This window comes from Medicago sativa, chromosome 1 (assembly GCF_051527215.1).
Source record: "Medicago sativa cultivar Bolivia chromosome 1, Bolivia_mono, whole genome shotgun sequence".
Lineage (NCBI taxonomy): Eukaryota > Viridiplantae > Streptophyta > Magnoliopsida > Fabales > Fabaceae > Medicago > Medicago sativa.
This window is the reverse complement of record NC_140749.1, coordinates 57,592,131-57,657,044: the sequence shown is the minus strand read 5'-3', so window position 1 is coordinate 57,657,044 and position 64,914 is coordinate 57,592,131. Positions and strand designations below refer to the sequence as shown.

The window sequence follows — 64,914 nt, the reverse complement described above, 5'->3', positions numbered from 1 at the left end:
TCGAAGAGTTGCATGTATAAACAAAAAGCTCCGAAAAGTTGTTCAAAAGTAACTCTACACCTTAATTAGAAGCTAAACCCTAAACATGGGGTTTTTCTCTTCTGGTTAGAGCTTTTCATAGTTATTTTTGGCCTACCTTCTTTAAGGAGAAGTTGAGCAAAGAAACCAAACAAGCTCTAAATATAAGCACCACTTTCAACCATGGTTGGAACCTTAGTTCAAGACGTTGTGAGACTAACCAATTCAAGACCCATCCCCTTTCGTAGTGAGTGTCATTATTCACTGGCTCTTGACCATAAGGTTGCATTTTGGTGTCTTGCAACTATACCTAAACATGACATTATAAATGTGAATAAAGATTTAGAAAGTAAGGGCGTGTTTGACCCTACTTTTTTGAGGTCTAAAAGTTACTTTGATAATAAAGGTGAACAAGTGGTATCCTCAGATGTTGGCTAAGAAGAGGAGAGTTTGGGTGCAACTAAGGGGTGTCCCTCTTCATGTGTGGGAAGAGGATTTCTTCAAAACCTTTGCTTCTAGGTTTGGAGATTTCCTTGATTTTGATGAAGACACTGTGGGTAGAAAGAATTTTGAGGTGGCAAGGATCTTAATCTCAACTCCTAGGTTGGAGTTAATCAATGAATGTGTTAATGTGAAGGTGATGGGGGCATTGTTCAAGGTCACAGTGGTGGAAGATCCTTTTGTTGGTAACAGAGGGGAGTTAGAAGAAGTGGAGGAGTGTAGTGTGGGGGAATCACAGGCGTGTTCTGGTGATTGTGGTGGAGGAGGCCGGAGCTCGGAAATTTTTCCGGTGGCCATGGTGTTTTCGGTGACTGTGACTTGTCTGGGGAAGAAGACGAGTCCGTACTAGGTGTGGAGGGTAGGTGTCAGGATGTGGGTATGCATGAGTTTGACTTGGGAGACAATAAGGAGGCTGATGGGAAAGATTTGGAGGTGGGTCAGACTCTGAATGAGAAGGAAAAGGAAATTGTGGTTCAGTCTCCAGTAGCTGGGAGACAGGTGGCGGATTTGGATACTGATGCTGGCAGTCAGCAGAGAGCGGTTGACGAGGTGGGAAGTGAGGCGCGCGCGTGTTTGGAGGCTGGGCAACAACACGCAGTGGTTGTGGGTGTTGAAGGAGAACACGCGCGTGAGGTTGGTCAGGTGGGGACCGCTGCAGATTCCTCTCCCAATTTGCTGGGGTCCGCTGGGTTGGGGGGGACTGATGTGGGTTCTGGGCCGGTTCAGCTTTTGGGCCCAAACCTGGTGGAGGCTATTCCTTTTTCTGCTGCTGTTTTATGTGGGCAGGTGGGTGGTATTAGTAGTGAAGTGGGTGCTGGTGTTTTTTCGGAGCCTGTTTTAAGTGAGCCTTGTGTCTCAACCAAAGGGAATAAAAAGAACAAGACGAAGAAAGGTAGGAATAGGGAGTCTGCTTTAGGGGCTCCTAAATGTATACAATTTCTTGAAAAAACCATTGAAGGGAAATTGGGAAGGAAGGGTAAGGAAGTGGAGAAGGAGAAAGTTGGTGTTGGAGGTTCTTTAGAGGTTGCGGTACCGACCTGCCCTTTGTCTCGCTCTTCCGGGGTGCGTGTTCTAACAAATGATTTGGATACGGTAGTCCCGGAAACGCAAGATTTGGATGATGGGGAGAGGATGAAGGTGTTGGATGTGACCCGGATTCTTAATGTAGAGAAGCATGCCGGAGTAACGTTTACAATGCCGGATGGTGAGGTAATTAAGAAACTTGTGGTGTTAGAAGACATTGATGTGGAAAAGAAAGAAGCTAGGGAAAGAGTTATGGGTGATCAATGATAGTTCTCTCCTTCAATGTTAGAGGCTTGAGAGGTAGTCTAAAGCGGAAGAAAATTAAGGAGTTGGTTCGGAGTCAAAGAGTTTGTGTTTCAATTTATGGGGAGACCATGATTGTGATTGGGTATACTTACCTTCGGAGGGTAGTAGTGGTGGGATTCTCTCCATGTGGAAAAAGTCCGATGCTAAATTCATCTTTTCCTTTATGGGGGAAGGATTTGTGGGAGTTTGTTCAGATTGGGGAGTGTGTGCGAAGAGGTGTTTTGTGCTTAATATTTATTCCAAATGTGATTTGGAGGCGAAAAAAAGGTTGTGGAGTACTTTGGTGCATTTGAAGAACTCTTTGGGTATGGGTGGTTGGTGCTTTGTGGGGGATTTCAATGCGGTAAGGGAGCGGGATGAGAGGAGAGGAGTGAATGTAGAGCCAAATCGGGAAATGTTGATGGAAATAAATCTTTTTGGTGATTTTCATCAAGATTTAGAGATGTTGGTTATCTCTCTCATGGGGAGACGGTTTACGTGGTATCATCCGAATGGGCGTACTATGAGTCGTATTGATAGGGCGCTCGTTTCCGAGGAGTGGGAAGATTATTGGGGTAGTGTGACTTTATGGGCTCTCCCTAGAGATGTGTCCGACCATTGTCCTATTGTGTTAAAACCAGAGTCTTGGGTTTGGGGTCCTAAACCTTTCCGTTTTAATAATTTTTGGCTCCAAAATAGGAGTCTCAAGAGGGTGGTTGAGGAGGCTTGGGAGGAGGGGTCGGTGGGAGGGTGGATGGCCTTTGTGTTGAGCACTAAATTGAAAGGGGTGAAGGAGGTGCTTAAAGTGTGGAACAAAACGGAGTATGGTGAGTTTGAGAGCAAAGTGGTTATGTTGAAAGAGGAGATAGCTTCTTTAGATGATTGGAGCGAGTCTCGGGATTTGTCGTCACCAGAAGTGGAATCAAGGAAAAAGAAATTTGAAGAGCTTTGGCGGTTACTTAAAAGTAAAGAGGCGATGATGTTCCAAAGGTCTAAGTCTAAGTGGCTTAAAGAAGGCGATGCAAATTCGAAGTACTTTCATAGATGTGTGAAAGCTAGAGCCCATATTAATGGTATCAAGGCGTTAAAGGTTGGAGGTGAGTGGTTCCGCTCGCCTAGTGAGGTTAGAAGGGTGGTGGTAGATTATTTTACGGCTCACATTGCTTCCGACCATTGGGAAAGACCCAAGTTGGATGGAGTAGAGTTTAAGAAGATCACGGAAGAGGATAATAGAGGTTTGTTAGAGCCTTTTTCTTTGGAAGAAATTGAGTTGGTGTTGAAGGAGAGTGATGGAGACAAGAGCCCGGGGCCGGATGGTTTCAATTTTGCTTTCTTTAAGCAATTTTGGTACCTTGTGAAACATGACGTAAAAATTTATTTTGATCAATTCTATGGTAATGAGACCTTACCGCGGTCTCTATTATCGTACTTTGTCACCTTGATTCCGAAAGTAAACAATCCGGTGTGTTTAAAGGAGTTTAGACCGATTTCTCTATTGGGAAGTTTGTATAAGTGGATTTCGAAGGTGTTGGCTAAAAGGATGGCGAAAGTGTTAAGTCCGGTTATCTCTTTAGCTCAATCGGCCTTCCTTAAAGGTAGGAATTTGGTGGATGGGGTGGTGACTTTGAATGAGGTGGTGGATTTGGCTAAGAGGAAGAAACGGGAACTTTTAATTTTGAAGGTGGACTTTGAAAAAGCTTATGATTCGGTGGATTGGAGTTTTTTTGGAGTACATGCTAATTAGGGTGGGTTTTTGTGATAAGTGGGTGGCTTGGATGAAGGCTTGTATCTTTGGGGGTAGTATGTCAATCTTAGTAAATGGGAGCCCAACGGAGGAAATTGATATTCATCGGGGTTTAAAGCAAGGGGATCCGTTAGCCCCCTTTCTTTTTATTCTAGTGGCGGAAGGTTTTAGTGGGCTCATGCAAAATGCGGTGGATAAAGAATTGTTTAGAGGCTTCGAAGTGAAGAGGGGTGGTACGGATATCTCTCACTTACAATATGCGGATGACACTATTTGTCTTGGTGAGGCGTCGGTGAATAACCTTTGGACTTTAAAGGCACTCCTTCGGGGCTTTGAGATGGTTTCCGGGTTGAAGGTGAATTTTCATAAAAGTTGTATAATGGGTGTGAATGTGGATTTGGAGTTTGTGAACATGGCTTCCAATTTTTTGAATTGTAAAAAAGGGGAAATTCCGTTTGTTTACTTGGGTCTTCCGGTGGGTGCAAACCCGAGGAAAGTATCCACTTGGGAACCGCTCCTTTGTCAATTAAGGAAAAGGCTTTGCTCTTGGGGTAACAAATATGTGAGTCTGGGAGGGCGTATTATCCTTCTAAATTCGGTGGTGAATGCGATTCCGATTTTCTATTTGTCCTATTTGAAAATGCCGGCGAAGGTGGTGGGAAAAATTATTGGCATTCAAAGGAATTTTCTTTGGGGAGGAGCGGTGGGAGGTAGGAAGATTTGTTGGGTGAAATGGAGTAGAGTGTGTTGTCCTCGGAAAGAAGGTGGTTTAGGGGTTAGAGATATTAAGTTAGTTAACTTAAGTCTTTTAGCGAAGTGGAGATGGAGGCTCCTTGGTGTTGATGATTAAATTTGGAAAGTGGTCCTATGGGAGAAATATGGGGATTTGGTGTGTGGGGTTGTGGATGGGAATAGTGTGAATTGGCCCTCGTATGCTTCTTTGTGGTGGAAAGATTTGATGACCTTGGAGGGTTTAGGGGGTGTTAATTGGTTTAATCGGGAAGTGATTAGAAAGGTGAGGAATGGCACATCCTCGAAGTTTTGGGTGGATCCGTGGGTGGGGGGTGTCCCTCTCCGAGATGCTTTCCCACGCCTCTACTCTTTGTCTACTCAAAAAGAGGCGCTAGTTAGGGAGTTGTGGGTGTTGACGGCGGATGTGGGGGAGTGGAGGTTTTTGTGGCGGCAGGAGTTGTTTGTGTGGGAAATAGGCCTCGTGAATGATTTGATAAATACCATAGGTGTTTTGGAGGAGGTTGGGGAGTGTGATTCTTGGATATGGAAGATTGATGAGGGGGGTTGCTTTTCGGTAAAGTCGTGCTACTCTTTACTTGAAAGGTTGGGAGAGAGCGATATGATCATGGGAGAGGAAGTGAAAAGGGTGTTTAATTATATTTGGAAGAGCCCGGCTCCCTTGAAGGTTTTGGCGTTCTCTTGGACTCTCCTCCAAGGCCGTATTCCGACTCGGGTAAATCTTGCTTTGAGAAGGGTATTGCGCGAAGAGGGGGAGGCATGTCGTTGTGTCCTTTGTGGGAGGATGGACGAGTCGACAATCCATCCTTTTCTTCATTGTGAGGTTGCGGCAAGTTTGTGGACTATGGTGTTGAATTGGGTGAATTTGAACTTAATTTCTCCTCCGCTTTTGACTACTCACCTGACGAGTCGACAATCCATCCTTTTCTTCATTGTGAGGTTGCGGCAAGTTTGTGGACTATGGTGTTGAATTGGGTGAATTTGAACTTAATTTCTCCTCCGCTTTTGACTACTCACCTTGATTGTTGGTTTAATGAGGTTAGTACTAAAAAAGAGAAGAAAGGTTTGTTATTGATTTGGCATGCTACTATATGGTCTATTTGGCTTGAGAGGAATGATCGGATTTTCAATGGGGTTAACAAAGAAGTGGGGGAGCTTTTTGAGGCGGTTAAGGCGGCATTATCTTGGTGTTGGTGTCTCAATAGATTAAAAATTGGCGCTTTTTGAAGTAAAAATAGTGTTCATAACACATGCAACGGAATATAGTTTGGATCTATTTTGCGATTAAATTATAAAATTATAATTTAGATACTAAAAGTGTACCTTTGTATCAATTCTTGAAGCATGAAAAATTCTTCAATGATATGAAGACTCTACGCGTATCCACACCGAGACCAATTCTTACTCTCAACCTTTGAGTAGTGGAACAAGAAAACTAGAGCATATTTTGTTTTGTATTTTGTTGTGTTGTATGTCTTGATCAAATAACTTAAGGTCTATTTATAGGTCACACACACTACTATCAAATAGAAGGTGTTGACTCATCTTAATGACCTTTTAATTTCATATGGTCAATTCTTATAAAAACAATTAACACATGTTAATGCTAATTTATTTGAAAAACCATTTTTCTACTAAGATGACCATTGACCAATATGATTCCACATAATTATATATAATTGCACATATATAATGTTGTACGTTTTTCTTTCTTTCTAAAAGATCAATCATTGACCAATTGCCTTATTTCCATATATACATGGCCAATGCAACGTACACCAAACTTTTCTTATTTATTTACTTTTTCAATAAATAATATGCTCTTGTTCATATATATTATTTGTATTCTCTGTACTAGCAAAAAATACAATAATATTCCACTTAGAAAATTTATATTTTGATTAATTAAATTCTTCAATTTAATCATCAAATAATAAAGTAATTCTTTAGCAAGAATTAGAACACTCGTTTGTGTGTGACCCTGTAGGTTCAATACTAAACTGGTAATAGATTAATCAAATTAATATATTAATCAAGGTAGGCGTCTAGTAACACTCCTTGACGTCCAGGTAGTATGAAGTATTACTTTTCCTTCAAGAACCAATTAGAATAATATAATATTTTTCTTCCGTCGTTACAACTCTTGTTAACTCTAGAGCATGGTACAATTGTCAAACTCTAATAAGTTAACATATTTGACTTAAGAAACTCATTTCTTCTTTCATTTAATTTCCCTGGCCAGGGTTTTAATTTTATCATAGAGTTCAAACTCATTACCAAGAGTTGACGGATCCCATCTTGATTAGTCATTAATTATACAAGTATTTAATCGTATCCAATATCCTTTCAACTAGCACCCTAAGGTATTAGGTGTTCAGAATCAAAATACAATAAATAACATGTTAATTACCATGACAATCTCAGGTCAAAGAAAATCATTATATTCTTTCTTGAGAATTTTTCTATTGACATTTTAAGGTAATATCGACCATTAGAAATTCTCAGTCGAGTCAGTTCAATGATCACATCACTATATGTATCATCTATATATGTAATTTAATAAATGAGACTTATTAATCTTTATCCAATAAAGACTATCACATATATATTGATCTATCCGAATTATTGATGTCCTACTCACAATAATCATACGATCAAGAACAATTTAGATTAAAATAATAAAAGACTTGTTTCTCATTATCATAATCTCTATCATGATAACAAGTCTATAGTCTTAATCAAGGACGTTATCAAATTAACTATTTCACTAAACAGTAAACAAGATAATGAATATTTATTAAGTCTAAAATTGGTTACATAATTGATTGGATCTTGGGCATCTCCAACAATCTCCCACTTGCACTAGAGCCAATCATTCATGTATTTCAATCCTATTCCCCACTTGTGCTTGTCAAAGACATTTATGCCAAGTGCCTTGGTGAATGGATCTGCTGCATTCTCTTTTCCATCCACCTTTTCAATCTTGACGTCACCACGTTCAATAATCTCTCTGATCAAGTGATATCTTCGAAGAATGTGTTTCGATTTCTGGTGTGATCTTGGCTCCTTTGCTTGAGCAATCGCTCCATTATTGTCACACAATAATGGTACAGAATCTTTTATCGAAGGGACCACTCCAAGTTCAGATATAAACTTTTTCATCCAAACAACCTCTTTAGCAGCCTCACTTGCTGCTATATACTCGGCTTCAGTAGTCGAATCTGCTACTGTAGCTTGTTTGGAACTTTTCCAACTTACTGCACCACCATTCAAGGTGAAGACATAGCCTGAGATAGATTTACTATCATCTCTATCAGATGCAAAACTTGCATCAGTGAAACCTTTTAGTTTTAGTTCAGAATCTCCATAGATGAGGAATTGGTCTTTAGTTCTTCTTAAGTACTTAAGAATGGTCTTAACCACTTTCCAATGTTCCTCACCTGGGTTTGCTTGATATCGACTAGTTACACCAAGTGCATAAGCGACATCAGGACGTGTACAAGTCATGGTATACATGATAGCTCCCACTGCGCTAGCATATGGTACTCTACTCATGCGTTCTCTCTCTTCGGGAGTTTTCGGACAATCCTCCCTACTAAGAGTAACTCCAATTCCTACGGGTAAATACCCTCTTTTGGAATTTTCCATGTTATACCTCCTTAAGATGGTATCAATGTACATAGACTGAGAGAGTCCAAGCAACCTTTTAGATCTATCTCTATAAATCTTTATTCCTAAGATATAGGCTGCTTCCCCTAAGTCTTTCATGGAGAATTGTTCAGATAACCAAACCTTTGTACTTTGCATTGCTGGTATATCATTTCCAAAAAGTAATATGTCATCGACATATAACACTAAGAAAATGATAGTGCTCCCACTTACCTTTTTGTAAACACAAGGTTCTTCTTCGCATTTAACAAAATTGAACTTTTCAATTGTATTGTTAAAACGAATGTTCCAGCTTCTAGATGCTTGTTTCAATCCATAGATTGATCGTTGCAACTTGCATACTTTGTTATGATCAGACATGGATGTGAACCCTTCAGGTTGTGTCATATACACTTCCTCTTTTAGCTCACCATTAAGGAAAGCTGTTTTTACATCCATTTGCCATATTTCATAATCATAGTATGCTGCTATGGCGAGTAGAATACGAATCGATTTGATCATTGCCACAGGGGAAAAAGTTTCGTCATAATCTATTCCTTCCTTTTGACGATAACCTTTGGCAACAAGACGAGCTTTATAGGTTTCAACCTTTCCATCTGCTCCAATCTTTTTCTTGTAAACCCATTTACAACCAATAGATTTAATATCCTTTGAAGCCTCAACCAAAGTCCAAACTTTGTTGATCTTCATCGATTCCATTTCAGATTCCATAGCACTTTGCCATTTATCACGATCCAAGCTTTGCATAGCCTCTTTGTAGCTCTTAGGATCATCATCATTATGATAATCCTCATTCGAAGTGTCATCTTGCACCATTAAATTTAATCTATTAGGTGCACGATGTTCTCGACTAGATCTTCTAAGAGGCTCTTGCACTGGATTGATTTGTTGTTGAACATGTTCTAAGATTGGTTCATTAACCTGTTCTTGAACTGTAAGTGGTTCTTGAGCTAAAGTAGTTGAGGTTGGTATCCTTGGTGTTAATTTTAAAATATCAAAGCAAGGATGTTCAACCTCATTCATACTTTCTTGAGCATTTGGGGTTTCATCATTTTCTTGATCTTCATCAAGCTCTATTTCTTTACCATGGCTACCTTCAGCAAGAAATTCCCTTTCAAGAAAGGTTCCACCTCTAGCCACAAACACTTTATGATCAGAAGGATGGTAGAAATAATAACCCATTGTTTCTTTTGGATACCCAATGAACCTACACTTACTAGACCTCGCATTAAGTTTATCTGTTTGCAATCTCTTAACATAAGCAGGACAACCCCAAATTCTAATATGTTTTAGATTTGGTTTACGTCCTTTCCATATCTCATATGGAGTTGTAGAGACAGATTTCGAAGGCACTTTATTTAGAAGATAAGCAGCAGCTTCCAAAGCATATCCCCATAAATTTAATGGAAGATCAGTGAACCCCATCATAGATCTAACCATATCTAATAAGGTTCGATTTCTCCTTTCAGATACACCATTGTGTTGTGGTGAACCTGGAGGTGTCCACTGTGAGAGAATCCCATTCTCTTTTAGATAATCAATGAAATTATTACTAAGATATTCTCCCCCTCTATCGGATCTAAGCATTTTGATGCTTTTACCGGTTTGTTTTTCAACTTCACTGCGAAATCTTTTGAACATTTCAAATGATTCAGATTTATGTTTCATAAGATACAAAAATCCAAACCTTGACATATCATCAGTGAAAGTGATAAAATAAGAATATCCCCCTTTGGATTGAATTTTCATAGGTCCACAAACATCTGTATGTATTAGTCCTAATAATTCAGAAGCTCTCTCTCCACTTCCAATAAATGGAGATTTAGTCATTTTTCCTTTGAGACAAGATTCACAAGTTTCATATGATTCATAATCATAACTATCAAGGTAACCTTCCTTGTGTAACTTGTTAATTCTTTTCTCACTAATGTGACCGAGCCTACAATGCCAAAGGTAAGTTTTATTTAATTGATTATCTCTTTGTCTCTTGAAACCGGAAGAAACATGCAAAATAGAGTTATAATTTACATTCGGCAAGACATATATGTCCCGTTGGAGACAACCATTCGCATATAAATCATCATTATGATAAATAGAGCAAATATTATTATTAAAGGTAATACGAAAACCACGCTTGTCCAACATAGAAATTGAAATTACATTTGAAATAAATTCCGGAACGTAATAACAATTATCTAACACTAGCACTCTGCCAGTGGGCATTATTAATGAGACTGATCCTACGGCTACAGCAGCAACATTTGCTCCATTCCCAACTTGAAGGTTCACTTCACCTTTATTCAGCCTTTTGGTTATCCGCAGTCCCTGTAACGTATTACAGATGTTAAAACAACTACCAGTATCTAATACCCATATTGTAGGATCTGTAACAGTTAAAGAAATCATGAAAACATTTTTCACTAATATCTTACCTTGTTTCTTCAGAGAATCAAGATACTTCTTGCAATTTCTCTTCCAATGCCCCTTCTCTTTACAGTAGAAGCATTCAACATCAACTTGATTGACATTGACCCTTTTGTGCTTAGGTTTGGTCACACCACCAGTAGGTCCAAAAGGTTTCTTTTTTGGATTAAGCTTTCTTTTGCCCTTTTTCTTAAAGGTCTTGCCAACAACCATGACAGTTCCTTTCTTCTTTTCAGAGGTAAATTGATTCTCATAATCAATCAACAAGTTAAGCATCTCATGCAAATCAGAGTCCATCTTGTTCATATTAAAATTCACAACAAATTGTGAGAATGAATCAGGAAGTGATTGCAGAATCAAGTCTTGAGAAAGCTCTTTCCCAATATTGCACCCCAACTTCTCAAGTTGTTCGATGAGATCAATCATCTTAAGCACATGGGGTCCAACTTGATCATTTTCACTCAATGAGGACCTGAGCAAAGTTTTAGACAGCTGATATCTAGCTGTCCTACTTTGACCACCGTACATCTTCTTAGGATGTTCGATAATTTCAGATGGATTCATATCCTCATGTTGCCTCTGAAGGTTAGAACTCATGGAAGCTAGCATGATGCACTTAGTAGTGAGACATTGCTCCAAGTACTTCTCATAAGTATTGGTAGCTTCAACATTGGTTGGATCAACCGGTGCAGTCACAGCAGGCTTATCAATGATGTCGATTAGTTTTTCGTGCATGAGAACAATTCTCATGTTACGGTACCAATCATCATAATTGGGTCCAACCAATTTTCCAGATTCAAGTATTCCACGGAGCGAAAGAGAAGACATACTTTTTTATCATATAAAAATTTATGATGTGAGAACATTTTATCTTTTAAAATAAATAAAAAAAATTGGAAGATCACTTAAAAGTAATATATAAAACACTTGGTTGTCAAGTCGTTTCTCATATATAAGTTTTAAGTCATGATGTATCGTATACAAAAAAAAAATATCATACCACATAAGTTCCTGGTTGTCAGGTCATTTCTTATTATTGACAATTAATTATATATTAAAATTGTATCATATACAAAATACACGATAAAAAAAAAAATTGAACATTTTAATCAAACATGTGAAGATATATATGGATTAACAATTTAATACATATAATAATTGAACATAAATATCAATTATATCACATTCAAAATTGTTTAAGTAATTAAAATGTAAATTGCTCAAAGCATTACCGATGCATATTTATACTTATATTATTATAAATCATTTTGATATACAAATATCAACATATATATGTAAGTCTATACGAAAACATATATGTAAATATAATCAAATAAAATCGAAATGTGCAGGACACATGCAAATGGTTTTAATTCACTTTTATCATCATATATAATATAGTAAATTTACCAAATTGAATATGTACTAGCATTTTGATATTTTGATTATATCTAATAAAAGTATAAATGGTAACAAGCTAGCAATCTTCGTTACGTCACACATGTAATTTTAAAATATCAATGAACTGTCGTAACGATGATTACGTAAAGAAAAAAAAATTTCAGCTTTGTTATATTTCTGAAATTATAATTTAAACACAAAAGATCCATGCTCTGATACCAATTGAAGTAAAAATAGTGTTCATAACACATGCAACGGAATATAGTTTGGATCTATTTTGCGATTAAATTATAAAATTATAATTTAGATACTAAAAGTGTACCTTTGTATCAATTCTTGAAGCATGAAAAATTCTTCAATGATATGAAGACTCTACGCGTATCCACACCGAGACCAATTCTTACTCTCAACCTTTGAGTAGTGGAACAAGAAAACTAGAGCATATTTTGTTTTGTATTTTGTTGTGTTGTATGTCTTGATCAAATAACTTAAGGTCTATTTATAGGTCACACACACTACTATCAAATAGAAGGTGTTGACTCATCTTAATGACCTTTTAATTTCATATGGTCAATTCTTATAAAAACAATTAACACATGTTAATGCTAATTTATTTGAAAAACCATTTTTCTACTAAGATGACCATTGACCAATATGATTCCACATAATTATATATAATTGCACATATATAATGTTGTACGTTTTTCTTTCTTTCTAAAAGATCAATCATTGACCAATTGCCTTATTTCCATATATACATGGCCAATGCAACGTACACCAAACTTTTCTTATTTATTTACTTTTTCAATAAATAATATGCTCTTGTTCATATATATTATTTGTATTCTCTGTACTAGCAAAAAATACAATAATATTCCACTTAGAAAATTTATATTTTGATTAATTAAATTCTTCAATTTAATCATCAAATAATAAAGTAATTCTTTAGCAAGAATTAGAACACTCGTTTGTGTGTGACCCTGTAGGTTCAATACTAAACTGGTAATAGATTAATCAAATTAATATATTAATCAAGGTAGGCGTCTAGTAACACTCCTTGACGTCCAGGTAGTATGAAGTATTACTTTTCCTTCAAGAACCAATTAGAATAATATAATATTTTTCTTCCGTCGTTACAACTCTTGTTAACTCTAGAGCATGGTACAATTGTCAAACTCTAATAAGTTAACATATTTGACTTAAGAAACTCATTTCTTCTTTCATTTAATTTCCCTGGCCAGGGTTTTAATTTTATCATAGAGTTCAAACTCATTACCAAGAGTTGACGGATCCCATCTTGATTAGTCATTAATTATACAAGTATTTAATCGTATCCAATATCCTTTCAACTAGCACCCTAAGGTATTAGGTGTTCAGAATCAAAATACAATAAATAACATGTTAATTACCATGACAATCTCAGGTCAAAGAAAATCATTATATTCTTTCTTGAGAATTTTTCTATTGACATTTTAAGGTAATATCGACCATTAGAAATTCTCAGTCGAGTCAGTTCAATGATCACATCACTATATGTATCATCTATATATGTAATTTAATAAATGAGACTTATTAATCTTTATCCAATAAAGACTATCACATATATATTGATCTATCCGAATTATTGATGTCCTACTCACAATAATCATACGATCAAGAACAATTTAGATTAAAATAATAAAAGACTTGTTTCTCATTATCATAATCTCTATCATGATAACAAGTCTATAGTCTTAATCAAGGACGTTATCAAATTAACTATTTCACTAAACAGTAAACAAGATAATGAATATTTATTAAGTCTAAAATTGGTTACATAATTGATTGGATCTTGGGCATCTCCAACACTTTTATGTATTATGAATGGTGTTGGAATCCTAGAGATTGCTTATCTAGGTAGAGGTTGGTTTGGTGCAGCTGCCCGGTTTTGGTGTGTTGCGTACAAATAGCCCAACTGTACGACAGTTTGTTTAGCCTTCAGTTGGTTAAGTTTGTAGCATTTATTCTCTTAATTCGGTGCTGTGTGCAGCTGCTGTGTTATTTTTTCGGGTGTTGTTGCTCGGCTGTCTGTTAGTGCAGCTGTCAGGGTGTTTTTTTCTGCTTTTTGGGCTGCTGCCCTGTTGTAGTTTTGTGCTCTTTCGCCCCTTCCTCTTTTCTTATGAGGTGGGGAGCCTTAATAAATTTAGCCATTCAAAAAAAATTGATAAAGGAAAAGATATGAATTTTGCATATGTGATAAATAAAAGTTCATAAATAATTTTATTAAACACATACAAAATATTTTACAACAGTAATTATTTGAAGAGAATTCAATAATATATTATCTATAAATATAATAATACCCTGTAACATATTTAACCATTTTGATAATTAATATTTTGATAATATCTGGTCAAAAAATTAGACAGCCTAACATAACATGTATATAGTACTATAATATTTTCCTAAAAAGAAATTAGATAGTTTTTTTTTTAGTTGTATACATACGTTGCTATTGAAATTACTAGTTTAGAGGCCCGGCGTTGCCCGGGTTAGATATTAAATAAGTTTTATAAGTTTGTGTGCACGAATACACGTGTCAGTATATTAGATTGAATTTATTTAAATTTAAAATTATAATAATATCATAAAAATAAATATAAATGATGAGATGAATGTCAATGCAAGAATAAAAAGTGTAACAAAATCAATAATGAATTAGTCCAAGTGGTAAGAGTTTTGGGTCCCTTTAAACATGTGGTCATGGGTTTGTTTCGTGGTCCATGCGTATGAGAGAGAAAAATCGATTGAAAGGGAAGAAAGTGATTGAAATATATATATATATATATATGTATGAGAAATAATAAAATTGGTGTTTGGCAAACCTGAAGAAGGAAAAATGTTAGATGAAAAGAAGACTTGGGGTTTCTCCTTGTGCTCAAAATATGTAAATATGTGATTAATGAAAATTAATTTATTTATAGTTAGCATTTGCATTAGAATATGCTGCTAAAAGATAACATAATAACTAATCGAACCTTTTTTTATCAAAAAAAAAATTAATCGAACCTTTTTTTTTTTCCTCAAATATAAAAACTAATTGAATGATATAGTGCTAAAAGATTAGTAATAACTAATTGAAGCTTCTTTTCCTAAAAACAAATAAACAAATTGAAGGACTTGAAAAAAATATTATATGTGATAATAATATAGGTGATTAATAATATTAAAACGCTACTGTTGAATCGAAAAGAGAAAAAAAAATAGTATAGGTGTTAGTTTAAGGACGTGAAACAGAAACAATAGTATAGGTGTTAGTTCAAGCACCTGAAACTCGTAGGTGTTTGCAATGGATGCCAAAAACAATAGTTCAAGGACCTGAAAAAAAAAAACAATCAGTAAACTCACTCGTAGGTGCAGGGCCGGCCCATAGCCCGTCGAGGCTGGGCGACGACACCGGGCCTCCAATTTTTTGGGGCCCAAAATATTTTTTTTTATATGTAAGACACGAAAATAATGGTTATATATATATATATTAAAAGCAAATTATTTTAGTCTATACAGTTTGCTTCAGTGGCGTGGCCACTTTTTGTTGAGTGTGAGGTCATGTGTTCAAGACCCACCAAAGTGTGATTTCTAATATTTTTTTTTAAATGGCTTATTTATTTTTGTTGGGGCCTAGAATTTAATTTTTTTTGCATCCCTTATAAAATTAAAACCGGGCCTGTGAATTTGTTAAGACGGCCCTGCGTAGGTGTTAGTTCCCTTTTATATTATATATAAAAATAAAAATCTAAGCATAAGTAAAAGTAAAAGAAACAATAGTATAGGTGTTTGTCAAACCTGGAGAAAGAAAAAGCTTAGATCAAAAGAAGGTTTGAGTTTTAGTTTCTGCTCAAAATATGTGATTAGGTGATTAAAAAATTCTTCTTTATTTATAGTTAAAAAAAAAACAAACCGAAACCTTTTTTTCCTTAATGAAAAAAACTAATTGAATAATATGGTGCTAAAAGAGATAGTAAATTATTGAAACTTCTTTTCCTACAAAAAAGAAATATTTAACGGATAGTATTGAAAGTATTATATATAGTTTGTTGAGACTTTTTGGCTACATAAAATATTAGGAATTAAATAAAAATATTTCAGGTCCTGAAATATTATTATTAAAATCAAAACGATACTGATTAATAATATTAAAATGAAAAGGACCTGAAAAAATAGTATAGGTGATTAATAATATTAAAACGCTACTGTTGAAACGAAAAGGAAAAAAAATAGTATAGGTGTTAGTTCAAGGACTTGAAACAGAAACAATAGTATAAGTGTTAGTTCAAGGACCTGAAACTCGTAGGTGTTTGTAATGGATGCCAGCAACAATAGTTCAAGGACCTGAAAGAAAAAAAAAACAATCGGTAAATTCACTCGTAGGTGTTAGTTCCCTCTCATATTATATATAAAAATAAAAATCTTAGCATAAGAAAAAGAAACAATAGATAGGTGTTTGTCAAACCTGAAGAAAGAAAAAGCTTAGATCAAAAGAAGGTTTGAGTTTCAGTTTCCGCTCAAAATATGTGTTTACGTGATTAAAAAATTATCCTTTATTTATAGTTAAAAAAACAAATCGAAGCCTTTTTTTCCTCAATGAAAAAAACTAATTGAAACTTCTTTTCCTAAAAAAAAGAAAGAAAAAAATAAAGGAAGATTTAATGGATAGTATTGAATGTATTATATATAGTTTGTTGAGATATTTTGGCTACACAAAATATTAGGAATTAAATATAAAATTAAATAAAATATTTAGTGGATAAGATCAAAAGTTTGCTGAGATTTTTATGTCAAATAAGATGTCAAATAAAATATAGAAAAAATATAAAAATATTGAGAATAAACGTGAAAGTGACACGTGGCATAAAAAAACCTTACTTTATATATATACTATTGATATATATATATATATATATACACACACACACACACACACACACACACACACACACACTATATACTATTGATTGAATTGATGTGGAGTTTGTTGAGATATTTCTGCTACATAAAATATTAGAAATTCAATAAAAATTTAAAGAAAATACTGAGTGCATAAGATCAAAAGTTTGTTGAGATATTTATGTTAAATAAAATATTGGTTTTTAAAAATAGAAAAAATAATAAAAATATTGAGAATGAATGTGGAAGTGACACGTGGCATAAAAAACTTACTTTATATATATACTAGTTTAGAGACCCGGCGTTGCCCGGGTTAGATATTAAATAAGTTTTATAAGTTTGTCTGCACGAATACACGTGTCAGTATATTAGATTGAATTTATTTAAATTTACAATTATAATAATATCATAAAAATAAATATAAATATTTCAAAAAAAATTAAAAATAAATATAAATGATGAGATGAATGTCCAATGCAAGAATAAAAAGTGTAACAAAATCAATAATGAATTAGTCCAAGTGGTAATAGTTTTGGGTCCTTTAAACATGGACTATTACTTTTCCACCCTATTGCCTTCTCCCGCGCCCTGTAAAATTTCTAAAAATGCCCTTGTGCATTCCGGATTTTAAAATTCGGATTCATGTTTACTATTTTGGATTTTATAATTCGGACAATTCTTATGTATAATCAGCCATTAGACTCTCTCACATTTCAACCGTTTTGAGTTTCCTTTTAAAAACAACAAAAAAACTAAGTAAAAAATGCTAAAAACCTGTCAAATAAAATCATAAAAATATAAAAATAGTACCAAAAAAATTCTAAAAATCAAATAAAACTAATGGAAATTTTTTCGGATTTTTCTGAGAATATGAAAAATTAATAAAAATGAAAAATGGGTCTAAACGATGGAATTTTGGATTTTGAGGGGCGGAGTCCCGTAAGAAGTCCCTTCTAGGGGAGTCATGGTCCTTGAATTTTTTCTGATTTTCTGGGTATGTTTCGGAGCAATCCGATCAAGTAACCCGAAAACCCGATTTTTGTTAAATAAAATATTGGTTTTTAAAAATAGAAAAAATAATAAAAATATTGAGAATGAATGTGGAAGTGACATGTGGCATAAAAAACCTTACTTTATATATATACTATTGATATATATTATTGATTAGAAAATAAAAACGTTGGCCATTGGGTCTGGCTATTAGGGGTGGCAAAACGGGCTTGACCCGCTGGGCCGGCTCGTTTGGCTCGCTATATTTGGCGGGCTGAGTCGAAGTTTTGAACTCGCTTTTTATAGTTGACTCGGCTCGTCTCGCCTCGTTGAAAAGCGGGGCGGGCACGGGGCAGGGCGGGCCGACCCACTTAACTCGTTGGAAACAATTATGTTATGACGACAACAGGAGGAGGAGCACCATATATTCATAACTTAGATGATGATTGACTTGGAGTTGATTGACCTAGTAGAAGATGCTACGATTATTTTGAGAATTATTTTATGCTTTTGGATTTATCTTGGTTGTTTAGTTTATTTTGAGACTTATTTTATAATTTTGGATTTATTTTTGCTGTTGGATTTATTTTGGGACTTATTTTGTGCTTTTGGATTTATCTTGGTTGTTGAGTTTATTTATTTTGAGACTTATTTTATCCTTTTGGATTTTATTTGGTTGTTGGATTTATTTTATGATTTGTTTTATGTTGCGCATTTGCCTTATTTTGCTATTAATTATAATGTTGAATTCGACAATTTGTTAATTATCTTGTTTTTCTCAAATTTATTTGCTACCTATTCTTTTATATATTTTATGATAAAAGCAACATAGTTTTTTTTGGTAACAATTAAGTTGTAAAAAAATATATTTTTTTGTTTGGCGGGCCGGCCCGCCAACTCGCAAGTCCGCCACTAAACGGGGCAGGTTGAGATTTTAGACTCGGTCATTAAATTTGACTCGGCTCGTCTCGTCTCATTTTTAACGGGCTTAAACAGGGCGGGCCTAAATAGGGAGGGCCGACCCGCTTTGCCATCCCTACTGGCTATGCGATAGCATTTTTAATTAATATAAAATTAAAAAATAAATCTAAATAAAATATTTAATGCTTGGAGCTGGGTGGGAACCAGCAAGACTTGAAATGAGGTACACAATAAATAATAAAATAAAAGTAAAAATGTTCCATGTAGGTATCGAATGGTGAACTAAATATGTAAAATGTCATGTAAGTAGTTTTGAAGTTGATTTCAACATCTTATTTTCAAAGTCACTTTTATGTGGGTTTCTTCCTTACAAATAAGTTACTTCTTTTTAGAAAGAGCTTTATTGAAATTGTGTTTGACCCTACTTCTCCTTAGAAGTGGAAGATAAGTAGAAAATAAGGAGGGTCAAACATGCTCTAAGATTAGAAAATAAACTAGCAAAACAAAGGGTAATTCCGTAAAAAAGAATAAAAACAAAATTGCAGTATATAAACCCTGCAATAACCCTAAAAAGAAAAAAAGAAGGAAAGAAAAAAAAAACCGTTGAATCTTTCGCTACTCTCTCTACCATCTTTCTCTTCGTTCGGTTAGGGTTTCAGCGCAGCGTTTTCAAGGTAAACTTCTCCGATTTCGTTTCTAACTATTCTATTCTTATCATCGATATCACCGATTCGTAACAATTTTTGGCACAATTTAGTCTACGTATGCGATTTCATAGGATCATTAGATATCGTTTTGTGTCTGATTGATTGTTATTCTGAATCCAGATACAGATAGTGTGATATTCGTTTATGTTTTTGAATCGATAGTTTTTATCTGTTAGAAGGTATTTTCTTTTTTTTTTTCCAGCATCGTTTATGTTTTTTTTTTTTTTTTGTAATATTTGATGCATAATTGAAAAAGAAGAATGTTGTTGTACATGTTTGTTTTTGGATTGTAATTGTAATATAAACTCAATTTCATGCCCTTTTTATGTTTGTTGTCATTGATTGTGCATTTCTTTACTTGTCAGAATGTTGTGTTGTTGCTCCTATTTTGTTGTTGAATATTTATCTCACCCATGTCTTTGTTTTCTGTGTTGAATTGGCAGATCTTTTTATGATTTCAAGTCTAAGGAGTAATGGATAAAGAAAAAGTTCATATTAACATTGTGGTTATTGGTCATGTCAACTCTGGGAAGTCAACCACGGTTGGTCATTTGATCTACAAGCTTGGAGGCATTGCAAAGAAGGACATGGACACATTTGAGAAAGAAGCTACTGAGATCGACAAGTGTTCATTCAAGTATGCCTGGGTACTTGACAAACTCAAGGCTGAGCGTGAAAGAGGTATCACAATTGACATTTCTATGTCGAATTTTGAGACACCCAAGTACCGCTGCACTATCATTGATGCCCCTGGACACAGGGATTTCATTAAGAACATGATTACTGGGACAGCCCAAGCTGATTGCGCTCTTCTTATCGTTGATTCCACTCCTGCTGGTTTTGGAACCGGTATTTCCAAGAATGGTCAGACCCGTGAACATGCTGTCATTGCTTACGCTCTTGGTGTGAGACAAATGATCTGCTGCTGCAACAAGGTATTCATATTTTCAGCCCTTTTAAAGTTGTATTTGATTTTTTTCTTTTTATAATTCATTTATATAACTACTTATTATCTATCTTGACAGATGGATGCCTTTGGTCTCTTATCCTTCAAGCGTAGGTATGAAGAAATTGTGATTCAACTTTCATCCTTTTTGATGAAGGTTGGCTATAAACCAGGCGAACTTCAATTTGTTCCCATCTCTGGTTTTAAGGGATATAACTTGATTGAGCGCTCTACTGACTATTTTTGGTACAAAGGTCCCACCCTTTTTGAAGCTCTTGACCGAATCAACGAGCCTAAGAGGCTATCAAACAAGCCTTTACGATTACCACTTCAGGATATCTACAAGATTGGAGGAATTGGAACTGTGGCTGCAGGATGTGTTCGGACTGGTGTCTTGAAACCTGGAAAGGTGGTGACTTTTACCCCAACGTCTGTGCAGATGGACCATGCAGGTCTCACCAAGGCCCTTCCGGGTGATAATGTTGTATTTTCTGTTAAGAATGTGTCTGATGTGCATCTCAGGCGAGGCTATCTTGCCTCAAACTCCAAGCATCACCCAGCCAAGGAGGCCATTAACTTTACATCTAAAGTTATCATCACGAATCACACTGGCGAGATTAGAAATGGCTATACACCTGTTCTTAACTGCCACACCTCCCACATTGCTGTCAAGTTTGCCAAGCTTCTTGCCAAGGTAGACAGGTTTTCTGACAAGGTAATTGAGAAGGAGCCCAAATTCTTGAAGAATGGTGATGGTGGCATTATTCGGATGATACCCACCAAGCCTATGGTGGTAGAGTCTTTTTCTAAATATCCTTCACTTGGCCGTTTTATCGTCAGAGATATGCGTCAAACTGTGGCTGTTGGAGTCATCTTGGCTGTGAACAAGAAGGATCCTGGTGAAAGAGGTAAGATCACTATGTCCACAGTGAAAACGCGGACTGTTTTGCAGGATAAGTCTTATGTCTGGACCGTCAAACTTGCATGATGCTCTGATCATTAGTTATTTATAGCTAAAATTAACATTTGCTAAGTAGGAACCCCCAAATTTACAACCGTTATCTTTGCCAAATGCCAATATATTTTTTAGGCTTAAATATGTGTCCAGTCCCTGCAAATAGGCCACAGTTGAACTTTAGTCCCTGCACTTACTAGTCCTCCCAATTTGCCACTGTAAATATTAATCATTTTAAATTTGGTCCTAATTAAGATTTCTTGCCTATGTGGCATGTGATTAGAGACGTGGCACACGCTGACTGGGTTCAGACAGCAATGACTCAGCAAAAACCACTTGAAAGGACCATTTTGTCCTTTATGAAACTAGACAAGTGTGAAATGACAATTCTACCCCTTTCTTCTTCCTCCTCCCTATCCAAAACCCAGAACTCTCTTCATCACAGTCGTTTCTCCTTCTTCAAAACTCACAGATCCATAATCCTCAAAATTCACAAGAATTGAATGAGAGCGTGATTTTCGAAATGGGTTTCTTCCTCCGCTTCGTTTGCTCGTCGTCGATTCCCACCATCAACGTCTCGAAGGTGATTTGAAACAAAATTGCAGAATCTCACCATCAAATTGCAGTAAAACACTATCCGGCAGGATCTGTTCTCGAAGGTGATTTGTTCCAGAAGGGTGTGAATGCGATTCAGAGATTCAATGAGATGGGAATCGATCTGGAACCGGCAAGTCCTCCATGATTGCTCTTACTGTTTGAGAAACTCACTGCGTGGTCAAGATGGGAACGACACTAGACGCATAAATTTCATCTCTTGTTTCGTTTCCCGATTCCGGAATAAGATTGAGAACGAAGGAGACTAACTCAAGCGCTGTCATCATCTTCACCGTCGACTGCGGCTCCATCTTCATCAGCAACGCCGTCAACATCTCAATCTTAGATGACGACGATGGTTTCTCCGGCTCGAAGCTTGTGCTATGCTAACAGAAGTGCGTGATTCTAAGCAACATCAAGTGCGTGAAGCTATGCTAACGCGAGACATCACCGGCGGCAAAGCATCGCATGAAGAGTTATCACCACCATTGATTAGAAAGGAACAACAACATACTTGCTTCTGTGAAATTTGAATTCCATTGGGAATAGGGAAGACAGATTTAGGGTTCGATTGAAAAAAAAAATTGGGGAAGAAACTGGGTTCTGAAGAGAGGAGAGAGGGATGAAGGAAAGCCAGGGGTTAAAGTGTCTTCTCACGTGTTTTGATTCAATAAGGGCAAAACAGTCATTTCCTGTGATAAAATCTGAGTCAGCAAGGTTGATTCCCAGTCACTAGATGCCACATATGCGCCACGTCTCTAAACACATGCCACATAGGCAAGAAATCTTAATTAGGACCAAATTTAAAATGATTAATATTTGCAGTGGCAAATTGGGATGATTAATAAGTATAGGGACTAAAGTTCAACTGCGGCCTATTTGCAGGGACTGGACACATATTTAAGCCTATTTTTTAACTATTATTCTATTCCTACATATTAAAGGAATACATAGTTTAACAATAGTACTTTTTATTCCAATCATAGCCCTTCATGTTACTAGCCGTACTTTCATATTTCTTATCCAATTATTGGACTCCATACTTCAAATCAGTGTAAATTAATGCTAGGATATTCAAGGGATTTTCAATTTATTAAGCAATTAGCTTTGTAATTGAACACTTGATTGGTATCTTAATCCCAATGGGATTGACTGCATTACTATTGCTTCTACATGCATTGCCTCTTATACTATTAAGTGTATCAAAAAGTTATTTTTCCAAGTGACCATCTAAACATGGTAACAATTTTTTTTTATATATGTTTACTTGTATTAATTTGGGCTATAGGATGGAGTGTTGCGTAAGCTTTTGTGTTGTTTTGAGAAATACTTTTTAGGAAAATCGTATATCTTTATAGACACTTTTTATGGATTCTTGAATATCTGGCAGCGCGTTTAATCTGTAACTAATTTTTTTTTTTCATTAACTGTTTCCTTTCTTTTTGTGCTCTTGCTGTCACAGATAAGCTTCAGTTACTTTGCAGGGGGTTACAGCATCGAAATAAAGAGCTGATGGTATTCTTCTGTTACATCACTATCTCTAAAACTGATTATGTAGTATATAAGAGTTCCAAGATGTTCGATGCCTCAAAATATTTTATCTTTCTTATATGCTCTAATACACCTTGATGATGCACCTTTGTATCTAGATTCTAACGAAGGGTAAGGTAACCTATCCTGTCCATTTCTCATGTTTAGTTTATAACCAGCTCTAGTGCAAAACTAACATTCTACTCACATAGCACTTTAGCTAAAGGCCGTGCAAAAGTGAAATGCTTAAGAGCTCTCAACTGAAGGATTTGATTTTTATTTTCAGCTCCTTGTTAGCTATTTCCCATCCTTCCAAAGTACTCCCCTCCCTTCCTAGTTAATTATATCTTGATTTTCTAAAACACTCGTTGTTTTGACACAAAAACAATGTTTAAACTACCAAAGATTTGGAATGAAGGGAGTACTTCCGTCCGAAATCTTCCTGGCATCATATTTGCACACCTTTTTAGTTTCTATTTCACTTTCCTAATCACCCAAAAGTCTTGTTCTTGAGACACCTATTTGGACGCCCAATGCCCACCGGTGATTTTTTTTGACCGAATAGATGTACTTGAACATGATTAACTGACGAATTTTGGGCAATATATAGGCCTCACATTTGCATATAGGCCACTTAATTTGCTCTGGAAAATCTTTTTGGGATTCTTGCTAGTCATTTTGTGTGGTTCGTCTCTGTCCCTCCTCTTTGGGAAATTCTTGTTGATTTGTCATGAAGGTTTTGGTTCCTCGTCTCAAATTTCATGTCATTGTGTGTAGTGTATGTAATTATGTTTACATGTTAGTCTCAAATTTCATGTCATTGTGTGTAGTGTATGTAATTATGTTTACATGTTAGATAAATGCTTCCACCTTCAATAATGCCTGTCACCTAATCTCACTACTGTACCTTTTTTTTCCTGGATTTTTGATGTTCTGCTCACTATTGTTACATGGTAGTTGTTATTTAGGCTTTGTCGAGAGATTGAGCAGCCTTGTTGCATTTAAGTTTTTCATGTTCAATGTTGTATCTCCTCCTTATTATAATAAAGAGTTCCTTTTTTATCACTTGAATGTGACTTCTACCTGGTAGTGTAGTCCGCTTCTTATTCATTTTACTTTTTAAGAAACATTTTGACTTTGTTATTTGAAAGTAGTAGGATTCATGCTTCATTTATTTACAGGAAGAATGCAAAAATGTAACTACTGGGGGGCACAAGATTACGCTGAACTATTTGTTGGAGGTAAACAATTTTTTTAAATGGATTCAAATTCTTGGTCATATAATATCACTTATGTGCATATAATATCTATTAACGGTTCTTGCACTTCTGCATGTGATTTGAAACGTAGTGTGGGTTGTAAAATTGCTTTAGATTTTTATACATTACTACAATTATGTGTTTATATATGCATTGAATTTCAGCAAGCATTGACGAAGAACAGTGATGTATTTGAAACAATTAAGCTAGAGATTGAGAAGGTAAACTTATTTCTCGTAAATATTTCATTTGTTCTAATCACATTTGCTTGAATCATATTTATCGTCGACTTTGCTGGGTATAATTCTAAAGTCACCTTGCTTTTTCATTATTGCGGTTAAAATCAGATGGCAAAATCAATGAAGGAACTCAAGGAGGAGAATCAATTCTTAAAGAGAAAATTAGAGGAATCTGATACTGCGCATATGGAGTTAGTTGATGAGGTACATTGCTTGTATTTCCGGTTTTGTTCTTGATCATTTACTATTCCATAAAAATAAATAAAGGATTTAGTTCAAACACTGATTTTTGTTAAGATTCTTTACATCGTTAATCATTCACAACTGTCAAATCATTAAAAATGTTTGACTTTAAGCTTAATTACTTCTAAAGTCAAACATATGCTTTGGTTGTGATTCGCTGATAGTTTAAAACTTCTTAAACGGCGGCAACTAAAAATTAAACTCATAAATTAATGAATTAAATTGCCCATAAATCAATGTGTTGGGTACTATTTTATAGGCATTAAAAACACTTTTTCTTAAAAAAAAACGTCTTTTCATCTCAATATGCTAATTTTCGCTTTTTATCCTTAAAATAATTCCTTCTTATTATGCTCCTTTCTAAATATGGGTCAACAATGAGATTTTGTGTCTTATTGTTTGAGCAGCCTAAGAGCAAGAGACAGCGGACAGAGCAGCAGCCTGAAAGCTTGAAGATACACAGCAGACAGAATAGTTATACCGGTGACTTCTGGCAGAGGAAGCAGAGTTTGGCTGAAAACAAGAGTAATAGGAACAACTAATTTCCAATATGAAAATGTATATATCGTTACTCTTTTTCTAATACCTTGTTTGAATCAGGCATAGTGGCATGCCTTTGTTTGTTAGCGAAAATGCATGCAATTACATAGTTTTGAGATTCTTTTTGCAATATTAATGCCATTTATCTACATTGAATATTTTAAACAGACGGGGCAGTCCTTTTCCATTCCATGAACTTTATAATAGCCTAGGAGCTCCTTTCAAAAAAAAAAAAAAAATGCCTCGGAGCTTCCAATGATAGTCCAAAACATGTACTCTGATTTTGCGCATGTGTTCATGGTGTCTTGGGGGTTAAGAGGAAAATATTTTTCACAATTTATGAAGTCCAAAGTTTTTTTTTTTATTAAAATGAAGTCCAAAGTTTTTAATGTGTAATAATTTTTTTTTTGAAAACTCGGTATCCGATCCAAGATTTTAATGTGTAATAATAAATTAGCTCTGCACAAATTTCTAATGCTTTTAGAAAATATATCAGGTTTCTTTTTTCCCTTTAATCTTGTTTGAATGAACATCATTTTGCAAATTGTAAAGGCAACCCTCCCATTACTTCCATTTCAGATTGAAAATGAAGGCAGATTTTCTGCAAAACATGATAGCAACTAGCTTGTCGAGCACAAAGTGCATCTAAATATTTCTTTTTCGATTAAAATGCATCACCATATTAATGGCAAAGAAAAGCGATGGAAATTGGTAAAAATAAGAAGTGGTGATAGTGTTTAATACTATTACTATTAATGTAAACAATAGAATAAGCAAGAACAAAAAGAAATTGTTGCAGAATCGAAGAGTTGCATGTATAAACAAAAAGCTCCGAAAAGTTGTTCAAAAGTAACTCTACAGTCTACTCCCTCCGGTCTCAAATGTAAGAAACTTTTCACTTTTTAGATTCATTCAATAAATGATGTATGTGATCTTTATTATAGACCACATGCATCATTTATTGAATGAACCAAAAAAGTGAAAAGTTTCTTACATTTGAGACCGGAGGGAGTACACCTTAATTAGAAGCTAAACCCTAAACCTTAAACATGGAGTTTTTCTCTTCTGGCTAGAGCTTTTCATAGTTATTTTTGGCCTACCTTCTTTAAGGAGAAGATGAGCAAAGAAACCAAACAAGCTCTAAATATAAGCACCACTTTCAACCATGGTTGGAACCTTAGTTCAAGACGTTGTGAGACTAACCAATTCAAGACCCATCCCCTTTGGTAGTGAGTGTCATTATTCACTGGCCCTTGACCATAAGGTTGCATTTTGGTGTCTTGCAACTATACCTATACATGACATTATAAATGTAAATAAAGATTTTTTGTTAAAGAATCAAAATATGCACAAAGCACAAATTTGTGCACATGTCCATAGTTAGTTCTTCAATGCACAAGTTTTTTGTACACCATTAGATAGCTTATACTTCACTATAATGAATAATAAATGAGAATTAATAGGTGAGCACAATGAACTTGTGATTTATTTTTTATGAAGTAGGGTAGTAATCAAGTATATCCCTGAAGATATAGCTAGCAGTAGAAATTGAACAAATGAATTTCTGAAAAAGCATAATCAATAAGATATAGCTGATTAGTTAAATGTAAGAAAGTATCTTCCTACTATCTTATTCCAACTTTTAAGTTGTTTAACATGTTGTATAACCACTCAACTGAAGAAGTATTTGTTTTTCTCCTAAAAAAAGTATATATGTTTTTCTATTTTAATTCTGAAAATGCAGTTATTCATGAAACTTCCACTATACCAAATTCATTAAGTGGTCATAATAATGTTAAGACCTCCGATAAGAATGAATGATAATGTTAAAATGAATGATAAGTTCATGTCTCTCAGGTGCACAAGGCCATCAAATCCAAAGTATTGAAACGATTGAGCGGAGGAGCATTAAAGTACTGAATAAAAACTGGCATTTATTGATTAATCTAAGAGTATTTCTCTCAACCAAAGAACACATAACTGCAGAGAAGGCAACAATTAACAGTAGCACAACAGACCAACGAGAACAATCTGAAGCAAATATAACAGCAACCTTGCACAACTAAAAACGCGGAGAAACATAATCGCAGCAGTATCGGAAATTAACATAGATATTAAAAATAATATTGTGAGAGGACATACAAAATATTGATGACAGAGTTCAGTCGAATGATGCGTCTTCGGGTGAGAACGTCTTCGGGCGACGTTGCCACTCTTCTGCTTGCATTGATAATGCAAATAGTTCTAGTAGCTTGAGAAAATTGGTTCAAAATTAAGCAATCTCTTAAATTTCCACTAAACCTAATGCTTATATGATCACTAAGAGGATGGATTCCTTTTGCCACCAGTCTTATATACATTATATTAATGATAATTAATGAGTATCTTGTATTTATAGAAGCACCAATGCTCTCGGTTTATGGTAATTGGTGGTCTGATATGAACGTTGCAGCAACCACAAATGTGATGCACAATAAGCTTATCTAAATGCAACTTCGTACATTAGAGGTTCTGGGAATATATCCTCTTATAAGCTCTTCTAAATAACTTTCATCCAAACAGGATCTTGGTAACAATAATTCCTAAAATATGATATAAATCCATTAACTAATATTGGGATCAGATACTTAAGTTGTTAGGATTATTATTAGTGAAGAAGAAAAATCTTCAAGAACAACAAAAAGCACCTAAAGAAAAGACTTTCACTCGGAAGCAGAAAGCCAACTCAGATCATGCATTGCCAAATTACGTTGATCAACAAGTAAAACACTACCATGTATTAATAATTGAGTTTGAGATCAGTGGATTTTATTCAAGTTCTAACAACTCAACCATCCTCATAATAATAATTTAACATAACACAGACTAAAAAGATTTTCATGCTGCTACACTCACGAGCTGGACCTCAAATACCAAGTCAGAATTGGGCGGTACATTCCAAAGAGGACGGCCCTCAGCACCGAAAGCTAAATCAGAAGAGCACTGCAAGATTAACAAGATGAATAATAGTTGGGTTATAAAAATTGACAACTATTATATGTTTAAAATTTGTAAATTTTATCAAATTGATATACTCAATACAAATTCTCAATTGATCGGTTGAATTGATAAAATCAAGTGTCTATAACCTGAGTATGTGTATCTCCACCCTACGTGTGTGTGTGTTTTAGTTAAAACAAACAGCAAAGGAAATTCAATATAGGGTTAATAGTGTTTTTCACCCCTGTAATATAGGCCATTTCCGGTTTTCGCCCTTGTAAAATTTTCGGTTTGATTTGCACCCTCGTAAATTTTTTTTTTTCCGGAAAACACCCCTCCCCCCTCCAACTCAGCAAATTCGCTTATGTGGCGCTGAGTTGGTTTTTTTTTTTTCATTTTTATTTTTTTTAAATTGGCCACATTAGATTTTATTATTAAAATATTTGATATTTAATTTTTAAAAATAAAAAAAATCCAAAAAAAATTTAAAAATTAAAAAAAAATTGAAAATTAATTTTTGAAAATAAAAAATTGTAAAAATTAGAAAAAAATTCAGGAATTTTTTTTTTGGAAATGTTTTTTATTACCAAATTTTTTTCTTTGTATAAAAAAAACCAACTTTTTCCAATATTTTATAAAAATTATGGAATAAAATTTACGAAATTTTTTTTGAATTTATCCTAAATTTTTTCCAGAAATTTATTTTTGAAAAAAATTATAAAAAAACTATTATGATTTTTTTTCGAAATTTAAAAAATTAGAAAAAAAATCAGAAAATATAACCAGATTTTTCTAAAATTAAAAAGATTTAAAAAATTCTGGAATTTAATTTTCAAAATACAAAAAAAGTAAATTTTCAAATTAAAAAAAGTCAGATTTTTTTAAAAAAATTCTGGAAAAAAATTTAATTTTTGAGAATCTGGATCAAATTTAGAGGGTTTTACAAAAGTCGTGGAAATTCCATTTTTCCTAAAATTCAGCACTTCCTTAGAGGAGGTTGAAATCATAAATCTTATAAAAAATCTGAATTTTTTCTATATTTGTATACAGATTTTTAAAAAAATTTCAGATTTTTTTTTTCAAAAAATCTGACCTCTTTTGTAATTTTGAAAATTAAATTCCTGAATTTTATAAAATCTTTTTAATTTTAAAAAAATCTGATTATATTTTCTGATTTTTTTCTAATTTTTGAAAAAAAAATTAGATTTTTTTTTTATTTTTAAATTTTTTGGAAACAAATATGACTATTTTTCTATTTTTTTATATTTCAGAATCTGAATTTTTTAAAAATTATTTTTCGATTTTTTAAATTTTTGGAAAAAATCTGAATTTTTTTATGATTTTTTGGTTTTTTTTTATTTTTTAAAATTTATTTTCAAATATTTTAAAAATAAAAATCTGATGTGGAATTTTTTTTGACACGTGGCCATTAAAAAAAAATAAAAAATGAAAAAAAAAACCAAGCCATCGCCACGTAAGCGAATCTGCTGAGTTGGAGGGGTGTATTCCGGATTTTTTTTTTTACGAGGGTGCAAATCAAACCGAAAATTTTACAAGGGCGAAAACCGGAAATGACCTATATTACAGGGGTGAGAAACACTATTAACCCTTCAATATATTCAGACTATGTTTTGGATGAACAGCTCAATTAAGCGGTTATACCATAAACACTTATCACTAAATTGCTTATTATAAGCTATTTTTATTACAAAAGCTCGTCAAATTATTTTTATATAAACTGTTTTCATTAGCTCTCTCAGAAAACTTATACTAAGAAAAAAATAAGCTAAAAATGTGTATGGATATATCATAAGTCATTTCCATAAGCTCTCAAACAGTGTTCGCGTCGTTATCCAATTCAAACAAGCCCAAGGTGGCAAAAAGTTATTTTAAGTAAAGGACATAGAGCAGTAATAGTATATATTATACCTCAATACGAGCACGTCCCCCGACTCGCATCCCCATGACACCTTCATTCAATGCTACAGAAACACATAGTTGAAATAAATCATATACTAAATCTAAATCAACTCTAAATGTTAATTGAAAAGTACTAATATTTAGAGTGACAATAACAATAACAATAATAATAATGATAATAATCACTAAACCACAACCAATCATGTATGTGACTTTAAAAGTGATTATAATTAACTGATAATGTGAAAATTCTATACACATGTGTATATGAATTAAGTACTATTAGGTATAATACCTCTAACGACAGTTCCATCTCCAATTCTGAAACTCAAGGGTTTCGCTACATAGCTGTCGCTCACTGGAACCCAAGTGCTGTAATGTAATGTAAATGAAAAAGAAATACAATTAATATTTTAATGAACGAAAGACATTAACATAGACAAATAAAAAAATATACATAAGGTAAACTAATATAGTGATATAGTAACAAAGTAACCTCCAAAATTGTTGATTAATGTCACCGTTACGCCCTGGTTATCATCACAATCACAAGGATTAGCGAATCAATCAAATCAAATAAATCAAAATAAAAATAAAATAAATAATTTCTAAATAGCCTTCTTTGACCCTTGTTAAGATGTAACAAATTGATGCACAAAATCATAGGATTTTTGTAGAGAATGATTATGCGAATCTAATGCCACTAATTTTGTGTTTTGTCGACAATTATAGAAGGAGAAATCAAAGAAAAACTATTTCGTTTTTTAGGTTCATAGATCCGAAGATTTTTAATTTAAATCTCACGTTTTTCTGTCTGAAACTTGATAGTTTAGTGTTTAAATGATTAGAGATTATTTTCTGGTAGAAATTCACACTAAAGAACTTGAATCGGTGTTTATCTGTTGATATATAGAAATTGAAAGGGATGAGTGAGAATACTAACTGAAACCGACACAGTGAATTTCGACCGTGTGACCGAGAGCTGCTGCGAGGTTACCGTTTCCTTCTGCCAGAATTACCCTGCGAAGCGGCATCTTCGTTCTTTTTGTAAATAGAAAATTATCCAAGGAAAAATAGAAAATATCTACCCCCACTCAGATCTGGGTAAAGGTCTTCTCCATTTATAAAAATGAAAGATGCAATTTGAAGAGAGATAGAGACATAAAATAGGTGGTAGGTCCTACCATTAAATGAGTCCCACCATCATTAATTACTTTTTACTTTTTTGTGTGTCTTTATCTCTTCAAATGATAGAAATAGAGAGAATGATAAACGGAGAGGATCTTAACTCCTCAAATCTTATCCTCTCCTTCCTCACACGGTTACACCACACACACGGACATTATTATTTACTAGCGACCTGCCCGTCTTTCCATGCGTTAACATTTGAAAGTTATTAAGGATGTCTTTTTTTATGAAATTTTGATTTGGATTAAAATTAAAAATATAAATGCTTGTTGCTTTTAATTTATAACAAATCAAACTATTATCTATTTCAATGACATCAACAATATAACAAAAAAAATATAATCTAATTTTTTTTTAATGACACTAACAACGACCTTTATCTAAGAAAAAATTGTTTAAGGGTATAATTGAGATAATGAATCCGGATCATATAGTTTTAGGAGCATGCATGTATCATAAAGGTCTATTAATATTTGTATGGCTTAATTACATAAATGGTCCATTAACTAATGGGTTAATTATGTTTCTAGTCCCTGTAAAATAGCGACCTTGTAAGTTTAGTCCCTACTTAATTTTAATTGCATTTTTAGTCCCTATAAAAAAAAATTTACTTATAATTTTAGTCCCTGCTAAAACAAAGTTTGATTAATTATCCTTAAACTCTTAAATTTTTGAACGATTTTTTTGAGACAAGATTAGAACACTATGAAAGGTTCGTTTACTAAAATTTAGAATTTGCTGACATGAAATGAATTAAATATGAATTTTTTAAAACGACAAAAGTTAAAGATAAAAAGTAGGCCAAATACCTCCCTGGGTCCTTTAAGTTTTACGTTTGTAACAGATAGGTCCTTTAAGTTTCAAAGGTTACAGATAGGTCCTTTAAGTTTCTAAGGTTTCAGGTAGGTCCTTTAAGTTTCGAGTTTGTTTCAGATAGGTCCTTTCTGGATGTAGAAATCAAATTTTGCGATAATTTTTTGCAGACGAACTTTTAGTAATGTTCTAAACATGTCTGCAAAAAGTTGTTCAAAAATTTAAGAGTTTAAGCATAAATTAAACAAATTTGAATTGAGTAGGGACTAATACTCAGTGCAGAAAAACAAAATTAGGGACTAAAAATGCTATTAAAATTAAGTAGGGACTAAACTTACAAGGCCGCTATTTTATAGGGACTAGAAACATAATTAACCCTTAACTAATTATGAGATTTCATTTTGCTCCCTTTATTAATTTTTGTTCCAATATGGTTCCATAAATTTCCTCCGTCCGTCAAATAAATCCCTTATCTTAACATTTGTTCAAAACCGTTAACATTCAACTCCCTCCTTCATCAACTTCATCCTCAAACCCAGAAAATTCATCATCTTCATAACCAAACCCAGAAAAATTAATAAATTTCATCACAAAACTAAAAAAAAAAAAAAAACAAAAACTATAAAAAAAACCCAAAATATTATTTTGATGAGAGTCCTCATTACCAAACTTGCTCAAGAACATTTTCCCATAATAAGAAAATGGTACAACTAAGGCCCTTGGAATGATCCTTTTCTCCAAACCGTAACTAAAAATATTCGGATTTTTAGTTAGTGCCAAGGAATTTCAAGCCAATTGATTGACCCAAAAACTCATTAACAAATCAATCTTATCAATTGAAACCAACATTAAAAAAAGGTGATAGGAATTCTTAGAAAATACAGTCGAATGCTGAATTAAGGAAAGAATGGTATCCTTGTTGGTTTTCAGAAACCTACTTAACAATTCAAAAAGAGGGATTGTTCTTTTCGCCAAACAAATCTGCAAAATTGTAGGGTTTGCAGTTAACAATGAAACAATAATTTCATGATTCTTCAAGCTTGATTTCACGAATTTAGGGTTACCTACAACCATACGAATAATGTCAGAGGTAGAAACACCTTTGAGATTAAAAATTGAAACTTTGGGAGAATCCTTTGATGGGTATTGCAACAAAGAAGTTATGCGGTGTATGTCCGAGTCAGGGAAACCGTGATTTTTGAAGAAGTTTATAGTTTTTTTTAGTTTTGTGATTGGTTATGAAGATCATGAATTTTCTGGGTTTGAGAATGAAGTTGATGAAGGAGGAAGATGAATGTTAACGGTTTTGAACAAAAGTTAACAGAATGGATTTATTTGACTGACGGAGGAAATTTATAAGACCATATTGAAACAAAAATTAATAAGGGGACCAAAATAAAATCTCATAATTAGTTAAGGTACCATTGTATAGGAAGATTGTATCATTTTTTCTGTTCACGTGCACATGCAAAACAAAAGAAAGATAATAATAACAAAGAAAATGAAGACTAAATCGCCAATATATATATATATATATATATATATATATATATATATATATATATATATATATATATATATATATATATATATATTTTATAGGTTTTGCTAGAAGCCATCCATGAAGGTGTCTTTTACCAACCCACACTTCAAAGTGTGATTTTCACTTTTTAGTTATAACTTAGCTAAAAGACACATTCATAAAAATTAGTTGGTGTCTTTTAGGAAATACTCATAGAATAATTTGCTAAAAGACACCTTCATAAAAGGTGTCTTATAGCAAAACCTATATATATATATATATATATATATATATATATATATATATATATATATATATATATATATATATATATATAGACACACACACAATCTATTAGTCCTATTATACATTATTAAACTATTTTATTTTGAATTCTTGTTAGAAATTTTATTGTGGTTTAATTTTATATAATAATATAAAGGTCTTGCTAACAAGTGTCATAAGGACATTGTTTAAGGAAGCAAAAAAGAGAAACTTTATCTTAAAAATACAAGTCAAACACTTGTAAAAGTCATAACTGCGCAATTTCAATACAAAAATTACTATTTTTGGATGCTTAAACAATGCCCTAAGGGCACTTGTTAGCATTTCCCATAATATAATCAGTAAAAATATTCTATCCCCCTATCGATAGCTTTATGGATTTGTCTCTCCAATTTAGTACTTGGATGGAATTAGTGTCAATCTATCTATATGACAATTAAAAATGCAATCCGTAAGTATTAGCTCAATCCTAAAATACCAAAATTGTTAGATCGAATATTGGTGTTTCGGGTTAGACTTCGGATCACACTTTTGTGTGTAAGAGTTTTATGTCGTATTTGAAACTCCATCTACAAATAAGGAAATACATATGACAGGGGCGGACCTAGACTTTCGATATTGATGTGGCTAAAATATCAAAAAACTATATATATTAACCAAGCATACTAAGGGCACATTAAGTACTTCAGCAAAAATGGGTTAAGTTTCACAATTTTACCAATGTTTCATAGGTACGCTGATTACTAAAGCATTATCTACCACTAGGCGGAGTTAGAACAGATGCAAAACATACAACATATATTATATATAATGAATTACTTAAGTCTAGTATACAAAAAAAATTTAAAAAAAATTGGGATGTAATCTGGTGTGGCAACAGCCACACCATGCCTTATGATGGGTCCGACCCTGAATATGAATATTTGTTGCAAGACCTCTCAATACTCCTAAAAAAATAGTCATACGTGCAAGTTTATGACATTTTACATATCAACAATTCTCGTCTCTCGTGCTAAGACAATGTTGCAAGATTGGAAGACCATCAGATTTGTAAGAAGTTCGACATGCATCAGACAAAGGCAAGTAGGTAACAACAAGTGGTCTAAATATAATGTCGGCAGATTTAAATGTAACATTGCCACGTCCTTCTCAAAACAAACCATAAAGTTGGGATTGAAATTTGTATAGGGATGAGATGAACAATTTTGTGTTGGCTAAAACTGAATGGTTTGAACCAATTTATGAGGTACATATTGGTGAAGTTTTAGGACTTTTAACTGTTTTTCAATGGATGACCTGAGTTTATGACCTATAGACTTTGAGTGTGATGCTAAAAAGGGAGTGGATAGTTTCTCTTCCTCTAAACATGATATCACAGAGTTTATGATTTTTTTTTTTGAAGAAACTAAAATGAAATTTATTCAAAACGTAAAGAATCCCATCTAGCACAAGGAATGCTAGGCTAGGATACTTAAAAGCAACATACAAAGCAAAAGTGTGTCGTATATACATGGAACACTCAAACTAACACTCATACATCAAATGCAAATTTCTAACAACAAACCAAAAACAACCTCCACTGAGGGCCCCCAAAACCAATAAAAACTAAAACCCCAAAACCACAAGTCTAACCACCCTCGAAAATAACCATCAAACCTACCAAAAAACTGTGCAACCGCACCTTGATTCTCTTCTGCAGCTCAACGCATTTAAGCACATGTAAAATCACCACCTAGAAAACACATAGCTCAATTCTTGAAACAAGCTACGCTGGCTAACATCCATGTATTTGAGTAAGTCCATCAAAAACAAACTCATAGAAGAAAACCCACAAAAAACATAACCACCACTAGCCACCACAAGCACAACCACAAAAACCAAGATTACCATCACCAAAACTACCATTAACCACCACAGAGTTTATGATTATTATTAAAAAAAATGTAAGGCTCTTTTTACATGGTACTCCCTCCGTTTCAAAATACATGTCCAATTTTTTCAATGTGCACTATTCACCGTACTAAGACAAAATACATGGTGTCGTACATGGTGTTCAAAGTTTAGGAACCAACACTAGGAAATTCAAAATACATGGTGTCGTCAACGTTGCATATCCGAAGATATGGGTATTCCGGAGACTTGAATATAATCATAGTTGTAGGCATATATACTCTGCAGTTTTATGCTATTAACATGAATGTTGGGAGTTTGTTCGCAGATTCATCCTTTTTGTTTTTAGTTTCTTTAGTTCTAATATTTGAATGAATGCATATCTTTTATTTTGTAAAAAAACAAAAAACAAAGTAAATAGAGGAAGTACCTATGTACCATCATGGCTAAAGACGAAAATAGAAATAAGTAAGTAATTTCTTTTTTTTTTTTTTTTTTGTTGAAGGAAAGTAAGTAATTTCTAATAACTCATAATAACTTCTGGATTAAAAACGGTTCATTCATTATCTTTTTTTTTTTTTTACAAGGTTCATTCATTTTCTCTGTGTTAAACAGTTCAGTCATCCTCTTTTTGTGTTAAACAGTTCAGTCATCCTCTTATTGTGAAACTGTTCAGATTTTTGATTGTTTAAATAAGTTTTTCATGTTTTAATTTGGTTTAAATGTGTCTTTGGTCCTTGCATTTTCACCATTTTTTGGTTTCAGTCCCTACACTTTTTTTTGTTTGGTTTTAGTCCCTGCAGTTTGTAAAAAAATTGCTATTGGTCCTTCCGTTAAACTGCTGTTAAAAAACAAACGGAGCGCCACGTGGACCAGTTATTGCACGCCACGTGGCACACTAAAAGACAATTTTTCTTAAAAAAAAAATCAATTTTTAATTATTATTTTATTCATTATTTTTTTTACTTAAAAATATCTTTAGTCCCTGCACTTTCAACATTTTTTGATATTAGTCCCTGCACTTTGGTATTGGTCCCTGAACTTTTTTTTTTCTTAAAAAAACTTTCAATGAAATTATGTTTTAATTATTGTTTTGTCCATTATTTTTATTGAGAATAATCATAAAAAAAATCAAAAAAAATCTTTTTAAAAAAATTAAGCTTTAATTGTATCACATTGAAGATGAAAATTGTATCGTATTAACACCGTGACAATAGATAAAAATTAACAAATTAGATGGAAATTAAATTGCACTCTGGCAATATATGTAATTGTACTTTCAAAGTCGAGCAAAAGTTACTTGGCAACCTAGGCCTTTAATTCTCAAAATGCACCAAAAAGATAGTTATTCGGCAACATTGGCCTCTCTATCTCAAAATAAACCAAAATGCACCAAATAGATAGTAAGTTGGCAACATAAGCCTCTAATTCTCAAAATGCAAAAAAAAAAAAATTAGTGAGTTAACATAGGTCTCAAATTCACAAAATACATCAGTAGGTTCTAAAACCTCCGACAATCTTCATCTGGATTTTCATTGGGATCTCCATCTTCATCTTCAATTACCTTTGAGAGGTTTATCTCCTTCTTGCATTTTTTGAGATCACCCTTGGTGGCCCAGTATGTTTTCGCTTCTTTCCCTACACGAGTTGAAAAACTTATTGGTTTAGCATAGATTCAAGACCAAACTTTCAAATGAAAGAATAATGGTTCAACATAAGCGGCAACATACCTTTTGTGTTGCAGTGCAACTTAATGGTTTGGCAATTTGCCTTTGAATTTTCAAAGATGGTGTGGGTTGGCTTGCATGAACCATTTTAATGCCAAGTGCACGTTCTGCTTCCTCGACAGCTGCTACAATTTCATCATCATCGCCGTCATTTAAATGACTGACAATTGATGCATTAAGTTCAACAGCAACACCACTTTGATTACATTCAACAGCACGTACATTAGAATTGATATTAGAGGCAGATTTCTTTGTTTTATTGCCTTTACTCTATCAAGTTAACACAAGTGCAACAGAAGAAAAAATGGAATGCATAAGACACTTAATAAGGCAAACAAGTACAAAATAACACCAACATATGCCACATTTACCTTTTTAATAGGTGCAGTAGTAACATGTGAAACTTGGGCACTGGATGCAGTCAAAACAGGCACAGTAGTAACATGTGAAGGTTGGGCACTGGATGCAGTCACAACAGGTGCATTTGAAGCAGTAGTGACAGGTGTATTAGAAGGTGTTTCTGCATTTGAAGCAGCAGTTGCAGTTGCAGGTGCATTGGAGGTAGTCGCTGCATGAGCATTTTTTTTGGGTTTTCTCTATCAAAATAAACATGATTAGGCTTATAAAGACTTAAGTACCAAAAAAAAATTATACAAAATATTTAAGTGATTCTATACCTTTCTTTGTTGTGCAGACGGGTTTACTTCTGTGCTTTTGCAACCCCTAGCATTATGACCGGGCTGGCCACAATTTGTGCACCTATTAAGACCCCTAGTATTATGTTTTCCGGTCTTTGGGTTTTCATCAGCTTCCCTTCTCCTCAACTTTTTTGGTCTACCAGGACCTCTCTTGTATTGTGGGGGGAGCATGTCTTCAACTTCAACAGTAGGCCACATATCTTGACCATTAATAGGACTAACACTAAAACTATAACAAAGTTCATATGCTTCCCTTGAATAATAGTGATCAACAAAGTCCTCAGGATTTTGATTTCTAAAACTCATAGCTGCTACAGCATGTCTACAAGGTATGCCTACTAACTCCCAAAAGTTGCATGTGCAAGTCATTTTATCCAAGTTAACAATAAAACCACTACTATTAAGATGATGAGTAACTTGAAAAGATGTTGGTGTAGACCAGTGTGGTGACCATCCTCCACTAAGTTCAATCTCCTTATTTAATCTCTTCATAGGTGTAGGCATTATCCTACCTTCGTACCTACCTAGTTTATACCGTAAAGTTGCCATCCTATTCATCAAATAAAGCCTAATCCATTCACACATAGTTAAAATTGGCTTGGCCCTAGCACCCAAGATAGTACTATTGAATGCCTCTGAAATATTATTCATTAATACATCACACTTAGGATAAAAAGACAAAGCATGCTTACACCACAACTTTGTGGGAAAACCCATCAGCCACTCCCATGCCTTCGGGACTAATTCCTGACGTGTCTAAGTTTTGAAAATCTATTATATCCAACCTCTCTGTGTTCAAAGAAATTTCAATGACATAACCAAATTATGTTTACTGGGGACCAAAAATTAAACCAAAAAAATTGGGAGGATCACATTTTATGGACGAAAAATTTATTTAACCGTTTTTTGCTATATTATGCTATCTCTTTTTTTTTTTTTTTAAATGAGGAACTAATATGTACCTTTAAAAAATTATTTTATTCCACGTTGTCACTTAACTGACACATCATAGGTTTAATGTTAGAAGCTGATTCGGGAACCAAATTGTCGCGGTTTAATTTTGTAAATGACTATATAGGTTCTTTTTTGTCAAGGACTAATTTGGCCCCTATACATTTTGTTAGGGACCAAAATGGGTTATCATTCCAAAAACATATATAAAGCTGTGAGTAGATATGGTAATATTTTTAAGGCTCAGTTAGATAAATGGTCCATAAAAATATCCAGAATTTCGTTTTTAGTCCTAAAAAAAATCAAACTTTTTAGCCAATGTAACATTTTCATTCAACATTTTTTAAAACAAATTTGCTGGCTAAAATTTTACAAGGACTAAAAAATAATGATGAAATTTTTTATAGGGACTAAAAATGCTAACAGAAAATTTTCAGGGACTAAAAAAGTGCGATTTTTTTTAGGGGCTAAAAGCAAAACTTTGAATATATTATAGTGATCATTTACTTTTTTTAGTAGATAGACGAAATGACAAATGATCATTTAAACTCGCACACAAGTGGAATTCCCCAGACACGTCATCTGGTGTAACAATTTTGTTATTTTACCAATTGAGCTTTTGGGCCTCTGTACTAGGAACCATTTACTCAAAATTATCTCAATTTTTAAATAACTTATTTTAGGAAACTAAATAAAACGCCATAAACCCTACAAAATTAATGCGCCAGATTTCTAAAAATAAACATAATAGTGATAGTGATAGTATTGCATATACATTCTTGATAGTATTGCATATACATTCTATAAAAGCTGAAGGAATCAAACATTGGCTCTTAGATCAAAGCAATCATAATTCATAACAATGGCTTTGCAGATTTACTTCTCAATCCTTTCCATAGCTGCTTTGGCTCTATGCACTTTAGCAAATCATGGTACGATTTCATTTTGCATTTTTCATAACTTAATATGAAAAAATTAACTGAGTGCTACATTTTTCTCTTTCCTTCATTCTACAACCATTACAATTTACAAGATCACACAAAAGAGTATTATTGTTTTTCTTAATCTGTGAAGACTAAATTACATGTTATGACTGATGTTTTTTCTTTTAATGCTAGATTCGGTTAATTTTAGCTATATTGGACCAAATGGTCCTGTGAAATGGGGAACATTAAGTCAATCATTCGTAACATCCTGTGAAATGGGGATCTTGCTATCAGAGTATGCAGAGAATGAAGGAAAGAAAGCAAAGGAACAAGATAACTTGGCGCTCAAGCAACAATAGTTTCCTACTTGCTAGCTTATATTTTGTTATGATACACCTTCATGATTGTATATATAAACTCTGTAATACTACATTTACATCAATAAGAATCAATTCTATCTTTTCCTAATATGGTATCACGAGCTTTTTCTCCCTCCTTGGGAAAGTTTGTTACACTTGCGTAACCGTTTTCCGTTGCATCTTCTTCCTCTGATTTTCATCGATTTCCATGGATTCTTCGTTGTTGATCCATTTCTTGGCGTCTCTTCTTCATTGATTTGCTTGTTTTTGCTTTCAATTGTTGAAGATTTCGCATTTCTTTCTCTCTCTGTTTTCTGGTTCTATCTTCTTCTGAACTTGTTTGTTCGTTTTCACAGTTTTTCTTGTGCCTTTCTTCACTGATTCTTGATCCAATTCATCTATGGCTCGTGGTGTGAATCAACCAGATACATAATCTGAATATTTTGTTCATCCTAGTGAAGGACCGAACTCTTTAACCGTTTCTCCAAAGCTCAATGGAACGAACTACTTGGCGTGGAAACGTTCCATGCAACGTGCATTAGGAACAAAGAATAAGCTTGGCTTCATCAATGGCACTATCTCTGTTCCAGAAAGTGATGATTTACTTCGTCCTGCATGGGAGCGATGTAATCATTTGGTGCAATCCTGGCTCATAAACTCTCTCTCTGAGTCAATTGCACAAACAGTTGTTTTCTATGACTCTGCTCTGGAAATTTGGCAAGATTTACATGAACGTTTCAGCAAAGTTGATCGTATAAGAATTTCAAATCTGCGTTCAACTATTAATTCATTGAAACAAGGTGATAAATCAGTGATTGATTATTTCACTGAATTGAAGGCGCTTTGGGAAGAGTTTTCTTCACACCGTCCCATACCTCAATGTATATGCCTTCATCCTTGTCGTTGTGATGCTACCAGAGTTGCTAAAACTCATAGAAATGAGGATCAAATCATGCAATTTCTTACAGGCTTGAATGAAAACTTTTCAGTGGTGAAAACTCAAATTCTACTGCTTGATCCTCTTCCTAGTTTGAATAAGGTGTACTCACTTGTGATTCAGGAAGAGAGTAATTCAGCTTCTCTTCCTCCTGTTAGTGTTACTGAAGATACTTCTGTGTAATTGAATGCCTCTGATGCAAGAAGATTTTCACCTCGTGGTAATAGATATTGCACCTTTTGTCATCGTAATAACCACACAGTTGATTTTTGTTATGAAAAACATGGTTATCCTAATGGTAACAAGCCCCAGCCTCGTTCAAACAACATGGTGCAGGCTAAAGCTGATGACAATTCTTCTGGTGCAAGCTTGAATGCCTCCTCAAGTTCCACTACTGGTCTTTCTCAAGAACAATATGCTCAACTTGTGTCTTTGTTACAGCAATCAAACTTGGTTGCCCCTGCATCATCACCTTCTGGACCTTCATCTAACAACATCACAGTTTCTCCTCTTGTAGCTTCTAGTGTTTCTGCTAATGAAGCTACTTCTTCAGGTATATCTTCTGGTTCCCCTCCTCATACTTGGATTATTGATTCAGGAGCCAATGAGCATATTAGTTGTACCATGTCATATTTTACTGCCTTCTATAAAATTAAACCTGTCACTGTCACCTTACCAAATGGTAATTCACTCATTGTCACTTTTGCTGGCACTGTTTCATTTACCTCAGATTTTCATCTTCATCATGTTTTATACTCACCTCATTTTCATTTGAATCTCATATCTGTTGCTAAACTTTGTGATTCATTGTCATGCAAATTTCATTTTTCACTGAATCAGTGTCTCATACAGGACAACTTGTCTATGAAGATGATTGGTTTGGCTAAACAAGTGAATGGCCTCTATCATTACACTCCTCCTGCTCCTGCTTCACATTTAGTTCCTATTTTGTCTTCTAATAAAGTTTGTAATTCAATTAGCAGTTCTATTTATGATTCAAATAACATTGTGCCACCTGATGCTATGTGGCATTTCAGATTTGGTCATGTATCACATTCTAGAATGCAAACTATGTCTTCTTTGTATCCCTCTATTCATATCAATAATAAATATGTTTGTGATTTGTGTCATTTTGCCAAGCATAAACACTTACCTTTTTCTGTTAGTTCTACCAATGCTTCTACTAACTTTGAATTAATTCACTTTGATATTTGGGGACCAATTGCAACTGCCTCCATACATGGTCACATATATTTTTTGACCATTCTTGATGACCATAGCAGATTTCTTTGGGTCATCCTTCTTAAAACTAAAGCTGAAGTTTCTAATCATGTCAAAAACTTTATCACTATGATTCAAAACCATTTTCATGTCACTCCCAAATATGTCAGAACTGATAATGGGCCAGAGTTCCTCATACATGATTTTTATGCCTCTCATGGTATTGTTCACCAGAGATCTTGTATTGAAACTCCCCAACAAAATGGGAGAGTAGAGAGGAAGCATCAACATATTCTTAATGTTGGTAGAGCTTTATTGTTTCAATCTAAGTTACCACCTTCTTTTTGGTCATATGCCATTTTGCATGCTGTGTTCCTTATTAATAGAGTCCCCACTCCCTTACTTCACAATACCTCTCCTTATTTCAATCTTTATAACAAATTACCTGATCTGAATCTCTTTAAAGTGTTTGGTTGCCTTTGTTATGCTTCCACTTTGCACAGCCATAGAACCAAACTTCAGTCTAGAGCTAGAAAGACAGTTTTCTTGGGTTACAAGTCTGGTTTTAAAGGATTTGTTCTCTATGATCTCTCCTCTAGAGAAATATTCATTTCCAGACATGTTTCTTTTCATGAGTCTGTACTTCCTTACCCCAAAGATCCCTCCTCCACCGCCCATAATTGGCAATATTTCAGTCCTTCACATTCTAAAATCCATATTGCTTCTGATGCTCAATCATCACCTCCTTCTTTTCCTGTCATTGATGACATTTTCCCTTCTTGTTCTCCTTCATCTGTTCCCAATGATACATCATCTGTCCCCCATGATACTCCACCTGCATCTCCCAGAAGGTCCAATAGACTTAGAAATGCTCCTTCCCATTTACAAGACTATGTTTGTAACAGTTCATTTACTTCTACTTATCCTATATCCAATTATATTTCTTATAATAATGTGTCTTCTAATCATGCTTCTTTCGTTCTTTCCCTTCAAACTCATTCTGAGCCAACTACCTATGCTGAGGCAAGCAAGCATGATTGTTGGAACAAAGCAATGCAAGTTGAGTTATTGGCTCTTGAGAAGACTGGTACATGGGATATTGTGGATCTGCCACCCCATGTCAAACCTATTGGGTGCAGATGGATTTTTAAGGTCAAATACCATGCTGATGGAACTGTTGAAAGGTACAAAGCAAGACTGGTTGCTAAGGGATACACTCAAATTGAGGGTCTTGATTACTTTGATACCTATTCACCTGTTGCTAAGATGACTACAGTTAGACTTGTTATAGCATTGGCATCCATCAACAATTGGTTTCTACACCAACTGGATGTTAACAATGCTTTTCTGCATGGTGATTTACAAGAGGATGTATACATGATTGTTCCTCCAGACATCAAGACTGCTAAATCCAATCAGGTTTGCAAGCTTAAAAAGTCTCTCTATGGACTGAAACAAGCTAGTAGGAAGTGGTATGAGAAGTTAACATCTATTTTGCTTCAGCATCACTATGTTCAAGCATCTTCAGATCATTCTCTCTTCATTAAGAAAACTGACCAGTCTTTCACTGTGCTTCTGGTGTATGTTGATGATATCATCCTTGCTGGTGATTCTATTTCTGAATTTAATCACATCAAACATGTTTTAGATGATATGTTTAAGATCAAGGATCTTGGTCAACTCAAATACTTTCTTGGTATTGAAGTTGCCCATTCCAAAGCAGGCATTTCCCTTTGTCAGAGAAAATATTGCCTTGATTTGATCTCTGACTCAGGATTCATTGGATCTAAGCCAGTTTCCACACCTTCAGATCCTTCCATTAAACTTCATAGTGATTCCAGTTCACCTTTTTCAGATGTGCCTGCTTACAGAAGATTAATTGGCAGATTAATCTACCTTAACAACACCAGACCAGATATCACTTTTATTACTCAGCAATTGAGTCAGTTTCTTTCAAATCCTACTATCATTCATCATAATGCTGCATTGAGGACTCTTAGATACTTAAAAGGTTGCCCTGGTAAAGGTTTATTCTTTCCCAGACACTCATCTTTGTCCTTGCAAGGATTCACTGATGCTGATTGGGCAGGTTGTTTGGATACCAGAAAATCCATATCTGGTCATTGTTTCTTTCTGGGCAACTCTCTCATTTCATGGAGAACTAAGAAACAAACAACTGTTTCTAGATTTTCTTCTGAGGCTGAGTATAGGGCTCTTGCCTCAGCCACTTGTGAACTTCAGTGGATTTTATACTTGCTTCATGATCTTCATATCACATGCTCCAAGCTGCCTGTTCTCTACTGTGACAATCAGAGTGCTCTTCATATTGCAGTCAATCCAGTTTTCCATGAGAGAACCAAACATCTTGAGATTGACTGCCACATAGTCAGAGAGAAGCTTCAACATGGCATTCTGAAGCTCCTTCCAGTTTCTTCTCAGGAGCAGCTAGCTGATTTTTTCACTAAGTCCCTGCTTCCTAAGCATTTTACTTCTCTCTTGTCCAAGAGGGAACTGAAAGACATCTATCAGCTTCCATCTTGTGGGGGGATATCAGAGTATGCAGAGAATGAGGGAAAGAAAGCAAAGGAACAAGATAACTTGGCGCTCAAGCAACAATAGTTTCCTACTTGCTAGCTTATATTTTGTTATGATACACCTTCATGATTGTATATATAAACTCTGTAATACTACATTTACATCAATAAGAATCAATTCTATCTTTTACTAATACTTGCAATGACAAATATTGTTGAGAACAATGTATTGAAATCTTTATACAGAAACTACCTTCCTACAAATGCCACACTTGTTAACCACCAATACAGTATTGGGGTATGTATTTTCATCGACTAACAAATCAGTTAAAAAATGAAAATTAACTTGAATTAACCATGTAACACCGACACTTCATATAAAAACATGTTTGATGTCTAATACGTTGTTGTTGTTGTTGTTGTTGTTGTTGTTATTATTATTATTATTATTATTATTATTATTATTATTATTAGCAAGGTCTAAGTGCAAATTTTTTGTTTTGGTTTTATCAAAGGAAAATTCTGATATCAACTAACTAATATGGTTGAGTTTGGTATTTATAGGTGCATTTTGAAGGTAAAGTGGGAGATATTAATATAAATGGAATGAATTACTCATTGAAACAACTTCATTGGCATGCTCCTGCAGAGCACAGGGCTCACGGGCGTATGTAAGTTCCCTCTCTCTTCTGCTCTCCCAATACATTCCACCCAATCAAGGGTGATGCCTTTTATTTTGTACATAATAAAAACAAGTTAAAACAACATTGATGAAACCCTCTCTGGTTTAAATTATAGTTTTCTTAATTACTTTGGTTTGATTATTAATATTATTACTCCATTTTGACAGCTTTGTTTGATTATTATAAGAAATAATTGTGGCTTTTAATGAGCAAACAAAGTTTCATATTATAAAAACCAAGTTGTTTGGACGTACTCGGGGAATACCGGGTTCGATTTCCAGGGGAAACAACGCTTGGTCAGTACGCATGCCTCTACATACTAGTCGGATTAGTCGTCCACCTTTGGTGGGTCGGAAACCGGTGCGAAAACAAAAAAAAAAGTTTCATACTATAAAACTACAATTAAGAAAATAAATTGGCCCATTGAAAAAAATTAAATTAGCCTTGTGCCACACAACAATGACAACACACTAATTTATATTGGAAATATTTTTTACAAAGAATTAATAACTATAGGAGTATTGGAAACATTTTTTGTGAGGGATTATATTGGAAATATGCATACCGTAAAGTTTGTAAATGAAATGAAAAATACTTTAATGATTTGGTGAAACATACACTATATATGGTCATTATTATAAGCAAAAAATTATTTTTAAATTTATTGAATAATTAAAGTATTTAATTTATATTTAATACGAAATAAATTAATTATTCAATAAATTAAAAAATTGTTTATTGCATATATTTAGGGTCCGTTTGTTATAGTTTTTTTTAAAATAGATTTTTGTAGTGTAATATGTTTTTGTTATATTTTTTTTAACAAAGAAATTTTCAAGGAAAGTTTCAAATGAAAAATTCGTTTGAATAACTTATCTTAAAATGTCATTATAAGTATTTCATCATTTTGTTATAATTTTTTTTGGATTCTAAATTTCGAAAATAAATCTCTAAAAAAAAGCTATTTCAAATAGTTTTTCATAAAAATCATTTTTGAAAAATGTCATTTTGAAAAAATATGTGATTTTTACTATGTAAAATCTCGAACAATGAATATTTAAATTAATGAATGTCAAAATCTCTTTTTTTACTTATATCGAACGAATTTAAAATAACTTCTACTATTTTTGACTAAATTTTCAAAAAAACCTATTTTTCAAAATACAAAGAAAAATTCATTTTCTTATAATCTAAAACAAACGGGCCCTTAAATTGTAGCATTTTCTCCCTCCAAGCATAATTTAATACTCTTCGGGTGACACATGATAAAACACGACTAGAGTAGCATTCATGGTTCCTACTAATTCTAATAATGAGTAATAATGTACAAAGAGCTTTTTTTTTTTTGGTGGAAGTACAAAGAGCTATTTTAAGAGAAGAGAAAGTTTATAGTTCGTCTTACGGTTCAGTTTATGTTCAAAAAATAGTTAAAACATTAAAAATCAATACAATCATTAATAGTTGTAATTTTTTAATATTTTAAAAAATATTCTTTGATAGAAAATTGTCAAACATTAACTACATCTACTAATATGTGGTTGGGAACATTTTGATATTTCTTTTAGATTTTAATGTGAACCCATTTAAAATTGGGTTTTATTTTCAATTTTTTCTTTAAAAAATTAAAAACAAATATTTAAACATGATTTTAAGAGTCATAAAAAGGATTTTTTTTTTTGTTTTTTGACAAAAGAGTCATAAAAAGAAAGTTAAATGTAGTTATTTTATTCTTAGAGATTCCTTAAAAAATTAAATTGTAGTAGAAATTACTTCTATACCAAAAGTTATCTAATAACAAATTGAATAAAAAAGAGCTTCTTACTATGGAATATAATGGTTGGCCCGTGGTATATCAGAAAGAGGGTGCAAGCATTTTTATGATTAAATAAGCAAGCATTTTTTTTAAAACAGAAATGGGGCCATAGTACCTTTTGATTATTGTCAAACTCGTAATTTATATTTAAACAAGCATTTTTTTTTTTATAAAAGAATGTTAGATTCTATTTTTTTTTTGTGGTGTCCAGGATTCCAACTCCGGACCCTGCATATATTATGCATTGTACTCGCCAACTGATCTAAACTCACGGGAACGAATGTTAGATTCTATTGTTACATCAGTAATCATGATGATAATTTTTTATTACATTACTATATAAAAAGGTTAAAATATTCTATCGAAAAAAGAAATAGTGAAATTGGAGTTTAGAAAAATGATACGGTAATTTTTTGTTGGTGGTGACCGGGGATCGAATCCCGAACTTTGCAAACATTATGCATTGTCCATACCAACTGAGCTAAGCTCACAAGGACTAATGATACGGTAATTTAACAGAATATATAAAGGATTTTCTTTTACTAAATTTAACAATAAAAAGTATTTAACCAAACTAGAATTCGTGAGCTTAGCTCAGTTGTTAGCGATAATGCATAATATATGCAAGGTTTGAGGTTCGAATTCCGGAAGGAAAAAAAAACTAGAATTTGACAACAAATATATAGATATATTTAGCCTATGAGAAGAAAAAAATATCAATTTCATCTTTATGAATCTTGAATTCAAGTCACATTATATTTAAAATTTAAAATAAAAAATAAAAAAATTAACTCACATCAGTCACTTTACAATAAATTTTAGGGACATTACTAAATAGTTTTCTAACCTTTTTCGGCGGACTAATTTGTAACCCTAATCTTTGTACAATTATTCTGAAATCCAGACATGACGCGGAGCTCCACTTAGTTCACTTCACAGAAGATAACAATAATATAGCAGTTGTGGCACAGCTCTACAGATTGGGTGTTCCTGATCCTCTAATCTCCAAGGTAGAGTTAAAATCACATTCACTCTTATTATGTGACTCATATAATATAAAGTATATAGGGTTTATCAATTGGAATGTCATTAGCACATGTGGTTCTTGGATGCAGATTGAAGACAAGTTCTATAAGCTAGTCAATGAGAACCGTGCAGGCAATAAAGATGCTAACATTGCTCTTGGTACCTTTGATGTAAAGGAATTAAATAAAAAGATCTATAGATATTATAGATATGTTGGCTCTCTCACTACTCCTCCATGCAAAGAAGGTGTCATTTGGAACGTCAGTGACAAGGTACTAAGTGTATTTGGTTATGTTGTGGTAGAAAATTGAATTGATTATATATTATGAAATTAATTTTTACGAGTATTGGTTTGCCATCAAAAGAGGTTTAGCGGCGCGGCGCAATTTATTGTTCATTTGTCTTTCATTCATGTGTAATTTCTTACCTATTGAACATGCAGGTTCGGACACTCTCCAAGAAACAACTTGAACTTCTAAAGGCACCACTGGGTGTAGAGTTTAAGCACAATGCAAGGCCACTTCAGCCATTGAATGGTCGCAAAATTGAGATGTACAACTACCACACATAGAGGCAAGGGCATTCAAACATCATGAACTAAAATATCATTAATAAACTTTAGGAAAGCAAAATATTCTCGTTTTGCCTTAGATGTTAGTAGTATATTATCCTCTCAACTATGAAAGCATTGAAGCATCAGAAAACTGAGAGTTCTCTATTCTAAGGATGTTCTACGCGGATAGTTTTCTATGATTAAGGTCAGAGCACTATGTAATGGGTCTTTATCAAAATGCATTTAATGATACTCCATATTCCTCATATGATATACCGTACCATATATTACATCCGGTAATATTTATAAGCAATTTTTTCCGTTTTCAAATTCATTAAATAACCGATGTATTGGATTATAATATAGTTCAAATACATCAATCATTTAATGAATCTGAACAAGCAAAAGTTGTTTATAAATATAACAGGAGGAAGTATAATAAATCTAGTATATATATTTTGGTTCTTTAGACAAATGTCCTGAAGAAAATTATTAGCATTTTCCTACTTAAAATTATAATATTGTTTTTATGAAATTATAATTATAAACTAATTATAAACATGTTGTCTTTAACACGCACTCTTTTATTAGATCAAACTCACGTGACTTTACTATTTTAAAAATAGATATTAGATAAAGTAGATGAGAGTGAGACTCACATATTTCAACAAATTAAATAGAGAATATTAGAAAATGAGTGTTCCTAGCATTCATTACAAACTTATACCCCCTCCCCTTCATCTCATATTCATCTCATATTACTCATTTTGTATCAAATGAACAAATCTTATTAAAATTAAAGATAGGGGTTACAAAAATTGGGGGACAAATACCAAACCAATCAAAAGTTCTTAAGTCTAGTTAGGCATTCCTATATTATCTCTAATGAAGTAGTTTCCTTTATATATATATATATATATATATATATATATATATATATATATATATATATATATATATATATATATATATATATATATATATATATATATATATATATATATATATATATATATATATATATATATATATATATGGGTAATGCTAATACACACCCACTCTAATTTTAGAAGGTGTGCATTAGCATTCTACACCTACTTGCTTTATATAGTACTTAATCAATAAGTAGATAAGGATTCATAGTCATCATTCACCTCCTTGTACATAGGAAGGAATTGTGCAAGTGTATTTTGAATAGCATATCAAAGGCTCCTCTATCACTTAGCTTATATTTAGGAGTTAGTTGCTTATTAGTTTATATATATATATACACACACACACACACACACACACACACACACAACTGATGTACATTATATATTATGATTAAAAATATATACAGATTGTTCCTTCTATATGAAGGTGAGAAAAACACAAGAAGGGGTGTTGAATTGTGTTTTGAAAAATTCTTCGTTTCTCCTAAAACTGAACACACTGATCAGAAGCTAAGTGAAACAGCTTCTGAAGTGATAATCAGAATCTACACGTAGCGGAATAAAACAGAGAGAGAGAAGAAGAACGACACAAAGCAATTATACTGGTTCCTTCCACAATCCGGAAGTAGTCCAGTCCCCCTTGCACTTCCAAGGAGATTTGACTAAGAGTAATATCTGATTACAATTGCTCAAGCACACCTGCAAGAGACTTCCTTTTGCTCAAGCACACTTTGCAAGAGTCTTCCTATGCTCAAGAACACAATCAAGAGACTTCCCTGCTCAAGCACAACTGCAAGAGACTTCTAACTAAACAAAATTACACAGAAAATTGTTTAAGGTTGAACACTTGATATACAATCAGAGGTGCTCACAATACAAATCAGATACAGACTCAATAACTTAAGAATTTCTAAGATGAAACTTTGAGATACAAAAATTCTAAGTGAATGCAGAACAATTTCAGCAGAGGTTTGGCACTTGTAAAAATGTTGTGAGTCTTTCGTTCAGCATTACCAAAACTCTAAGTCTTCACTCCTTTATATAGAGGTGTGAAAGAGACGTTATGAAATTGCCAGCACATCAAAGAGTCGTTGTTGAAGCTTGATCTTTCACCAATGATCTTTTGCCTAATTTGGTTGTTGTCCTATGAAGAACCAATTTGAAATCCATTCCTTATCCAAAGGAACATCTATGCAGGCGAAGCCGTATTCTGGAGCTGTTTTCTTGTCTTGTAGCGTGGACACAAAACAGAGTAGTGGAGAAGGTGGTTGTACAGTTCGTACAAAGTACAATGTCAACGCTTTCCTCCAAAATTGCAAGCACATGTCTTCAAACACCTTGAAATGACCGTTGCAAAATTCCACTAATCTTTTGTTGTCCTTTGATGAGTTTCGATTCATGACACAACTCTTGAATCCTTGAATTTCTCAAATTCAGTTGATCTTCAGCTTCTGGTGAGCTTCAGCTTCTGATCAAGTTGCTTCTGAACTATATGCTTCTGATGACTATCCGCTTCTGAAGGCTATCTGCTTCTGTTGACTTTCAACTTCTGATGACCTTCAGCTTCTGATGACGTCATCAATCTTCAGGAGTACTTATAACTTTAGATGCACTTCATTCAGATGCTTTCAAGCTTCCTTTTCTTTAGTCCATAACTCTCTTTTTGTTTTTCTGAACCTTTATAAGATTTAAATTTTTTAACTATGGTCCTGTACACTTGAACAAATATTAGCTAGTCCAATTTACAATTTTTAATACCTTGTTATCATCAAAACTCTTTAAGGTTCTTTGTTAAACACATTTTGTTCCAACACTATATGGTATCAGATTGCTCATTGCTTAACTAGCTTTAATTCGATCCAATTGCCACTATGTCATCCCCAAACTCTTCACTTTCACAATATGTTTCCAGCACTACAAAAGAACTTGTGGAATTCAATACCATAACCCAACTCCCAATCAAACTAAACTCCTCCAATTACCCCGCTTGGTATCGCCAAATTCATTCTCTTCTGGTTGCTCGAGACCTTGACAGATATGTCATTGGTGCCACACCGCGTCCTCCAGCAAAAATTGCAACTGCAACCGGTGTTTCCGACAATCCTGAGTTCAACTTTTGGATTCGCCAGGACAAATACCTTTATCTCGCATTACTCGGTTCCTGTGATGCTGAAGCTCGTGCAGTTATGTCTGCTGCACCCACATCCCACGATGCGTGGCTTACCTTGGAGCGTGTGTTTGCCACCAGTTCTCGTTCGCGTATTATGTCACTGAAGGAACGCTTAAACTCTGTCAAGAAAGGGTCTGAAACTGTTGCAAAATACTTGCAGAACATTCGATCCATCTATGAGGAACTATCTTTGATACTGTTGATGACATGGATCTTGTCATTCATGCTTTAAATGGTTTGGACCAATCATTCAGAGAATTCACAGCTTCAATTCGAACTCGTGACAACCTAATCTCATTTGATGAACTCTATATAAAGCTTATAGACTATGAAATGTATCTCCAGAGAGATGAAATGATGAATCGTCAAACTCCGGTTACGGCCAACTACGCAAGTCGTGGACGATCTCGTTATCATAACAGAGGTCGAAATCAACAACCTCGTCCAGCTTCCGCAAATCAGTCTGGAAGGCGTCCACAATCTAACATCATCTGTCAGTTGTGTTCTAAGAAAGGACATGGTGCTCAGACATGTAACAAGTTCACCAGAAATCACAGGCAATCATCTCATCCTGCTGCATATGCTGCTCAAGCAACAATTCCACCATCGGAATGGTTATTTGACTCTGGTGCCTCACACCACATTACCAATGATCTAAATAATCTCTCTTTGAAGAGTGATTACAGTGGTAATGATCAACTTCATGTTGCCAACGGTATGTCTCTTTCCATTACACATGTTGGTTCTACTACTCTTAATTCTTCCAAACCTTACCGTTCTCTTCCTCTTAATAATGTCTTGTATTCTCCTGGAGTCACTCAAAATCTAATCTCTGTGTCCCAATTATGCAATACTAATGACGTTTCCATTGAATTCTTTCCTTCTTTCTTTAAGGTCAAGGATTTAACTACGGGGGCGAGTCTTCTTCAAGGTCCGAATGATGGCAATGTCTACAAATTGCCATCATCTTCCCATCCTCATGTCTATTCAACCATGTCTTCTTCATCTTCTCAATGTTGGCACAATAGGTTCGGTCATCCATCATCTTGTGTTCTACATCATGTTCTCAAGTCTCACAATGTTGCCGTCAAAGTTCATTTTAATAATTGTACTCATTGCATGGTCAATAAGAGCCATAAGTTGCCATTCAATAAATCTTCTATTTCTAGTTCTAGTCCTTTAGAAATTATGTATTCAGATGTTTGGGGCCCTTCGCCTATGCTGCCCAAACAGCTGCATATCAAATCAATCGTCTCCCTACACCAACCTTAAACATGAACTCACCGTTATTCACACTTTTCAACGATCAACCCAATTACAACAAGCTCAAATCCTTCGGATGTCTTTGTTTTCCTTGGCTTAAACCGTATACCACACACAAACTTCACCACGTTCCGAGCCTTGTGTTTTTCTTGGTTATAGTGTCACCCAAAGTGCATATATTTGTTACAGTCTTAAAACCAAGAAACTTTACCACTCAAGACATGTTCAATTCATTGAGAATACATTCCCTTTTTCGGATCCCCACTTTCAGGATTCTACAACTAATTCTCATTCCAATTCAAATAATCTATATCCCTCAAATCTCTCACCTTTAACAACTATTCACCCAATCAACCCAAATATACGGTCCACTCCTATATTAACTCAACTAACAAATTCAAATCTACCTCCAAACAATCAAATCCCAACCCCACCAATATCTCAACTGAACCAACAACAAACAGAACCAACATCATCGGTTTCCCCACAACATTATTAACAAATTCAAACCACAAATGACAACATCCTTACCTCACTACCCTCACCTCCCAATAACTTGTCCAATCCTCCAAATATAGTCCCTGATAAATCAAAAACAAAACCCAAAGTCCAACCACCCAAAGTTAATCATCCTGTCCATACTCGCTCAAAGAGTGGAATTTTTAAACCCAAGAAAATCCATCTAGTCACTAAATATCCATTACCCAATCCCATTGAACCAACATGTGTGTCTCAAGCTCTCAAATATCCTGAATGGCAACAAGCAATGACAGATGAGTTCATGGCTCTCATGCGCAATGGAACATGGACATTAGTTCCTCCTGCACCACATCATAATGTGATTGGAAATAAATGGGTGTTTCGATTGAAAAGAAATCCCGATGGGTCCATATCTCGCTACAAAGCAAGATTAGTAGCCAAAGGTTTCCATCAAAGACCCGGTCTTGACTACAAGGACACATTCATCCCCGTGATTAAGCCACAAACTATTAAATTGGTACTGTGCATTGCTATCTCCAATGGTTAGTCTTTGACGCAAATGGATGTCAACAATGCATTCCTACACGGAAGAATCGATGAAGATGTTTACATGACTCAACCAACTGGTTTCATTCATTCATCTTTTCCTAATTATGTTTGTAAGCTCAAGAAAGCATTATATGGTCTTAAACAAGCACCACGTGCTTGGTTTCATGCCTTGAGCACGTTTCTAGTGAAATATGGATTTGTCAATGCCAAGACTGATACATCATTATTCATCTACAAATTAGGTTCCATTGTTGCATATTTTTTAATTTATGTAGATGATTTGTTACTAACAGGAAACAACTCTAGCTTCCTAGATAAGTTCAAGCAGTCTCTTGCAGCACAATTCTCCCTTAAAGATTTAGGCCAGCCGAGTCACTTTCTTGGTGTTGAGATCATTCCAACCAAATCTGGTCTATTCCTAACTCAGCATCACTACATTAGAGACATTCTTCATCGAGCGAATATGGCTGACTCTAAGCCTGTCTCAACTCCGATGGCAACTTCATTTTGCTCCACATCCACACCTGATGCTACAATATGTGACAGTAGTGAGTTTCGTAGCATTCTTGGCTCTTTGCACTATCTTTCTATCACAAGACCAGACATAGCTTTCTCTGTCAACAAGCTAGCTCAAAACATGCAAGCCCCCACAATGACCCATATGCAATCCTTAAAAAGAATTCTACGATATCTCAAGTCAACTATAACACATGGACTTCATCTCACCAAGTCCCTCAATAAAAGTCTCATTGGCTTTTGTGATGCAGATTGGGCTGGAGATACTTCAGATCGGAAATCCACTGGTGCATACTTAATTTATTTTGGGCCTAATGTCATATCTTGGTAATGCAAAAAGCAACCTACAGTCGCACGATCATCAACGGAAGCTGAGTATCGCACAATTGCAACTACTACAGCAGAAATATTATGGATTCAACAGTTGCTTCAAGAACTCGGAATTCAATTTACTGCTCCAACCATATTTTCAGACAACATTGGCGCCACTTATCTATGTGCTAATCCAGTTTTCCATTCTAGGATGAAACATATAGCCATAGATTATCACTTCGTTCGTGATCTTGTTATTGAAAAGAAGCTGCAAGTTTCACATGTTTCGACAAGTCACCAACTAGCAGATTTGCTCACCAAACCTCTATCTGCCACTAGACATCATTTTCTCAAAGACAAGATTGGAGTTCTCGAAGATACCTCCATCTTGAGGGGGCGTATAGGAGTACTTAATCAACAAGTAGATAAGGATTCATAATCATCATTCACCTCCTTGTACATAGGAAGGAATTGTGCAACTGTATTTTGAATAGCATATCAAAGGCTCCTCTATCACTTAGCTTATATTTAGGAGTTAGTTGCTTATTAGTTTATATATATATATATATATATATATACAACTGATGTACATTATATATTATGATTAAAAATATATACAGATTGTTCCTTCTATACTTTATACAAAAATACCCTTTCTCTCTTATTTTAACTGCCACTAAAAGCATGTCCTTTATAGTAATTCTATTCTTCCATCATTTTCTCACACAGCCAGAATTTCTCTCTCTTCGTTCAATCATTATTCACGTGGCTGGATTGTTTGTGTTGAAATGGAAGATGGACAGAATAACCATGGAAGCCAACCAAAAAATGCTACATAGTTGTTCCTAATACATAGTAACCCACCTAAAAATCGTCACGTGGCTGGCTTGTTTGCGTTAAATGGGAAGGTGAAAAACCATGGAAGCCGATAGAGATGATGATCCATCCCAAAAACTAAAAAACATATCTTTATACTCTTCAGTCAAAGCAACTTGGTTGGTTGACGGCATCGTTATCCTTCCACTTCGTAATTCAGTCAAATAATTTGAAGTCGTCCCTGCACTGTTGGCGTCACAAACAGAGGTGCGTGGGGAGGATCTTCTTTTTTTGAGAAAAAGAGAGAGAAACTGATAATGGAATGAGATGGGGTGAGTGATAAAATTACCATAATGGACATGCTTTTAGTGGCAATTAAAATAAGAGAGAAGGGGTATTTTTGTATAAAGCAAGTAGGTGTAGAATGCTAATGCACACCTTCTAAAATTAGAGTGGGTGTGTATTAGCATTACCCTATATGTATATATAAACATGAAGGAGTAAGTTAACGAGCCTACTCCCACTTACATTTTACTAAAAACCCCTTATAAATAGAGAAGAGAATTAAAGAGAAAGGGTTACCGAGAAAAAAAAGAAACAAGGCGATAAAAGAAAAATTAAGGTTGTGAAGAAAAGAGACAAAAGAGGCAAAGAGAGAAGAGCTTAGGGAGAGATTCAAATGTAGGAATTCTTCAATTCAAGTCTTTCTTTTTAACTAGTTAGTTAAATATAAAGATATTAGTGTAATTTACATTTCTTCTATCAATTAATAATAATAAACTCATAAAAACATGCTCCTGTACTCACACTATACCAACACCCTCGTCCAAATTTCTTCTCCCTTCATAATACAGTAAAATAAATCCTAATGAATAAAGATATATAGGTTGTCACTCTTAATGTGTATACTCTTTTGTACCATTTTAGAAAATTACAGTTAATCAAATATATGGTATATGTGACCACATTTTTCAGTTGCGTGACCACTATTTTTCCAAAAAAAAATATGGTCACACATACGGGTGGGAATGAGCCGGGCCGAGCCGGCCTTTGCTTAAATAGGCTAGGCCTAGTTGAAAAAACTAAGGCCTAAGTCTTTGCCTTTTACCTGTTAAAGGCTTTATTTTAAGCTTAGCCTGACCTTTTTAAAAGCCTAGCCTGACCTATTAGCCTGTCTAAAAGCCTAGTTTGTGTTATAAATTTCAAACAGAGTTTGTTCATCAATTTTTTTTTTCCGTTCAATTTGTGCAACATACTTAATACAGAGATAAACATTAATTAGAGACAAATTAAACTAATAAAACACAATTGGTGTGAGTAACTCTTGACTCGTTAGATGAACTTCATCTGATATATGAGGGAAATAGCAAGAGTTGTGTTGTATCCCAAATACAAAATAAATAAATAAAAATTGAAATAATAATAATTGTGGTACGAGAATTTGAAGGACCAATAATTCTTTCTGATATATATATATATATATATATATATATATAATAAATGCGGGAAAATGTAATATACTTATATACGGGCCGGCCTGATAGACTTGATAGGCTTTTTTATAAGCCTGAGCCCGGCCTAATTAAAAAGCACAAGCTTGACTCATTTATTAAAAGAGCTAGGCCGAGCCGGGCTTTTAGTAGGCCGAGTCATAGGCTCCTGACGGGGGGCCTGGCCTATTCCCACCCCTAGTCACACAACTAAAATGCGCGTGACCACTATTTTTTCACTTAATTAACCAAATAAATTATGGAATAATAATGGTCACGCAACTAAAAAAATGTGGCCGTCTAGACCATATATTTGGTTAATTTAAATTTTTCAGAATAGTACAAAGGGGTATAAGAGCCTGTTTGAAATAGTTTTTGTTTTCAGTTTTTGAAATATACAAGTCCTCTTTTCACAATAGTTATCCTTTTACATGTTTTAGTTTTTTAACCCCAAAACTAAAAAATTCAAAACAGTTTCCAAAACTGTAATTTTAAAAAAACAAGTTTTTAGTTTTCAAATTTTTAAAAACTAAAAAAGAGTTTTTGGGAAGTGTTTCAAATTTTTAAGAGTGTCAACCAATCATTGTTGAATCCTAATTTATGAATAGCTTCAAACTTCAAACCATTGAAAATAGATGCTTCCAATTGAATTGTTTCTTCAATGTCGAAAGTCTACCTAGAGTTTGAAAAGGTTGAAAAGTGGAAATTGTTTTCCAGTTCTTGGGGTAGAATGCTATGTCGTGATTTCAATGTGAATGTGAACAAAATGAAAATGTGAAGGCATCAATTTCTAAAACAGTTCTCAAGATTGCGTAAAAAAAAACAATTCTCTAGCTTCCGTAAAAAAAAAAAAAAACTATATAGTTAAAAGTGTAAATGACATACATGTCCATACATTTAGGAAGTTTTGTGAAAGGAAGTGGGGGTTTTTGGTAAAATGAAAATGGGAGTAGGCTTGCGAACTTACTCCTTCATGCAAATTTCCTCCCTTCCAAACCAATATGTTGGCACCTTAACCGGTACTCACCATGATTAGCTACCCTCTGCAAAACCATATTTTCGATAACCAACATAAAATTTCTATTATACAATTATTACACATACATTCAATAAAATGAAGATATGATTAAAATATTTGATACACTTGACTCACATTTTGCTAAAATTGAACAAAAACAAATGTAAACAATGGCAATGAAAATGAAAATGAAAACTTTGCAAATATTTGATACACTTGACATTGAGTATTAGTTGTTGCGAGAATTCGGCCAGCAGTCGTGGTTTGAGTTGCGGATCTCATTAGTGATTGCACCATCTCCCTGACCCACAACCTTCTTTGCTGTTTCTCCTTTTGCATCAATGTTTTTACTATGATCTATTATGTTTCTTTGCATTGCGCTCGTGCTGAAGTTGTGAGTAGACGAAAAGAAAAATTACACAAACAAATGGGACAGATAAAAAAACAACAAAAGGGATTTTAGCAATAATGGCGCTGGCATATGTAGGGGATATCTTCAACATAGAGATCATATAACAAAGGGAAAACCAATACATTAGCATGTACACCACAGTGCATTGCATCACACTTGAGGTCATAATAATTATTGTTGTAGTTGATATAAAAAAGGAAAGCATATTTGAAACTGCAAACAGACAGAAAATAGCTTCTGACAAAACAGATTTCCCAACATTTCCTTGGGTACTAGAAATAGTAGAATTGGAGGAATCGATGTTCAAACTATTGTCACCGGCACTACTCGGATAAACTCCACCAGGGGGAGTCAGAGCTGATTCATACATGGTAGTTGCAATAAGAGCTGCGACTATTAACCAAATGTTGCGTTGCTCCTCTGTCATGTCACTTCTAATACGAATTGTCTGAATTAACAATTTATACATAGTTGTTGTCTTTGACCTTAGTCTATGTGCAAGGGTGGGAGCATCGGCGACTTCTATTCTAGATTTTGCTCCAGCCCTTAATAATATACCCTTGATCTTTGGAGTGCTTGCTATGTCTAATGCTGTTTTGCTTTCCAAATTCTTTGCCTCGAAATTTATACCAGTGCTTAGCAACAATAGAATTTTCTGTGCCACCAAGTAGTTAATGAGCAATATAAATGTTAGCGATCATTCAAGTTCGCAACAAAGCCACAATTACTTGCAACAAAGCAAAAAAGAAATACTCTCTCCATCCCTTTTTATAAGAACATGTAACAAAAATCACGTGTATTAAGAAAAGTTGTTGAAGTAATAAATTTGTCTGAAATATGTATGACTTGTACTAAATTACCCTTGTGTATAAAATGCATTCAATGTAAGATTACCTGCGGCTCAATACTTAGTGCTGAAACATGCAAAATGGTGTTGCCTGCATTGTCCCTCTTGTTTAATATTTCATTTTCCAGCTCTACAGCGCCTCTTTGTTTATTTGTTTCGAGCCATCCAACAAGTACTTGAAGGGCCTCATATTGTTCATTCTTAATAGCAATATGCAACGCGGTCTCGCACCTCACAGTCGCGTCTCTAATGGAATTAGGACAAACAAGGAGGAATTTAGCTAAAAGGTCAACCTCTCCAATTTGACTTGCAAAATGAAGAGCAGTTAAGCCTTCTCTTCCTTGAACTCTAACAAGTTCTTTATTGATGTTCACAAATTGAGACACCATATTCTTTTGGCCGTTTTGCATAGCAAGATGGATGGGGCTGAATCCTTGCTGATCTAGTTTCCAAGCATATGAAGGTTTCAAATTCATAATTTCAGTAGCAAATTGAAGATGACCCATAGATGCAGCAGTATGTAAAGGAGTTTCAACAAATGGTATTAAATCTATACGCTCCAAAATGTATGGATCATCTTGAATTACTGTGTATAGGAGATCTATATCACCTGCTTGAGCTGCTGCTTTCAATCGGTTAAAACAATATATGCCATTTGTGTTCATGTTTGAAGCTTTAATTTTTCAGTATAATGTGTGCAAGATAGAACAAAATATAAGGTATTTGATAAAATGGCTTTGTTTATATATAGATGGCCAATAAAAAAAATGCAAAACAGTGCTGCTCAACTTAAAAAGACTATTTTGATCCTTAATTGGGTGAGAAGTTGTTACTATAGTCTATGGTGCCTCTTTAGTCAGTAATTTTATATATTAAATTGACAAAAAAATAAAAACACAATAGAGGACTAACTTAACTATCTGAAAACATATTTAGAAACCAAAATGATTAATAGATGTAACACTTGTGAACGTGCTTGTAACTTCGGTGTATTAAAGACTATAGCGATAATATTTTACACATTTATCTACTCGTTCTATCAAAATAAGTTTATAAACTTGTCCAAGAAACTGTAAGCTAGTTTATTTTTGTTACGAAACACAGACTTAAAGACAAAAATGTTGTTTATCCACTAGACATTGTGACGCTAACTAACATATTACATAAATAATTATTAGTTAATACCCTGTTAGCCCCCTTTCAAGATCAAGGAGCCGGCCATAAAAAGACAAAAACCTTGAGCTTATTACGAAACAAGAATATTTTTAGATGATAACAAGGTGGACACGTATGTTGAGCAATGAGAGACTTGGCAACGACCTTTTCACAAACAAAATGAATGTCTAATTCAGGGTTTATAATTCTGGCATGAAGTAATAGATTTTAGGCTAAAGTGCACTTTTCCCCCCTTAACTTTTAAAAACTTGCAATTTTAGCCCCCTAACTATGAAAACTACAATTTTGGCCCCCTAAGTTTTAGCCCCATTGCAAATTTGGTCCTTTTAGTCAATTTTGACCGGTCAATGCCCATGTGGCATGCCACGTGGATAATTATTAAATTAAAAAAAATAAAAAAGCCAATTAATCATTTTTTAATTAAATAAATAAAAAATCTAATTAAAAATATTTAAAAAATCAGAAAAAACATTAAAAAATTCTGGAAAAACGAAAAAATAATAAAAAAATTGAAAAAAAATATGAAAATTAATAAAAAAATTGAAAACAAATTCTAAAAATATTAAAAAATTCTCGAAAAATGAAAAATTAATAAAAAATTGAAAAAAAATATAAAAAAATTCTGGAAAATTGAAAAATTAATAAAAATGAAAAAAATTGTAAAAATATGGAAAAAATTTTAAAATTCTGGAAAAAGTTAATAAAAATAAAAAATGATTAAAAAAATAAAATAATCTAATAAAATGAAAAATAATGAAAAATAAAAATTCTGGAAAATATTTAAAAAAATTTCAAAATTTTCATTGTAATATGCATATTTCAAAATTTTCATTGTAAAATTCCCGGTTTATAAATACAAAAAAATTCCCGGAAAAAATACTAATGAAAATTTCAAAATTTCGAAAAATACACAAAAAACCTAAGCTCGGTTTATAAATATACATATTTTTTCCCTTATTCTCGGTTTATAAATACACAAAAATTTCCGGTTTATAAATACACAAAAATTCCAATAATTTTTTTTGGAAATAAATACACTGAAAAAACTTAAGTCGACATATATACTAATGAAAATTTCGAAATTAATTTCAAAAATTTCATTTTTTTAAAAATGATTAATCTTTTTAATTTTTTAATATTTTTTTCAATTTTTTTATTAATTTTTCATTTTTCCAGAATTTTTTAATCTTTTTTATTTTTTTCAGAATTTTTCATTATTTTTCATTTTATTAGATTATTTTATTTTTTAATCATTTCTTATTTTTATTAATTTTTCAGATTTTTTTTTATTTTTCCAGAATTTTTAAATTTTTTCCGTATTTTTTCAATTTTTTCATTTTTATTCATTTTTCATTTTTCCAGAATTTTTTATTTTTTTTATTAATATTTCATTTTTCCAGAATTTTTTTCAATTTTTTTATTAATTTTTCAATTTTCCTATTTTTAATTAGATTTTTTATTTATTTAATTAAAAAATGATTAAGTGGCTTTTTTATTTTTTTTAATTTAATAATTACCCACGTGGCATGCCACATGGGCATTGACCGGTCAAAATTGACCAAAAGGACCAAATTTGCAATGGGGCTAAAACTTAGGGGGCCAAAATTGTAGTTTTCATAGTTAGGGGGTCAAAATTGCAAGTTTTTGAAAGTTAAGGGGGGAAAAGTGCACTTTAGCCTAGATTTTATGAAAGCAAGACTGCACTTAAGTTGTCACAAGTGGATCTGGATTGTGTGACTTTTGGGCGGGAAAAGTCACATGACTTTGAAAAATAATGACCGTTGGATTAATCCTATGCTTTAGATCTTGACAAATGTCCATGCCTTTTTTTTTTTTACAAAAAATGTCCATGCCTTTATTTCTTTCAAACCGAGGTAAAACAAATCAGATTTATGACAACCCGATACCTGCTCACAAACCTTGACCCACCCGCAGCCTTAACCCACCGTCTTCCCTTCTGTCGCCGCCCTTGTGATCAACGTCGCCGCCGCACCTCTCATCGTCGGTGTTCAGATCGCCGTCGTCGTAGCTTCAATCACAACAGATCTGGAATCTTCACACGAACAACAACCCTTGCTCGCTAAATATTCCAGAAACAGAGAGACAGAACATTAGAAATACAAGAGGTGAGTGGAAAACGTAATCGATTGAAAAGGAAAACGAAACCAACCATCGATGGCGGCGAGAGAAGCGGCAACAGTACAACGGCGGTGAAGCGGTGGATTGAAGGTAGCGGGTCGAGGGAGGAGAAATGGGTTAAGATATGGGTCTGGGTTTGATATGGGTCTTCTCAAATCTGTTTTCATTTAATTTAATTAAAAGAAAAAAAAAGTTGAACACTTGTCAAGATCTGAAGCATAGGTTTAATCTTACGGTTATTATTTTCCCAAAGTCATGTGACTTTTCCCGCCCAAAAGTCATGGAATCCAGATCCAAAGTAATAGGAGAGTAGTGTGCAGAGCCTGCAACCACAAAATTCATGATGTGACCGTCTTAAGTTAAAAACTTCTCCATTTGTGAAAAGTAAATGAATAATGACATTTAGTGAGAGATAGATATAAAAAAATATGTAATGAATTTTACTATTAAATAGGTTTCATTACTATTAATTATTTTTAAACTTCTTTGTGTCTTTATCACTTCAAATAGAAGAAATTGAAAGACTTGTACCAAAAAAAAATTGAAAGATTGATAAACGGAGAGGATCTTGATTCGATGTGACCGGGCAATTAAGGGTTGTTTCCAGGTCCTTAGTCCAATCAAAATTAGCCTAATTATAATCATTTGGCCTGAATTCCTAAGCATACTAGTCTGTCAATTTTGTTTTAACTTTTGAATATTACTTTTTCCATCCTATCAATTTCTCACGTGCCCTATTTTTTTCTTCCAAAAATACCCTTTGTTTGGATTATATAATCAGAAACAAATTGTTGGTTTTTTGGATTATATAATCTGAAATAAGCTTTGCCCAGATTTTTAAAGAGGCGATGGTTTATATTATTTCGATGGCATAAATATAAATGACAAAAACATAAAAAATGCAAATATAAACAAAATTAAAGTACAAAATGATACAAACAAAATCTCATTTTATTAATAAATCAATACATTAACAATAAAATAAAGTTTAAGTTTAAAGCTTATTACATAAAATATTCAAACACCTAACGTTAATTTATTAAAAGCCTAAAACTAAAACTGCAACACAAGAAGATGGAGGGGGGAGGAGAAAGAGATGTAGAG

General features: G+C 33.8%; 5 protein-coding genes across 6 annotated transcripts; 2 read left to right on the top strand and 3 right to left on the bottom strand.

The window, feature by feature from the left end:
* The first annotated feature begins 19,226 nt into the window (after positions 1-19,226).
* Positions 19,227-25,811, top strand: LOC146955714 (elongation factor 1-alpha-like). The gene is made up of 8 exons (XM_085722871.1): positions 19,227-19,323; positions 19,800-20,291; positions 20,382-21,210; positions 23,314-23,366; positions 24,563-24,622; positions 24,805-24,861; positions 24,988-25,083; positions 25,530-25,811. Exons 2-8 carry the CDS (start codon positions 19,830-19,832, stop codon positions 25,662-25,664), a joined length of 1,692 nt encoding a protein of 563 aa, XP_085578997.1. The 5' UTR covers positions 19,227-19,323; positions 19,800-19,829; the 3' UTR covers positions 25,665-25,811.
* Positions 25,812-28,412: 2,601 nt separating this feature from the next.
* LOC146955713 (peptidyl-prolyl cis-trans isomerase FKBP12-like) lies at positions 28,413-31,673 on the bottom strand. The gene is made up of 5 exons (XM_085722851.1): positions 31,505-31,673; positions 31,058-31,091; positions 30,857-30,933; positions 30,571-30,623; positions 28,413-28,644 (listed from the first exon to the last, which is right to left on the bottom strand). Exons 1-5 carry the CDS (start codon positions 31,593-31,595, stop codon positions 28,540-28,542), a joined length of 360 nt encoding a protein of 119 aa, XP_085578977.1. The 5' UTR covers positions 31,596-31,673; the 3' UTR covers positions 28,413-28,539.
* A 5,686-nt stretch (positions 31,674-37,359) lies between these two features.
* Positions 37,360-39,410, bottom strand: LOC146955712 (uncharacterized). The gene is made up of 2 exons (XM_085713365.1): positions 38,664-39,410; positions 37,360-38,582 (listed from the first exon to the last, which is right to left on the bottom strand). The coding sequence occupies exons 1-2, from the start codon at positions 39,399-39,401 to the stop codon at positions 38,265-38,267; spliced, it is 1,056 nt and encodes a 351-aa protein (XP_085569491.1). The 5' UTR covers positions 39,402-39,410; the 3' UTR covers positions 37,360-38,264.
* Positions 39,411-45,795: 6,385 nt separating this feature from the next.
* LOC146955711 (alpha carbonic anhydrase 1, chloroplastic-like) lies at positions 45,796-50,248 on the top strand. Of its 2 annotated transcripts, none has more exons than XM_085722837.1 (5): positions 45,796-45,910; positions 46,177-46,283; positions 49,013-49,118; positions 49,224-49,406; positions 49,577-50,248. In XM_085722837.1, exons 1-5 carry the CDS (start codon positions 45,815-45,817, stop codon positions 49,703-49,705), a joined length of 621 nt encoding a protein of 206 aa, XP_085578963.1. In that variant the 5' UTR covers positions 45,796-45,814; the 3' UTR covers positions 49,706-50,248. The 2 variants fall into 2 exon arrangements, with proteins under 2 accessions (XP_085578963.1, XP_085578966.1); XM_085722840.1 differs by having other exon boundaries at positions 49,224-49,293; positions 49,577-49,650.
* A 9,178-nt stretch (positions 50,249-59,426) lies between these two features.
* LOC146955710 (ankyrin repeat-containing protein BDA1-like) lies at positions 59,427-61,295 on the bottom strand. The gene is made up of 2 exons (XM_085713167.1): positions 60,543-61,295; positions 59,427-60,303 (listed from the first exon to the last, which is right to left on the bottom strand). The coding sequence occupies exons 1-2, from the start codon at positions 61,158-61,160 to the stop codon at positions 59,587-59,589; spliced, it is 1,335 nt and encodes a 444-aa protein (XP_085569293.1). The 5' UTR covers positions 61,161-61,295; the 3' UTR covers positions 59,427-59,586.
* Between the last annotated feature and the right edge of the window lie 3,619 nt (positions 61,296-64,914).

What these genes read in the sequence shown, in the direction of transcription:
- LOC146955712 (XM_085713365.1), bottom strand. Translation starts at nt 39,401, where the DNA reads ATGGGTTTTCCCACAAAGTTGTGGTGTAAGCATGCTTTGTCTTTTTAT. An exon ending in CGTCTGCACAACAAAGAAAG is followed by an intron (nt 38,583 to 38,663) that starts GTATAGAATCAC and finishes TTATTTTGATAG; the next exon opens with AGAAAACCCAAAAAAAATGC.
- LOC146955714 (XM_085722871.1), top strand. Translation starts at nt 19,830, where the DNA reads ATGGATAAAGAAAAAGTTCATATTAACATTGTGGTTATTGGTCATGTC. An exon ending in TGATCTGCTGCTGCAACAAG is followed by an intron (nt 20,292 to 20,381) that starts GTATTCATATTT and finishes CTATCTTGACAG; the next exon opens with ATGGATGCCTTTGGTCTCTT. An exon ending in CGCTGAACTATTTGTTGGAG is followed by an intron (nt 24,623 to 24,804) that starts GTAAACAATTTT and finishes ATTGAATTTCAG; the next exon opens with CAAGCATTGACGAAGAACAG.
- LOC146955710 (XM_085713167.1), bottom strand. Translation starts at nt 61,160, where the DNA reads ATGAACACAAATGGCATATATTGTTTTAACCGATTGAAAGCAGCAGCT. An exon ending in CACTAAGTATTGAGCCGCAG is followed by an intron (nt 60,304 to 60,542) that starts GTAATCTTACAT and finishes TTGGTGGCACAG; the next exon opens with AAAATTCTATTGTTGCTAAG.
- LOC146955711 (XM_085722837.1), top strand. Translation starts at nt 45,815, where the DNA reads ATGACAAATATTGTTGAGAACAATGTATTGAAATCTTTATACAGAAAC. An exon ending in CACAGGGCTCACGGGCGTAT is followed by an intron (nt 46,284 to 49,012) that starts GTAAGTTCCCTC and finishes TCTGAAATCCAG; the next exon opens with ACATGACGCGGAGCTCCACT. An exon ending in TTTGGAACGTCAGTGACAAG is followed by an intron (nt 49,407 to 49,576) that starts GTACTAAGTGTA and finishes TTGAACATGCAG; the next exon opens with GTTCGGACACTCTCCAAGAA.
- LOC146955713 (XM_085722851.1), bottom strand. Translation starts at nt 31,595, where the DNA reads ATGCCGCTTCGCAGGGTAATTCTGGCAGAAGGAAACGGTAACCTCGCA. An exon ending in ATTAATCAACAATTTTGGAG is followed by an intron (nt 30,934 to 31,057) that starts GTTACTTTGTTA and finishes ATTACATTACAG; the next exon opens with CACTTGGGTTCCAGTGAGCG. An exon ending in AGATGGAACTGTCGTTAGAG is followed by an intron (nt 30,624 to 30,856) that starts GTATTATACCTA and finishes GTGTTTCTGTAG; the next exon opens with CATTGAATGAAGGTGTCATG.